This window comes from Tachysurus vachellii, chromosome 5 (genome assembly GCF_030014155.1).
Source record: "Tachysurus vachellii isolate PV-2020 chromosome 5, HZAU_Pvac_v1, whole genome shotgun sequence".
NCBI classification, from domain to species: Eukaryota; Metazoa; Chordata; class Actinopteri; order Siluriformes; family Bagridae; genus Tachysurus; species Tachysurus vachellii.
In genome coordinates this window covers 30,000,962-30,070,571 of record NC_083464.1, presented here as the reverse complement: position 1 = coordinate 30,070,571, position 69,610 = coordinate 30,000,962, and the positions used below count along the sequence as shown (strand labels likewise).

At 41.4% G+C, this 69,610-nt stretch overlaps 6 protein-coding genes and 1 long non-coding RNA gene across 16 annotated transcripts in view; 4 read left to right on the top strand and 3 right to left on the bottom strand.

The window, feature by feature from the left end:
* The first annotated feature begins 11,860 nt into the window (after positions 1-11,860).
* On the top strand, positions 11,861-17,578 carry ube2v2 (ubiquitin-conjugating enzyme E2 variant 2). Its single transcript, XM_060871059.1, has 4 exons — positions 11,861-11,982; positions 14,623-14,771; positions 15,521-15,646; positions 16,152-17,578. Exons 1-4 carry the CDS (start codon positions 11,967-11,969, stop codon positions 16,296-16,298), a joined length of 438 nt encoding a protein of 145 aa, XP_060727042.1. The 5' UTR covers positions 11,861-11,966; the 3' UTR covers positions 16,299-17,578.
* A 1,176-nt stretch (positions 17,579-18,754) lies between these two features.
* On the top strand, positions 18,755-24,764 carry mcm4 (minichromosome maintenance complex component 4). The gene is made up of 17 exons (XM_060871058.1): positions 18,755-18,852; positions 20,055-20,124; positions 20,251-20,406; positions 20,488-20,618; positions 20,702-20,803; positions 20,922-21,017; positions 21,119-21,214; positions 21,374-21,512; positions 21,596-21,816; positions 21,943-22,063; positions 22,169-22,428; positions 22,677-23,042; positions 23,192-23,319; positions 23,513-23,720; positions 23,907-24,135; positions 24,267-24,400; positions 24,529-24,764. Exons 2-17 carry the CDS (start codon positions 20,067-20,069, stop codon positions 24,619-24,621), a joined length of 2,538 nt encoding a protein of 845 aa, XP_060727041.1. The 5' UTR covers positions 18,755-18,852; positions 20,055-20,066; the 3' UTR covers positions 24,622-24,764.
* Positions 24,765-26,197: 1,433 nt separating this feature from the next.
* Positions 26,198-36,179, top strand: mapre2 (microtubule-associated protein, RP/EB family, member 2). 4 transcript variants are annotated; one of them, XM_060871054.1, is made up of 7 exons: positions 26,198-26,299; positions 32,707-32,834; positions 33,820-33,965; positions 34,058-34,274; positions 34,477-34,625; positions 35,173-35,331; positions 35,928-36,179. In XM_060871054.1, exons 2-7 carry the CDS (start codon positions 32,714-32,716, stop codon positions 36,000-36,002), a joined length of 867 nt encoding a protein of 288 aa, XP_060727037.1. In that variant the 5' UTR covers positions 26,198-26,299; positions 32,707-32,713; the 3' UTR covers positions 36,003-36,179. The 4 variants fall into 4 exon arrangements, with proteins under 4 accessions (XP_060727037.1, XP_060727038.1, XP_060727039.1 ...); XM_060871055.1 differs by having other exon boundaries at positions 26,271-26,359; XM_060871056.1 differs by lacking the exon at positions 26,198-26,299 and adding an exon at positions 26,302-26,321.
* A 2,151-nt stretch (positions 36,180-38,330) lies between these two features.
* On the top strand, positions 38,331-64,636 carry spidr (scaffold protein involved in DNA repair). Of its 3 annotated transcripts, XM_060871048.1 has the most exons (20): positions 38,331-38,555; positions 40,398-40,550; positions 40,640-40,703; positions 40,926-41,078; positions 41,218-41,294; positions 45,131-45,336; positions 46,078-46,178; positions 47,044-47,221; positions 51,211-51,424; positions 53,540-53,748; positions 58,486-58,644; positions 60,644-60,731; positions 60,828-60,953; positions 61,037-61,096; positions 61,681-61,882; positions 62,005-62,145; positions 62,672-62,765; positions 62,951-63,062; positions 63,568-63,618; positions 64,184-64,636. In XM_060871048.1, exons 1-20 carry the CDS (start codon positions 38,538-38,540, stop codon positions 64,295-64,297), a joined length of 2,520 nt encoding a protein of 839 aa, XP_060727031.1. In that variant the 5' UTR covers positions 38,331-38,537; the 3' UTR covers positions 64,298-64,636. The 3 variants fall into 3 exon arrangements, with proteins under 3 accessions (XP_060727031.1, XP_060727033.1, XP_060727034.1); XM_060871050.1 differs by lacking the exon at positions 38,331-38,555 and having other exon boundaries at positions 40,475-40,550; positions 40,926-41,094; XM_060871051.1 differs by lacking the exons at positions 38,331-38,555; positions 40,398-40,550; positions 40,640-40,703; positions 40,926-41,078; positions 41,218-41,294 and adding an exon at positions 44,272-44,423.
* On the bottom strand, positions 41,515-43,958 carry LOC132846366 (uncharacterized). The gene is made up of 2 exons (XR_009648507.1): positions 42,758-43,958; positions 41,515-42,608 (listed from the first exon to the last, which is right to left on the bottom strand). It is a non-coding gene; the product is annotated as an uncharacterized LOC132846366 (long non-coding RNA).
* Positions 64,637-64,756: 120 nt separating the features above from the next.
* cebpd (CCAAT enhancer binding protein delta) lies at positions 64,757-66,013 on the bottom strand. Its single transcript, XM_060871052.1, has one exon. The coding sequence runs from the start codon at positions 65,869-65,871 to the stop codon at positions 65,059-65,061; it is 813 nt and encodes a 270-aa protein (XP_060727035.1). The 5' UTR covers positions 65,872-66,013; the 3' UTR covers positions 64,757-65,058.
* Positions 66,014-68,405: 2,392 nt separating this feature from the next.
* dtna (dystrobrevin, alpha) overlaps positions 68,406-69,610 on the bottom strand; it is a 19,560-nt gene continuing 18,355 nt past the window's right edge. For all 5 annotated transcript variants that reach the window (XM_060871045.1, XM_060871043.1, XM_060871044.1 and 2 more), the window contains one exon: positions 68,406-69,610. This exon is cut by the window's right edge and continues 18 nt beyond it. In XM_060871045.1, coding sequence (XP_060727028.1) covers positions 69,606-69,610 — 5 coding nt within the window. In that variant the 3' untranslated portion in view covers positions 68,406-69,605.

The window sequence follows — 69,610 nt, the reverse complement described above, 5'->3', positions numbered from 1 at the left end:
GAGAGCACGACCCTCCCAACCCTCACCTTCCTCCATACCAACCACCACCCCACCTTCCTCCCCACCACTACCACCCATCATGCCCGAACATCCCTCTGTCCTTTCCCTGACTTCCGGTCACGTCCCCATCCCCTCACCGTGGGACATTCCTGAGCGTGCCCTGAAACACAGGCCTGTTGTGCCGAGGCTGAGCGCCGGCAGACTCCAGCATGTTTACAAGCGAAAGCTGCACCCCCCCGCTGAGAGTCGGTCTCCACAGCCTCACTCCCAGATGACACATAAAACACTTTGGCTGCTCACGTCAGACCGGCCATTAACACTTTCTAACTAAAGGGAAGTGGAGTAATCTGTGATCGAGGCTATTTAGATAATTGGGGCTAATTGGAGTTTTATATCCTGCTCTATTCTGATGTGGATGATGTGGAGATATTAGGTATAATATTAGGTAAATACTTCGGTAAATACATGAGACAAGTAGCTAAAGCTTAGGAACCACTTCGTTATTCCTGTTCTCTTAAACACAAAGTGATTAACAAAGTTAGTTACAAAGTGTTTGTTAATGATGCACGCTAATGATGCTACCGCCACCATGCTTCGCTTGTCTTGGTGAAACTTATTGATGTTTTTCAACATTTTTTTTTTTTTTTGTCTTTTGTACTTTGGTTCGGGTCAAACTATTAGGTGAAACTCAAGTAACAGAGGCGTAAGTACTTCCCAGCACTTTGATACTTCCCACCTAAGACTTTATATCCCCTGGAGATCCCTTCAGCCCTCCTGGAGACTGTGGATCTGCCCAAACCCCCTTGATCTAGTATCCAGATTCTGGATGCCATTAAGATCTGCAAATTTCTTATCCAGGACCACAGATACTCCGGTTTAGCAGGAGATACTTCATGAAGAGCGATAATAGCGAGGAAACCGCTGGTCTGAGCAGAACCCTATATTAAAAATAGACATTTTTTAAATACATTATGAGTAGATTTGCTTTAGTGTGGATGTTGTAGCTAATAGCGGATATATTTATCTTTATATGTTGTATTAATAATAGAAATGGAGAGAGAGCAAGAGAGAGAGAAAGAGAAAGAGAGAGAGAGAGAGAAAGAGAGTATACGCAACATGACGCAGTCTCTAGACACACAGTAAAACATGTAAATCAGACATTGAATGATTCCTTTTATAGCCATCCAGTTCGACAGCCACAGAGCAACTGGCTGTTTTCCCAGGCAGCAGTGTTAATTCCAGGTTATTTCAATTTTTCTGTGCAACATCATCAACTATTTAAAGCTAGGAGGCTTCGAGGGTGACCTTTTATCAGCAAAGAGAAAGTTCTTTGCCAAACTGGACTGTACAGTATGTCTGCTTCCAGTCTTAAACTCAAACACCAACCATGGTACAGCTACGTGCGGTGCTTCACCTAAGACTTCTGGTTAAGGATTTAGTTTTTTTTTTTAATAATATAAGATGCGAAAGAGGAAAATAATTGTGGACAAAATTGTTGTTGAGACTACTAATATCCAGTAATGAAATAAACAATCAACCAGTCAGGTTACAAATTCCCTTCAATGTTTATGTCAATTATCAAAATGTGGGGGTGACCAGGGGAAGTTTTTTATTTTCACCTGCACAGAAAGTGGAACCCGACACGTTTGTATGCTGATTAAGGTTTAATGTGTTAAGATGCTTTCATTTTCTCTGCAGTTATTTGAATTGAGTAACAACGCGGCTATCACAATTATCGTAAATACGAGTTTCCCCCTAGGAAGTTGCACATGGATAAGCCCCTCAAGTTGAAATTCATTCATTCATTCATTTTCTACCGCTTATCCGAACTATCTCGGGCGTCATCGGGCATCAAGGCAGGATACACCCTGGACGGAGTGCCAACCCATCGCAGGGCACACACACACACTCTCATTCACTCACACAATCACACACTACGGACAATTTTCCAGAGATGCCAATCAACCTACCATGCATGTCTTTGGACAGGGGGAGGAAACCGGAGTACCCGGAGGAAACCCCCGAGGCACGGGGAGAACATGCAAACTCCACACACACAAGGTGGAGGCGGGAATCAAACCCCCAACCCTGGAGGTGTGAGGCGAACGTGCTAACCACTAAGCCACCGTGCCCCCTGAAGTTGAAATTCCAACTGGAAAAACTTCAGAGTTTAAACAATCGACATGTCGGAAGAGAGTAAAGTTTCTCTAGTAAATCACAAGTTTTGTTTATTTTGCAAACTGCAGCTAGTTGTTAGCGCTAACAAGCAAGCATTTGTTTTCCCGCCGCTTGTATTTGTCCGAATAATTCCATTATCATCAGCAAGCTAGCACCAAAGTTCATTTCTATGCGAGGAACAAAACTTCTCTCATCAGTTTTACACCACATCAGTTTGTCACTGGTTCTATATATTTATTGTACATTGTGTTACATTTAACCCTGTGGGCTGTTCATAGAGCTCGGGCTATTGCCTGATGTTATTTTTTTCTTATTTGAATAACTAATACTGACACCGACAACTTCCTCCGTGCATTTTATATGGAATGCTTGTAGTACAAGTACCCGTTACATATGAATACAGAGCATTAATATGTCACACAGTCTCAACCAATCAGAACCGAGTATTCACCAGCGCTGTTTTATGAAGCGCTCGTACTCAGCGAGTGAAGAAACGATGCAGCCGGGAGCGCTCGGCCACTTGTCCCAGTGTGCAGACGTGTTTAAGCTGGTTGAGAACTATTGTACAAGCATTAATGTGAACCAGATGTTCAGCTTGTGTCCTCAGAATAAATGGGTCTATTGGGAAACCGGGCCGAGTCTCAGGGGACATTCCTTACACAGGCCAAGCTGATTGGTCTGCGCTGAAACAACACGGCCAAGGTAAACGCTGATTTGAGGAGCGACGGCATTTCTGTGTGTGCGTGTGTGTGTGTGTGTGTGTGTGTGTGTGTGTGAGTCTTTGTGGATCGGATTGGGGGAGGGTGCATCAGTTTTGGACAGAGGAGCCTAAAATAAATCGTTAGGGCTAAAGGAGGAGCTTAGCTCATCCTCTAAGGAAAACAGAGGCTCTCGCAAGGGACTGACATGCGTGATGACTGTGGCGCCAGACGAGAGCCGACTGCGGCCTACTTTCTAGGGCTTCATGGGAAACGGGGAGCATCGGCTGCTTTCGCACTGATGTCACACGGAGCCGCTCTCACTTTTTTTCCCTCTTATTTCCACTGCATTGTTTTAAAAGTCTCTTTACCACTCATGTGTGGTTTCGTTGCTATAATAAGCACACATTATAGGTCATTTATTAAAACAATGTGGAAGGAATCAAGCACTCAGCATCACGCTGGCACGAGAAACGAATCAGTGACGGACCGCTGCAAAGACGCCGAGTTAACGTTACCACAATGAAGATGATTCCTTTCTTATAGCTGCATGTTCGAATCTTTCTTTTCCAACCACAGCTGTTTGATTTTTATCCGTTTAGAATAACAATAAAGACGACATACAAGATAATTCCATTTAGAAAGGTCTGACTTCTTCTATCATATCGTATTTATTCTATCACACGAGATGGTTGAAAGATTTAAAGCTTCCTGAAAAATCCAACCCGGGTGCCGTCCCAGTTAATTCACGAGCACGAGGATCGTCTTACTTTGAGCCAAACTACACTTAGTTCACGTTAAAAGATTTTCACGGTTCTGTACAGAACCTAAAATGAAAAAAAAAAATCACTTTCTTCTCCTTATTATTTTTTATTATTATTTTTATTCTTAGATGCAAATTTAAACACCACAACGCAAAAAAAAAAAGCAAAACAAAAAAACAGCACATTCTCTATTCAGTTTGAATTCTTTCACAAATTTTATTCTTTTTCTTTAATAAAATAATGGATTTTATAGCAGATTTTTATAAAATGTCTCGCATTGTGTACAAAGAGGTCCACATAAAAAGTAATGGGACTCATTTCACCTTTCGCTTTCTTTGTATTATAGAACCGTTTTAATAGAAAACCTTTAATAGAATTATTTTTCTGGGGATAATTGGTTCTTTAGGGGGGCACGGTGGCTTAGTGGTTAGCACATTCGCCTCACACCTCCAGGGTTGGGGGTTCGATTCCCGCCTCCGCCTTGTGTGTGTGGAGTTTGCATGTTCTCCCCGTGCCTCGGGGGTTTCCTCCGGGCACTCCGGTTTCCTCCTCCGGTCCAAAGACATGCATGGTAGGTTGACTGGCATCTCTGGAAAATTGTCCGTAGTGTGTGATTGCATGAGTGAATGAGAGTGTGTGTGTGCCCTGTGATGGGTTGGCACTCCGTCCAGGGTGTATCCTGCCTTGATGCCCGATGACGCCTGAGATAGGCACAGGCTCCCCGTGACCCGAGGTAGTTCGGATAAGCGGTAGAAGATGAGTGAGAGTGAGAGAGTAATTGGTTCTTTTGTTCAAGTTGAGAGCCCAAGGGTTCTATAGAGAAGAACCCCAAGTGTGTCTATTTGGCAGTACCTTTAAAAGACCATTAGTAATTATTTCAGCACTGTGGGACATGAAGCAAATCAGTCAAAGAGCAAAACGAATTATGTTCAAGTGCGAAGTTACTGGGAAGAGAGGAGGAGTGAGCGAGCATTTCCGTTCAGCGAGCACTGAGCGCTTGCTTCTTGAACACAAAAGCTTGCTTCTTGTACACTTTGATCGACGCGAGTCAAGACAATTCTTGGCAGTTTTAATGACTGTGCTGTCGAGGCTCGGCCGTCCTCGAGCTCTCCGTTAGACTGGAAACGGTTTGCACATAAAGCTCAGCATGAGTCAGGTTACTCTTTCTGGTAACAGTATAAAAAAAACCAGCGTCAATCAGAAATCCTCTCCATCACAGCAGTTCTAGCAACATTTCCTAGCTGTTCATGACAGCTCCACCTGCCTCCCTGCTGTATTATTATAGCCCAAGCTGCTCACTATTGGAGCCGAGTGATTATCAAGAGGCTTTTCCATGTCGTCCCAGTGCCACATCCGGTGGCCGGCGGACGCTCGCGTTTGCCTACAAAGCGTCGGTCTAAATCGAGAAAGCGCCTCATCGTGCACAATAGCTGGAAAGCAGGAGCGTGGCGAGTTTTTCCTCTGTCCATCGGGGTGGAGGGCCCTGTTTTTGTAAGCACTCGCATCCTGTGAAAGTCCCCTCCGTCCAGACAGGGACCTCCACCTGCTCAATTCAAACGGATACTGATCCTGAATCAGCTTTCGTTATCTCCGACTCTTACCACGCAAGGGAGAAGTTCCAGATCGCAGCAGTCCTCACCCCTTCAGCCCGAGGACCTGTACCTCGCTTGCTCGCTCCCTCCCTCCCTCCTTCTCTCCCACCCTCCCTCCCTCCCTCGGCTGCTCATTTGACTGGCGCCAGTGCTCAATGGGGCCTGCACTTTGATTATTTGTGTTAACAGTTAATTTAGCACCACAGACACATGTGCCAAAGTTGCCTCCACTTCCCAATGTATCACCAACAAATGTGACTTTTATGAGTTCTTTTGCGAAAAAAAAAAAAAACAGACTTCACTTACACACACACACTCTTTTTCCCCTCCCACTGGCGTCGTTCTAAGCCTACGCTGACCGACAGCCTCCTTTAACACACGCAAACACGCAATGACCGACATCAAACCCTCCTTATTTGACAAAAAAAAAAAATCATACACACAACCTTAATCTTTTCCACATCTTGCATGAGGGAGTTATTTCGGGCCGCTCTGTTCCTCGTATTTGCATTATCAGGGATACATTTCATGTCAGAGCTGCAGAGGGTCTGGTATCCTGAGAGCTCACAATGCTCTCGAGTAATAAGAAGGGGGAGAATTTCGCTGGTTTGCTCTTCACAACCCGAGACCTTTCTTCTGGTTTTAATCAACTGTTATGAAATCCGCGAGGAAACGATCTTGTTTTAGAGGCATTTCATAAAACCGATTTAGGAGAAATAGTCTTTTATTTTTTAAAAAATAAATAAATAAATAAAATTAAGAAAACGTGTATGTACGAGGGGACGAGGTTGCCATGCCTTGAAATTTTCCACATGCAATTTAGAACCGAGAGAAATGCACCTGAAGCACCATCAGTGAAGATGGGAGTCAGGGATGGGAGTATTCACATGGGAGGCTTGGAGAGTGAGAGAGAGGAATAGAAAAAGGAAAAAGAGAGACTTTTAAGGTCTCTTTAAGTAATATCAGTGACTAAGAACTAATTAAATGCTAATTAAGAAATATACATGGAAAATTAAGTACATGGTGGAGAGAGAGAGAGAGAGAGAGAGAGAGAGAGATGTGAGAGAGAGAGAGTGAGACATTGGGGCTGGAGGAGGAGTTCTGATCCACTTAAGACAATGGTTTTGGCGTCTGGTGCAGTGTATTTAAATCAAGCCCAGCTGAATCCCAGCATGCTTTGTGGTGCCAGCTATAATAACGCTTGTCGTCAGCGTTTGTGAATATATCTATATATATATTACAATATCTCGGATTTTCAGATGGCCAGCGTCTGCACTCACTGCATTCACGTCGGCTGAAATGTCAAACCGTCCCTTGGTGGACACGGTGGCATTGATCATGGTGAAGATGGACAGGATGTAGGACAATGCAGGGAAGGAAAGAGGAGGCAGCTCAATGCTAGGCAAGGTGAACCTGTCAACCTGCACCGCCCCGACACTGACTCTGTGGCCAAAAGCACAGCAGAACACAGTGTGAAATCAAACACATGCGAGCGCCAGAAGGACTGCGGCGAATCCCTGAAGGCCCGACATCATAGCAGGGATAAATCAGCAACGTTCACCCAAAATGATAGAAAATAAATGAATCGGTACCTTCTGATCTGATCGATTCAGAATTCAGTACTAAAGGTACTCTTTTCATGGCTTAGCACTCCCTTGTGGACAACATGAGGCACTGGAGGTGAGTTCCTGGACACCTCTTAATGTGGATTTTTCAATGAATCGTGAAATTACTGGAGCTTGTTTAAAGAGTTCTGGTGGCTGATCCACACTGAGAGAGAGAGAGAGAGAGAGAGAGAGAGAGAGAGAGAGAGAGAGAGAGAGAGACAGAGAATGTTTCCATGGCTCCTGTGGCCTTGGAAGAGCATAGCTGTGGTGTGAGCTCATCAGTGTGGCTGATTTCTGCTTTCTCAGCATTGCTTCTTCCCAGACTCAGAATATCAATGTCCAGCTACAGCGTCATGACACCCCCTCTGTCTATCTGTCTGTCTCTGTCTGTCTGTCTCTCCATCTGTCTGTCTGTCTCTGTCTGTCTCTTTCTCTCTCTGTCTGTCTTTCTGTCTGTTTGCCTGTTAGTCTCTGTCTGCCTCTCTCTCTGTCTGTCTGTCTCTCCATCTGTCTGTCTGTCTCTATCTATGTCTGTCTGTCTGTCTCTCCATCTGTCTGCCTGTCTCTTTCTCTCTCTGTCTGTCTCTCTCTCTGTCTGTCTGTCTCTGTCTGTCTCTCTCTCTGACTGCCTTCCTCTGACTGCCTGTGTCTGTCTCTCTCTGCCTTCCTGTCTTTCTGTCTGTCACCCCTGTCTGTCTGTCTGACTGTCTGTCTATAACTGTCTTTTCTCTCTATCTATAAGTCTCTCTCTCTCTCTCTCTCTCTCTCTCTCTCTCTCTCTCTCTCTCTCTCTCTCTCTCTCTCTGTCTGGTGGGAATTGTTATGTTTCCACTCCTAAAAAAACATACAGAAACAACCAATATTTTTAATGTGCTCTTTTGTTCACACACACACACACACACACACACACACACGCGCGCGTGCACACACAGCAAGGGGGGGGCTTGCGCGCACACGTAGCTACGCTCGTGCTCGTGTGTGGCTCGGTTTTTTTCGCCTGGCGCTAATTAAAAACATCCAGTCATGTAATCTCTCTCTCACCGAGCAGAGACACGAAGTCTGCAGGCTTCTCCCTCCTCCCCTGAATAAATACCTCGCCATGGAATCTGTACACAGCTTATTTGTTCTTCTCGCTTTTCGTCCTCACGAGTTAATATTTTTCTTTTCCTTTTTTCCCCCGAAGTGAAGCCCTGAGGTTCTTTCCCATAAGGGTGGAACGGGGCAACTTACTAATTTGTGTTGTCATTTGTAATCTGTGTTGTCATCATACACAAGGGGGTTCTGGGGTGGTTTAGGGTTCGAACCTGAAACCTTTTCTCACTAGATCTAGAACTTTGGTTACAAACAATAATCTGTGGTTTTATATCATTCATCTATTTAATAAATGTTTCTTCTTTGGGCTTTTTACTTTCTATTTACATTTTTTTTTCCCTTAAAAGTAACTTTGACAAACTTTGATGTTGGGTTCCCAAAGGCCGGTATGCTAGGGTGCCAATACTTTTGGAGGCGAGTGGATACGCGCATTTGACATCAACCGAATACCCGTGATGCAATTCACCCCATTGTGCTGAGTGTTTTGATATGTCACATGTCCATTTTGTGGTCATTTTTTATTTTGGGGGCGGGGCTGCACATGACATCATCCAAACACCCTCCTATCATTGTTCTGAGTGTTTTGATATGTCACATGTCAATGTTGTGGAATGTTTTTTGATTTTGTATATTTTGGGGGCGGGGCTGGGAGAAAACCGAAAGGCCAGTCGGTACACCAATTTAAACCTTTGTCCAAAGTATCACCCTAAAGAAGCTGGCCGAGTTTGGTGCAGGTAGCTCGAAAGCTTGCTGAGGTATAAACCTCTAAAGTTTATAATGGGTGTCTATGGCAAAAAAAAAAAAGCTAATTTGACACTCGGTACCGTGAGTACCGGAACTCGGATCGCTTCAGACCAGGGTCTACGACATAACTGATTTTGGTGCATGTGGCTCAAAAGCCCTAGGAGGAGTTACTCTTGATAAATTTTTGTCTAAGACGAATAAGTAAAACAGAATGTTGGCTTCTACACGCCAGCATAATTAGACTTGGAACCTTTTTATACCATAGCTTAAAATAGGAGATCTTAAAAAAACATGTCATCTAGAACCTTCAATGATCCTTCAGTGAGAACCTTTAATGCTAGTAACGTTACTTATTCAGATATTTGTTGGATTCGAGAACCTGATCTGAGATCCCTGCATTCACAGAAAAAAAAAGATCATGGTTCAGGGTTCTTGTCATATTAAACATATTAAATCTAGAACTCTTAGTGGGTTCTTTGATCACATTAATGATTAAACCTAGAACCAGAGAATTGTGGGATCTGGAGAACCCCGAATTGAGAAGACTTTCTGAAAGAAGTCCAATGTAGAACCAATGTAGTATCAGTATATCATGATACTGCTTATGAGTAGAACACATGAATTCTAGAAGATCTTTAAATCTTCTACTGTGTAGAACGTTTGTTCGATCTAGAACCCTGTAGGTTTCTTTGATTATATTAATGATTCCTTGAAATTTAAAAACTGTCCTAAATAGGAAAGAAAAACGGTTCTTTGTGCGGTTTTGGGATGGTGAAGTGTTGGTTCTAGAGTTCTTCCCAAAAAAAAAAAGGTTATAGTTTAAGTTAAAGTTTAGAACCCTAATTTGGTTAGAATTGAATCTTTAATGCTAGGAACTTTAATCACTCATAGAGTGATTCATGAAGAACCTCGTTATCTAAAAGCGTCTCGTTACACTGCAGCTTCTCCGTACAGGACACTTGGAGAAGATGCAGAGGAACTTGGGAATAGTTCTGATCAGATTTTCTCACTCACATCAAGCCATATTTCTGCTGTACACCTGGATTTAAGGTTCCTGGGTCCAAAACAGACAAATGAGTGTCTGTAATATTGAGTGATTTACAGTCAGCGACAGGACAAAAGGAGGACATGAGGCACTGCTGCCACTTCCTTTTGGCAAGGTCACAGAGACTGTGCTCAATTCCAAACATCTTCCTATTCATGTGCACTAAACGACCGGGAAAGGTCTATGAGCTACATACGGTAACGGAAATGAGACTTCATTAGAGCTGGTGGAGAGCATTGAGTCACCATCTCACAGCTCCACAGTTCAGGGTTTGATCCTAAGCTTGAGGGTGGAGTCTCACATGACGTCTGTATGACTGCGTGGGTTTCATTCGGGTTCTCTGGTTTTCTCCTCCAGGACCTTTACATAAACTAGAAAGCTTGCTGGACTGTTGATGCTAAACTGTGCCTGTGTGCATTAGTGTGTGATTGCTGCTGTGTGGTGGACTGAAGTCAGGCCGTGTCCAGGTCATTTATGTAAATCCTGTGCGTATTGTGCGCCATCTAGTGTAGGAAGTGACACCTTTAACGCACTTTCTCAACAACTATCAGCTTTAAAGTGATTACTATTGTTATCATCCTTATTTATGTAGTTGGTTTTTTTTTTACTGAAGAAAAAAATTAAGGCAACTCGGTCATTTATTTACTTTTTAACTCTGCATGAGAAAAGTGTATTGAGTTAATAATAACAAATACGATGAAAATTATTCCCAGTAACAAAAAAATTAAAAATTACAATCCAAAAAAAACAACAAAGATTATTTAGCAATTTTATAATGCACCAATTTGTCAGCAGTAATAGTAACAAAGAATAATCAATGATAAGCAATACATTTATATTTTAGTACTTTATTATTATTATTATTATTATTATTATTATTATTATTATTAACATAATCATCAACCTCATGTTGAGATTTTAGATTATAATGTTTTTTCATATCGGTTCCTTTAGTTAATTATCATTTAATGCCTCTAAATAAAAGAGACAACAATAAATAAATCAGTGCTTTTTTCCCCTTTGTCGTTAAAGGTGGGGTCTCCGATGTTTGAAAGCCAATGTTGACATATAAAATCACCAAAACAAACACGCCCCTAACCCAAATGGGTCCCACCCCTGTATTGATAGCTCCGCCCACACATACATACGTAACCCAGGCAACAAATGGAAAGAAATGTGTCTTTATCATAGCTGAAGGGAAGAACAATACGATTGTAGATAAACAAACAAGCAAAAATGACACACAAGTATAATCATGTAAAGGACAAAGACATATATTAGTTCTGTGTAACAAAGCAAAACCAACGTTACTCACCTATCGAGAAGGAAAAAAGCGCCTCGGCGTCTTAAGTAAAGTTGGTCACATATTCACAGATTGGAGTTTCCCGAGTCAATAACTCCTGACCTAAACGCTGTTACTACACAAAACACGGTTGTAGCTGCGTCTCTACATTACTACGATAGAAAAGAGGTGTTATTTGTGTAGTAACAGCGTTTAGCTCAGGAGTTATTGACTCGGGAAACTCACTCTCACTCACTTCCTACCGCTTATCCGAACTTTTTGGGTCACAGGGAGCCTGTGCCTATCTCAGGCGTCATTGGGCATCAAGGCAGGATACACCCTGGACGGAGTGCCAACCCATCACAGGGCACACACACACACACTCTCATTCACTCACGCAATCACACACTACGGACAATTTTCCAGAGATGCCAATCAACCTACCATGTATGTCTTTGGACCGGGGGAGGAAACCGGAGTACCCGGAGGAAACCCCCGACGCACGGGGAGAACATGCAAACTCCACACACACAAGGCGGAGGCGGGAATCGAACCCCCAACCCTGGAGGTGTGAGGCGAACGTGCTAACCACTAAGCCACCGTGCCCCCTCGGGAAACTCCAATCTGTGAATATGCACCAACTTCTTACCTTATCGTAAGCCTTTCTTCGCTTTCTTTCTTTGTTTATATCCTCCATGTCAATGTTAAAACCGCTTTCTGCTAATGTCACACATGCGCACTGAACACTTTCTACACCCATATTGACAAGACCCGCCCCTTTCTGCTCATTGGCTACACGTTTGTTTTGATTTTTGTTTATCGTCCCGACTCAGTTTTCTGAAGCGTTTCTCAAACAACGGAGACCCCACCTTTAATGCAGTGGCGGTGTCGTATCGAGCCACGTGACGTGACGTGACGTGCGTGACGTCACGCCGCCGTGCGCTTCTGGATTTGGCTGAAGAAGATGGCGGCCTCCTCAGGTTGGTCTTCCCGATCCGTGCAAACTGCGATTAAACGGCTCGATTTACTTTCCCGAAAGGATCCCAGTTAAAAGTCAAAGAGAGAGACGAAGGCTTCTGGTTTGAGCTGTTTGCGGAAAACGCTTAAAATTAGAAAGAACGACGCGTTTTGTTGGGTCGCCACGCGCGCAAGCTGCGCTTTTGACGTTGTGTTTATGTCGCGTGAGTGTTGCTTGGGCGCGTGCGCTAATTTTAGCTCAGTCACTTTAGTCGATGAGGGATTTTTTTTTTAAATAGTCGTAATAAAATATTCCCTTTGGGTGGCGTGTTTAGGAATCGACCCGGTGACCCAGAGACGCTGTTTAAGGAGGTTGTTCGGGGTTTGGCGAAACCTTGGGCGGGTGGCACAGAGCTAGAGCTAGCATAGTGCTAATTAGCATAAAGCTACCTGACGTGACTGGCGTTAGCTGCACGCGGCTGTCACGTCATTATTTATCTGCGTTTGTTTTTAAATACACGTGTTTATTAGTTTGTTACACGTCGTGTGACTCGTACGTTCTTCGTGTCGTTTAGTCCAGATTGTTAGCTTTAGCCGTTTAGCTTCGGGTCCACAGCGTCGAGTAAACATCCTGTTGTCCTGGGAATGAAAATAACATTAAATTCTATCATGTTAGAAGAAAAACCCGTGTTGATTTGATCAGTTTCAGTGTCCTCTGTTTTCTCCGGGTTGAGATTTAATCTGAAGTCTAAAGAGAGCTTTGAGGAAATTTAGTTTTGAGAGCTGGTTGGATTTTAAATTAATTTATTTGACCGATATTTTTTAACCTTGTTTACATTTACACACATTTTCCTGACTTTCCCATTGGCCGCTTCAGGACTTTGGGTCATTTGCATAATTTACATAATTTTGCATTTTTTACATTATAACATAATAAATGAAAGTGAATCTCAGCTCATGCTGACGGCTTTGTCTGTATTTTATCATTGTAAAAAATATCGTTTTGTTTACTTTTAATAATAATATAAAGAAAAACAAAGATTAAAATGCAGCCTGAAGTATTTAGACAATATGTGTATATATATATGAATTAAAACTTTATATAGTTTAAAAGCCCTGTATATTTGCTGCTTTTCATCAATCTAAAATATTAAAGAAATAAAATATAACACAAACGAAATAGTGAAATAATAATTGATGTTAATGATATCAAAACAATAATTAGCCTAATTTATTCTGCATATTTTTTTAAGGTTCTTTGAGAGAGAAAAAAAAAAGTAAATCAGGAACTTCTTTAAACTTCTTTTATTTGCTGTTGGTTAGAATAAAGTGATTTAATTCTAAGCTGGTAATTTTTGACTTTTTTTTTTTTTTTGACTTTTTTTTTAAGTGCTTTACAGTTTGGATGTTAAAAGAGAAGGCAAAACAGATGACGATAAAGTGAACTTATTTATGTAGCGTTTTCTATCTCGCTCCAGAAGTAAAGACAAACAGTACTCAAAAAAAAAAGAAGCTGTACAATAGTAATAATTTTTATGTCTATATTTTATTTTTTAAGAAAATATAGACATTAAATTATATAAAAGGCTGTGCATTTACATTTTTCATTTTCATTTCCAATGAAAGGAAAAAGTTCTGTTAAATTCTCCTTCCTGATTGGTTACCCGATACACTACATAACATTGTTTGAAATATAAAACCTGCAGAAATATGAAAAAGTAACTGACTTTTCCTCTTTTATTTACAATTTCCTCGCTCGCTGCGGCTCATTTTCTGCTCATTAGTCGCCGGTTACTGAAGAGGAATCCAGAAAAAATCAATCACAGAAACACTAGCCAATTATGGGTACCTCTAGAGGTCCTGTATTTGAAAGAAAGCAGATGGCCTGTGACCCATACAGCTTTTCCACCAAAAAGAACCGGGTGCTGGTTCAGAGCTAGTGCTGGTGCTGGTTCAAAGTTGGTTCCACTGGCGAACCTTCTAAGAACCGGTTTGCCTTTCCACCGGCTAGAGAGCATCACAGCGCCGAGTGTGACGTCACTGTATACGTCTCACGTGTCCCAGCAACTTTAGCGCAGCAGCGGCAAACACAAACACATCAACAATGGCGGATGTTGCTTTACTGTTAATGCTCATGGCTTTGCGAACATACATTGGCATCCAAACGCGGCGAATAAAACGTGTACGTGCAGCTCCATGTAATCTGTATAAACGGAGGTTGTAATCGATAAAGTACATAACGTTATTTTGTCATTAACACAGAAAAATGTTAGCCTTAGCATGTAGCTACCTACTATCATGTGTGCTGATAATGTATCATATTGTGGTAAAGTAAAAGTGTATTAAACATTAGTATACTTAAGGTATATTATCAAATGCGCTAACATTAGCCCCGCCCACAGCCCCTGACACAAGCGGTTCTTAAGTCTAGACCAGCAGCGTTTTGGTGCTACTTAAGAACCACTTTTCCTGGTTCAGAGCCGGTGCTTTGGCTGTCGAAACAGAAAGAACTGGTTCTAAATTAGGCTCTGGCTCCGAACCAGCACTCGAACTGCCTCGGTGGAAAAGGGGCTTTAGACGTGTTTAGTCATGGCTAAAGTGCTTGTTTTATTACATCATCGTTTCTATAGTAACAGCTCATTTTTTATTTTTTATTTTCACAGGAGTTAAAGTTCCACGCAATTTTCGTTTGTTGGAGGAGCTGGAAGAAGGCCAGAAGGGGGTGGGCGATGGCACGGTGAGCTGGGGCCTGGAGGACGACGAGGATATGACCTTAACACGGTGGACGGGAATGATCATCGGACCTGCGCGAGTACGCCTTTAAACTCTTCACCTGTTTCATTCCCACAGCATGCTGGCCACATCGATCTCACACTTGGAACAAAAGTCTTTGTTTATTTCCTCCCGAGCAAAATTCACCATGCCAATATTAACGTTTTTTGAAGACCTGTTTCACGTTAATCTAATTCGACAGGTGAAAGACGTGCCTTTGCTTCTGGTCGCTTCCACCTTGCTTAAACAGGACTTGATCAGACTCTTTAAGCTGATCATTACGTTGCTTCCTCGAGTAATGTGCATTTCCCGTTCATGGGTTTCACACAGTCAGCTAACTGTTAATGCTAATGGTTTCTAAAACTCTTTGGCTGTAGATCACAAGAAATCCTCCAAACAAAGTGACTTTACTACTTTTTTTTCTTACGACTTTACTTTTTTTTATTTATTTTTTTAGAGCAAACTAAGCTGTGTTAGATCTCACTAATCCCCCATCATTTTAAGTTTTAATATGTCTTGCATGGATATTAATTAGTTTTTTTTTGTAACTAGTGGTGAACCTTCACTGGGGGATAGTTATCATGGTAACAGTCACTGGACTCGTTCTTGTGTGGTGGTGGAACGATTGAAATGACAGGCACGGAAAAGATTAGAGACTGTTGGAGAGCCCTTGCAGCTGTTTAGGACTCTATTATTAATAAATAAATAATACACTGATATTCATTAAGGTGTGTGTGTGTACTACTGCTTAATCAATCAGCGCTTCTTTCTTTTCCTTTTTTTTTTCAGACTAATTACGAAAACAGGATATACAGCCTGAAAGTGGAGTGCGGCCCTAAGTACCCTGAAGCACCACCGACTGTTAGATTTGTTACAAAAATTAGCATGAATGGAATAAATAATTCCAACGGGATGGTAAGTAATCACTGGGTTAGAATTAAACAAAAGTCCGTGCTTGGCAAAATGACAAACGAATCCTCAGCGATCGACACGTGACTCAGAAGCTCCACCCCCTCTCTCACGTCTGGTCAATTGTAATTAAATATATGTGAACAGACTAAATCTAACATAAATCAAATGAGGGAGCATTTGTTAAAATTGCAGAATGTTGTAATTCATCATGATATCTGATGTTTATATGTTTGATATCTTTCTGAACATGGTTTTACAGTAAGCAGCAGGGATAAACGTTGTCACATGACACGCACTTCATTACAGATTTACTGTGATAAATCTATTTTTTAAAGAATAAGAAGGGACGATTGAGTCCCGAAGAACACCTAGAGATTACCGTAAAACCCTGTATAAAAGTGCACTCCTGTTTTTACAAATACTACATCCAGAATGTTCTGCATCCATCATTCATCTCGGTCGTAATGCTTCTGTGTTTCTTTGTTTTTGTGTGTTCTCCTTGTTCCAGGTGGATGCACGTAGCATACCAATTCTAGCAAAATGGCAAAATTCATATAGCATTAAAGTGGTTCTTCAAGAGCTACGGCGTCTAATGATGTCCAAAGAGAATATGAAGCTTCCTCAACCGCCTGAAGGACAGACGTACAGCAATTAATTGTAAATGATTGTTTTTGACCATCTGTCTTAAAAACAAAACACGGAGAAAAAAAAAAGAACAAAAAAAAAAACCCTCACCTTACTCTATTAGTCTCATGTCATCAGAGACCGAGGATGAAAAAAAAAAAAAAAAGGAAGCCGTTAAATTGTTCACTCTGCACATGAACAGACCTCATCTCAAGGGTCGGATTGGACGGTTCAGAAATAGTTTAGCTCCTCAGAGAAAAAAAATGAGAAACCGCGAGTCACCAAGATCGAGCGCACAATTTCTTCTCCTCCAGCAACGTTATGTCGAGCTTTATTGTTTCTGGATCCTTTTTCCCCACACAGCCACAAAATGAACAAAAAAACGGCAGGATAGAAGATTAAGATAACGTAACATGGCGGTGATCTTTACAAAATAAATAAATAAACAAAACACCCGCCTATACAGATACTTGTATGATATGACCGCATGAATAGTTCGGAGGAAAAAAATAAAAACATAATTTCCATCAGCGTTATAAATTATCGGATTGATGGAAGCCTTCGTGACGATTAAAATAAAGTGTGCCTGTAGTCTAGTAGTAGTATCACAAACGGAAGGGAGTGGCTGTTTTTTTTTTTTTGTTTGTTTTTTGGTTTTTTTTAATTATTTTTTAAAACAAAAATAACGTATAACTAACCGTTTTTATTTAACCGTTCAGGTACATTAAAAGGTTCAAAATCATGAAGCGCATCTCTCTCTCTCTCTCTTTCTCTCTCTCGCCGGTGTTGAACCGTACGACGCGACTCAATGAACCTTTTGACGATTCTTGCCACCTTCATGCTCTGATGTGCTTCTTCAGTTGGTTTTATTAAATGTAATTAACCATCGCTCCTCCCTCTTTTATTTTCTTCCTTTCCTTCTTTCCTCCCACCTCCTAACCATAACAACACTTCCGTAAGCCCTGGTTAAATCCTTCGACTGTAGTCTCTTATCTGCTCGTGAGCCTAATTTTGAGTAATCTGGAAGCAGTACACTGTAATAACGAATAGATAACATAGACGTTACTCGTTAATAAGCTACGAAAGCTTAAAGGTTTCTTTTTGTTGTTTTTTTTTCTCTCGGAAATCAATCACAAAGACACACAACAACGCGTTAACACCAGTCGCTTTAATGCATCTCGAAAAACTTTACGGTCCCTTTCTGACTGTCTCATTCTTTCTTTCTTTTTTTTTTTAAGAGATATATTCTGGTTCTGTTGAGTTTGTGACACCGGGGCTGTATTCGGGATAATAAATATTGTGAAACACAAACCTCTGGCTTTCTATTCTTTATTAAATGTGTTTTTTTTAATATATGTCAAGTTGTCAGAGGAGAAACTGCTGATAAGCTTGTATTTATTCAATTCAATTCTAATTTATTTGTATAGTGCTTTTTACAATTGACAAAATTCTCAAAGCAGCTTTACAAAACAAACGTAGAACAAAAGGTTGATATAAAGAATAATATAAAGATTAATAGAATACAAAATTCAAGATTAATATTAGATATATTTAGTTCAAAATGTGCTTTTATTTATCCCAAATGAACAAGTCTTAGGTGACAAGTGACTGGTGAGGAAAAACTCCCTTAGATGGTAAAAGAAGGAACCTTGAGATGAACCAGACTGAAAGGGGAAGCTTGTCGTCATATGGGTGACACTGGAGGGTGTGATTATAAATATACAGTCTGATAAATGTTGTATTGATGAGGAGATTGTTGCCCTGAAAGGCCACATGGAGTTTGAGTTGGCGTCTCCTTTTTAGTATAACAGAGTCAAACTGGAGCTGGAATATCTCTAGATGCCTCAGGATCCTCAGAGTCGGCCTCGTCTCAGTGGAGGTCCAAAATCTTCATCGCACGGAAGACGCTCCATTGATAATGGCTTTTTTTAGTTGTGATGCACGCGCTTAACTCAGAGTCGGTCAATTTAGAGTTGATAAAACTAACTCTTTTTCAGCTGTTCTGTAACCGAAAACTCAGTTTCCCATCTCAGGGTTTGTCAACTCAGAGTTGGATGAACCTCCTTTCTGAAACAGGCCCCTGGATGGCTGTTTGATTTAATGCTTCTTTTAGTACCTTTTCTCGTTTTTAAACCATTTAACCACAGCTTACAGACAGACAAACAAACAAAGTCAACAGGCTTTTAGAACTCATATAATGCACTCATTCAATAGAGCTCCATGCTTTCTTTGTGAGCTGTTTGGTCACGTGACTTTTTTCCCGGCAACCGTCTAGGACGAAACCATTTGTGGGGGAGGTCGTAATTTAGTCCTACTGCATATAAAAAAAAACAACACCTGAATAATAACGCCGTCAAATCGGTTCAAAGAAACTATTTCACACAATGTACTTTTAAACAATATTTATGATCGCACATTTCATAGCGACGTGTATATTATAACACATGCTAAAAATATATCCCCCTGTCTATGACGTAGAGCTGCCTTGGCATCTGATTGGTTCGGGTTTCCGCGCGAAAATCACGTCACGCGCCACAATTTTCGCGCCGCACGGTTGTCTGTTTGTGAAGAAGTCTGAAGAGACGGTGAGTTGTTTTTTCTAAGCCTTTATTAGCGCGATTATTATTGAATAAATGTGTAGAAACCGAAGCCTAGAGACGATTATTGTGGTAGACTTACAATTCGGTAACTTAACGTGTGCTTAGAGGTCAGGAAAATACTTTATTACACTTATTGAGGACTTAAAGATGGCGCCGGTTCGGTTTGTCCGTTAATGCTGAAGTTCAACAAGTCAAATATCGTTAATTAGAATCATATGTCAATAGTGTTTAATGTGGTTGAAGGGTGATAATTTTTCTCCGTTTATAGTTAAATCACAGACTATAGAGATATAAAACAGGGTTAGTTTTAAAAGGGGATGATAATAATAATAATAATAATAATAACTAGAACGTACATTTCCTGAAGAAAATGTGAATGGTGCTTGCACGTGGCAAATCCCGGAGGCTAGTCGAGACGAGCATGTGACGTCATCTGAATACTCTTGAAGTTTTCCTCATTGTGTTGTGTTTTGATATGTCACACGTCCATGCTGTGTTAATTTTTTGTTTTCACGTGACATCACGTGACGTCATCAAAATACACGTGAGGAAGTTCCCCTCATTGTGCTGAGTGTTTTGATATGTCACATGTCCATGTTGTAAAAAGTTTTTTGATTTTGCATATTTTGGGGGCGGGGCTGCGGCACAACCGAAAGCCCAGTCGGTACACCAATTTTGTTTGTTCAGAGTATCACCCTAAAGGAGCCGAGTTTGGTGTAGATAGTTTGAAAGCTTGCCGAGTTATAAACCTCCAAAGTTTATAATGGGAGTCTATTGGAAAAAAGGCCATTTTGAGACCCGGTATCGGAAGTACCGGTACTCGGATCGCTTAGAAAAGTCATAGCACACCTCTCCTCAACGAGCCGGTCGATTTGACACATCATAGGGTCTAGGACAAAAGCTGCGGGACAAGTTACGCGCCGAAGTTTTGTCCGGCACAACAGTAATAATGTTGCTTTGCAAGCACCATTAATAATAATAATAATAATAATAATAATGATGATGTCATGTTAGAGGAGAAAGTCCATTTGTATGATCAGTGTAAAGTCGGTTAGAACAACTGCACTGCTACAAATCTGTGTTGTAGATGGAAACTAATCAAGACTTCCTGACCAATCAGATTAAAGCATGCATCTGTGTTTTTATTTATTTATTTATTTATTTATTTATTTATTTTTTTACTCCAGTGAGCGGTCAAGATGTCATCACCGTCGTCCAGTGCGCGCAAGCGTGGCAGGAGCAGCAACCCGTCAACTCGTAAGTTATCGACTGATTGAATGAATCATCTGCACTGATGAGATCTGAGTTTTTGGGGTCGTATGATGTTAGCAAACTGTGATCGCGACCTGAAGCGTTTTTCCGCATGTGTGTGTTTTTAAATAGCTGCTGGCGATGGACCTCGGACCCCTCGAGTCCGTGGATCTCAGGAGTCTTCCACGGGAGAGTTACAGCCCATGCCCACCTCTCCTGGCACGGACATGCAGAGCCCCGTCCCTCAGGACACCTCTCTCTTCTCCAGCCCTATGCCACGCCCCTCTGGTACAGCCAGTTCCTCATTTCCACTATAGTAATTTGCCAGACGTTTCCCCTTTAGTTACACGTGCGCTTCTTTTACAACAGTCCCTCAGAGTGAACCAGATATGAGCTCTCCGCTGATCTATGACACACCAAGTCGTGGGACTCCGGCTCGACAGAGAGCTGACCTGGGGTCTGTCAGGAAGGCGCCGCAGGTGGACCTAAACTCCGAGCCGGTGAGTCTCGACTTGTCTATACGCGGATGAGCTTTGTGCGATTGGGTTTATACTCGCATCCTAACTGTTTTTGCATTTTCCAGCCCTCAGGAGATGGGACTGTAGCCAGCGAGCAAAATGCCGGCCAGAGACTCGTCATCTGGGGCACTGACGTCAACGTGGGAACGTGCAAGGAGAAATTTCAGGTAGCACCAAATGAGCATTTGGCATCCTGTATTATAGCTGTTCTAGCACACACCACTTTTCACTGTAACTCCTGTGTTTACATTAACTGTGTGTGTGTGTGTGTGTGTGTTTCCTTAGAGGTTCCTGCAGCGGTTTATCGACCCCACGTCACGGGAGGATGAGAACGCGAGCCTGGATCTAAACGAGCCTCTGTACATGCAGAAACTGGACGAGGTTGGGGTTTAGAAATAGGATCTCTAGGTTTTAAGAATTTTATGAAAATATATTTCTTTCATGTTTGCAGAATTGACCCAATGTATATGTGCGTGTTGCAGATCAGCGTTGTCGGGGAGCCTGTGTTGAATGTGAACTGTGGCCATATTCAGACTTTCGATGCCGATCTGTACCGTCAGCTCATCTGCTATCCTCAGGTACGGAGAACATCACTACACTGTAACAACCTCCTGCGTTCAGTAGAAACAGGCACTCTGTCTGGAAGATGTACAGTTTTAATTAAATACAAGCCAGACTAAATAGCCCTGAAAACTAAAGGACTGTTGTTGAGGTTTTTTCCTTCTTTTTGCCAACAGGAAGTAATTCCAACGTTGGACATGGCGGTCAACGAGCTGTTCTTTGACCGCTTCCCTGATTCAGTCCTGGAGCACCAAATCCAAGTGCGTCCCTACAACGCCCTGAAAACCCGCAACATGCGCAGCCTCAACCCGGAGGGTGAGTTCACCCGTCAGTTCGATGTCCCTGTCTGTTGTGTCGGTTGTTTGATTTGTCTCGGTGACGAGTTGAATCTGTTTTAGACATCGATCAGCTGATCACCATCAGCGGCATGGTGATTCGCACGTCGCAGCTCATCCCGGAGATGCAGGAAGCCTTTTTCCGCTGCCAGGTTTGTGCCTTCAGCACGCGTGTAGAGGTGGACCGCGGCCGCATAGCCGAACCTGCGGTGTGTCGGAACTGCAACACCACACACAGCTTGGCGCTGGTCCACAACCGCTCCGTCTTCTCAGACAAACAGATGGTGAGATTTTTGTAGCCTTCGTATTAAAGATTAAATGGTTTGTTTTTAAGTAAAAAGATTTCGATTGTTTGAGTGTCAGTTACTTTGGTGTGAAATGTTGTTTGCTCTTCTTTGATGGATTCTCAGATTAAGCTGCAGGAGTCTCCAGAGGACATGCCTGCTGGTCAGACCCCCCACACCACCGTGGTGTATGCCCACAACGACCTGGTGGACAAAGTGCAACCTGGAGATCGCATCAACATCACCGGTACGCTCTGATTTCAAGCTTCTCCCTTTCAACTTCTCTCCTTATTTCAGTGAACAAAGTGCTTATTTTGTTCTTCTGCAAAAAAAACAAAACAAAAAAACCCAGGTATCTACAGAGCTGCCCCCATGCGTGTAAACCCGAGACAGAGCCAGGTGAAGGCCGTGTACAAGACCCACATCGACGCCATCCACTTCCGCAAGACGGACGAGCGGCGTCTGCACGGGCTGGACGAGGAGAACGAGCAGAAGCTGTTCACAGAGGAGCGAGCCAACATGCTCAAAGAGCTCGCTAACAAGCCAGATATCTATGAGCGCCTCTCCTCGGCCCTCGCACCAAGCATCTACGAGCACGAGGACATCAAGAAGGTGGGCTTGAACCTCAAACACACGATCCCAAAACGGTCCAGTGTTCATTTAATTAACCAATGAAAGTGAACTCTTTTACTTTATTTATTTATTTGTTTGTTTGCATGCTTGTGCTTTTCTTGTGTTTTTGATTAATTTAAAGGTTTTTAAAGGTGGGAGTTACTACTACTAATTTTTTTCCTATTAGATAAATTAGAGTTTTACTTATGTAACTCTACACATTTGACTCTATCTGTTTTCTCCTGTAGGGGATCCTGCTGCAGCTCTTTGGTGGCACGCGTAAAGACTTCACCCAGACGGGACGCGGTAACTTCCGTGCCGAGGTCAACATCCTCCTGTGTGGAGACCCAGGTACGAGTAAATCTCAGCTGCTGCAGTATGTCTACAACCTGGTGCCTCGCGGTCAGTACACGTCGGGTAAAGGCTCGAGCGCTGTGGGTCTCACGGCCTACGTCATGAAGGACCCGGAGACCCGGCAGCTGGTGCTGCAGACTGGCGCGCTTGTTCTCAGTGATAACGGCGTGTGCTGCATCGACGAGTTCGACAAGATGAGCGACAGCACGCGCTCGGTGCTGCATGAGGTCATGGAGCAACAGACCCTCTCCATCGCCAAGGCAAGGCACTTGTGTGTTTTGGTGCTAATACAAGTATCTTAGAATTAGCAGGGAAACGTAACACAAACGTTCATATATGGTAACATATAACAGACCATGGTGGAATGTGTACTGAACATTTGTGTTTTGTGTTTCTATCCTTACATTAGGCTGGCATTATTTGTCAGCTCAATGCACGAACCTCGATCCTGGCAGCCGCCAATCCCGTAGAGTCTCAGTGGAACCCGAAGAAAACGACAATCGAGAACATCCAGCTGCCTCATACACTGCTGTCCAGGTGAACCCAGGCTCCAGGTTTTTCTTTCTGACCACCCACTGGGTTACATGCTGTTTAAGTCTCTCTCTCTCTCTCTCTCTCTCTCTCTCTCTCTCTCTCTCTCTCTCTCTCTCTCTCTCTCTCTCTCTCTCTCTCTCTCTCTCTCTCACTCTCTCACTCTCTCTCTCTCTCTCTCTCTCTCTCTCTCTCTCAGGTTTGATCTGATCTTCCTGATGCTGGACCCACAGGACGAGGTGTACGACAGACGTCTGGCACATCACCTGGTCTCTCTATACTACCAGAGTGAAGAGCAGGTCCAGGAGGAGTATGTGGACATGGCTGTGCTGAAGGACTACATCGCTTACGCCCGCACATGCATCAACCCACGACTGAGTGAAGAAGCCAGTCAGGCGCTCATCGAGGTCTGTGTGCCTTAGAACCTAAAAAAAAAAAAAAAAAGACAGTGAGAGAAATGGGCTTTTAGTTGTCTTTGGTGTTGAAGAATTACTTTCTTATTTGATTTCATTTTGTATAGCCTGATATCCAGATTACATTTTGTTCTGTGCTGGATTTGAGGTTTTGAGCGTTCCTTGTACTGTGACCCGCAGGCCTACGTGGACATGAGGAAGATCGGCAGTGGCAGAGGGATGGTGTCCGCTTATCCCCGGCAGCTGGAGTCGCTGATCCGTCTGGCGGAGGCTCACGCAAAAGTGCGCTTCTCCAACAAAGTGGAGACCATCGACGTTGAGGAGGCGAAGAGACTGCACCGAGAGGCACTTAAACAGTCAGCCACTGATCCCAGAACAGGATTCGTTGATATCTCCATCCTCACCACAGGTATGATCTGGAGATATAGTGTACTGATGATCGCTGGCTTTATTCACTGAAGCTTTGATGTTTGTTGACTAGGTTAATCATTTTGTGAAGATTTAGAGCGTGTAACACCAATCGTGTGTGTGTGTGTGTAGGAATGAGTGCGACGGCACGAAAGCGCAAGGAAGAAGTGGCTCAGTCTCTAAAGAAACTCATCCAGTCTAAAGGCAAAACCCCAGCCATGAAGTACCAGCAGCTGTTTGATGATCTGCGCGCCCAGTCCGAAGCCGTAAGCCTTTTAATTTCATCTCCTCCTGTCGTCAGAATGAACGTGTCTTGCTTTCTGTCACTTGAACGAGTCATCGATACGAACGTGTACGCTAACAGTAATTATTAATCTGTGGTTTTTCGTTTCAGGCCATCACCAAGGACGTGTTCGACGAGGCGCTCCGTGCGCTCACGGACGAGGACTTTTTAACGGTCACTGGGAAAACTGTGCGCCTGCTGTAAACATTGCACTCTTGACGAATTCCTGGTGAACTCTTCCCCTCCCCCTGTCTGTAGAGCAGTTATTAATATTCATAATGTTCATGTATATGAAGAGCTGTTTTGTTTTTCTTTGATATTAAAATGACGTTTGCTTGTTATATGAATGCGTGGGTTTGTTTGTGTGTTATTTTTTAAACATGGATGTGTCGAATGGAAAGAAAAGGTTTTCAACCCCACACACACGGAGCTTTAAAAATGTGCTTTTTAATATTTTTTTTTATTGCCTAATGACATCAAACACAAAATACGCATTTTGTCGTTTTGTTCAATGCCACATGAACAATAGTTATCAGTCACATGGGTTACCAGAGAAGAAAGAAAGAAAAAATTACAAAAAATTGATTTCTTTTAAAATATTACATGTTTTCTGAGCTTTTTTTTTTTTTTTTGTTTTTTACTTTTTCCAAAGGAGGATAACTAGTATCAAGTATAACTTGAAATCATTCATAAAATGGGACAGATTTGGTTTACAAAGGGACCATGTTGTTTTGTGTATATGGTACTTTCTTAATACAATAAATAGCTGTATAATATATTGTTCATTACTTGAAAAAGTGTTCACGGTGTGTGTGTGTGTGTTCACGTGTGTGTGTGTGTGTGTGTGTGTGTGTGTGTGTGTGTGTGTGTGTGTGTGTTCACTGCAGTGTGTGTGTGTTCACTGCAGTGTGTGTGTGTTCACTGCAGTGTGTGTGTGTGTGTGTGTGTGTGTGTGTGTGTGTGTGTGTGTTCACTGCAGTGTGTGTGTGTTCACTGCAGTGTGTGTGTGTGTGTTCACTGCAGTGTGTGTGTGTGTGTTCACTGCAGTGTGTGTGTGTGTGTGTGTGTTCACTGCAGTGTGTGTGTGTGTGTGTGTTCACTGCAGTGTGTGTGTGTGTGTGTGTTCACTGCAGTGTGTGTGTGTGTTCACTGCAGTGTGTGTGTGTGTGTTCACTGCAGTGTGTGTGTGTGTTCACTGCAGTGTGTGTGTGTGTGTGTGTGTTCACTGCAGTGTGTGTGTGTGTGTGTTCACTGCAGTGTGTGTGTGTGTGTGTGTTCACTGCAGTGTGTGTGTGTGTGTGTGTTCACTGCAGTGTGTGTGTGTGTGTGTGTTCACTGCAGTGTGTGTGTGTGTTCACTGCAGTGTGTGTGTGTGTGTGTTCACTGCAGTGTGTGTGTGTGCACTTCGGATGGGTTAAATGCAGAGAACAAATTCTGAGTATGGGTCAACATTCAAATAAGGAAGACCAAAAAAAACCTTGCTGCAGGCAAAGAAACAAAGCAAAGGGTATTTCTTATAATATTATTGCTACACTTTTGTTTCAAGATATTAACATTGCCGACGTATAAAAACTACCACAAATGTCACCTATATTAATTTGCAATGAACTAGAATTCTTTAAAAGAAACACAACACTCTTTGGAACACACTTTTCTTTTCTTTTCTTTTCTTTTCTGGTAGCCAATGTGACTGATACCTCTTGTTTGTATGGTATTGAACAAAATGTGTATTTTGTGTTTGTCTTTTTTGCATTAATAAAAAAAAAAAAAAAAAAAAAAAAACAGGGTGCGGTTCTGACGTCACTCGGTGGTGTAAAGGAGGCGGGGATTAAACAGAAGCAGCAGAAGAGTGTATCCAGGTCGGAGGTGAGGGAGTTTACGGGTGAGTCGAGCATTGGATCAAGGTGTGGATCATGTCTCTGGTCTAACCGCGGCATGAAAAGTAACCGAGATCTGTTTAATGTTTATTTAAGAGAAAGCACGAGGGCGAAGAGTGTGTGTGAGAGTGTGTGTGCGCGCGAGACGTCCGGAAGTAACGCATTGCGCGCGCAGCTTTGAGTGTGTTCGCTAACAAGATTAGCAGTCACCAATTTACAACATGTCAGCATTTCATACTAATAAAACTACACCGCTAACTTGCGTTGTATATTTATTTGTTCGTTTATTTTTACTACTCTCAAAATAATCCCTTTTCGAAAACGGTTTGTTTGTGTTTGTGTTTTTTTCCCCCCGTGAACAGGACGTTAGCTTGCTAGCTAGTTAGCTTACTCGCTAATGTTTAAACTCGAATTTACTTCAAGTTACGACTTAAAGCACGAGTTTTCTTTTTGCGACCTGTTGTTTTGGGTTAAAAAAAAAAAAAAAAGGGAAATAAAGATAGAAGCCAAAAACAGTCGTAGTAAAGCTTGTGTGCTACTGAAACTGGAATCAATGAGGTTGTTGTGTCACAAAAGGCGTTTGAACAAAGTGGTACAGAGGCACTGAATATTCACTAACACTGTACACTGGTTGCTTTAGATAACTAACATCTGCATACAGACAGACTGTGACGTCAAAACGAGCTCAAAGGGAAAGTAAACGAGGAATAAAACACCTATAAAAGTGTTTAATTTCTTTTACACCATTTGTTTGACGTCACTTTTTTCACAATTTTTCTTTCTAGTTGAGCAACAGTGCAGCTACATCCACTATATTGCCAAAAGTTATTGAATTCAGGGGTTCCAGTCACTTCCGTGGCCACGGGCGTATAAAATCAAGCACCTAGGAACGTAGACTGCTTCTACAGACGTTTGTGAAGGACCGGGTCTCTCTCAGGACCTCGGTGAATTCATGCGTGATAGTCCGTTTGTGAAATTTCCTCATTACAAAATATTCCACGGTCAACTGTTAGTGGTGGTTTAAGAAAGTGGAAGCATTTGGGAACAACGGCGACTCAGTCACGAAGTGTTAGGCCATGTAAAATTACAGAAAGGAGTCAACGCGTGCTGAGGCGTGCGGAAGCCGTCAACTTTCTTCAGCGGGAAGGGGGATGACGAGGGGGAAGTCGTAACCTTAACCCCAAGGTTGTGGGTTCGAGTCTCGGGCCGGCCACGACTGAGGTGCCCTTGAGCAAGGCACCGAACCCCCTAACTGCTCCCTGGGCGCCGCAGCATAAATGGCTGCCCACTGCTCCGGGTGTGTGTGTGTGTTCACTGCTGTGTGTGTGCACTTTGGATGGGTTAAACGCAGAGAAAAATTTCTGAGTATGGGTCACCGTACTTAGCTATGTCATATCACTTTCACTCACTTTCAGAGTCAGTAGCTCCGGACCACTAAACTTTGTGACCTTCGGATTAGCTCAAGAACAGTTCGTAGAAAGGTATGTGTAATGAGTTTCCATGGCCGAGCAGCCGTATGCGGTGTCGTAATGCGTCGGATGTAGTGGTGTAAAGCAAGCCGTTGTTGGACTCTAAAGCGGTGGAGATGTGCTCTCGGGAAAACTGTATTTGCCTGACTGCATTGTGTCAAGTTTGGAGGAGGAAGTATTATGGCGTAGGGTTTTTTTTCACGGGTTGGGCTTTGCCCCTTAGTTCCCGTGAAAGGAACCAAGACATTTTGGATAATTTCATGCTCCCAAATTAATGGGAACAGTTTGGGCAAGGTCCATGAAGACATGGATGCACAGAGTCCTGACCTCAACCCGACAGAACACCTTTGGGATGAATTAGAGCGGAGACTGTGAGCCACACCTTCTTGTCCAAAATCAGTGCCTGACCTCACAAATGTGCTTCTAGAGGAATGGTCAAAATTTCCCATAAACACACTCCAAAACTTTATGGAAAGCCTTCCCAGAAGAGTTGAAGCTGTTATCACTGCAAAGGGTGGACCAAATCCATATTAAACCCTACTGATTAAAAACGGGATGTCATTAAAGTTCACATGCATGTAAAGGCAGACGTCCCAAAACTTTTGGCAATAAAGTGCATGTTAACATTAAAAGCTATCAACTTTTGTATTATGTTATAGTGGCCATAAATGTTTATTTCTTTAGTAAGACTGTTACAAAAACCACTGACACTGGAGACGACTTCTGTAACTCGAATGGAAATGTTTTTTTTTTCATACGGTCTTTTACATGAAAAAATCTACTTAGTATAGAAACTAGAACTTATAAGATCATGAATAGAAAGTTCTTTAAAAAATGTAAAAATGCGCACGTGCTTTGGTCAACGGACGTCCAGATATTACGACAGCAAGGTTCTCAAAGGGTTCAGTGGACATTTATGTTCGGTTCAGAAAGTGGAATCTCGTCTCCAGTTACCACATTAGACCTGCATTAGGCCGAGCTGAACAGGAGGTTAATGTGAGTACACTTGATACAAGCGTTAGACTAACTGTGTTACACGTCTGTACCACAGAGCTGCTTACTTCTGGATTCTGACTGCTTGGGAACGCTGTGTTTGCCGTTTCTTAATAAATCAAACATCCTGTTATAGGAAAAGAATCAGTTTTGGGTAACAGTTATTACACACATCCAATGAATAACTGTTTCAGTTGATCAGATCGGATGACTGGTCAAAGTCCAATCTGGGGACTTCAGCAAATCGGATGAAAAGAAAAATTCTGATCTAACTTTTTAACCACTGATCACGATGTTTAATCAGCACACGTTGACATTTAACACATGATTTTTTTTTTATTTCGACTAAAAACATCCTTAACTGAAAAGGATGATGGTAAAGGAACAGTTGGTGTCCTCCTGGTCAGATTGTAGGATGAAGATCCACTGTTACTACGTTGTTACAGTGTTACTACATTCTGCGCAGTTTACAACTTTAACCAGGATGATTCTGAAATCGGGTAAAGTTTTCTCGAGTTAGACATAATAAGCGTTGTCCCTTAGACATTTGGCCCAAGTTGGTGTGACCCTGCATGTTGAAGATCTCATTCCAGATTTATTCTCCCTTTGGTGTTCGAATAAACTCCACTCTTCTGGAAAAGCTTTCCACTAGATGTTGGAATGCAGCTGTGGGGCTTTGTGATCATTCAGCTATATGAGCATTAGTGACATCAGACACTGAGGAGGGAACGTTGAGGAGGTCTGAGGTGCAGTCAGTGTTCCAGTTCAGACCCAACCCAAAGGTGTTCAGCCAGGGCTCTGAGCGGTTCTTCAACTTCAACTTTGGCAAACCATGTCTTCATTTATTTTCACTTCGTGCACAGCTGCATTATCATATTGGAACAGGTTTGAGCCTCTTTTTTCCAGTGAAGGGAAAATGTAAAGTTACAGCATACAAAGGCATTCTAGATAAATCTAAGCTTTTAACATTGTGGCATCAGTTTTGGTGAAGAACCACATACGGGTTTAAATTTCAGGTGTCCACAAACATTTGGCCATATTGTGTATTCTGGGTCAGAAAATTCCTTCCAAGTCGTGGATCAATTGTTCATATGTACATCTTCTGTACATCCTTTTTGTACACACAGCTTTGCGATATGGTTGAGATTAGGTTTATCAATTTGCTGTTTAATTTTAACTGATTTTCTTCTACCGTTAACACTGACCTGAAAAACAAACCTCGGGAACTAACAAAAACACGGGAACTAGTGTTACACCTGACGCAAGGTCCGATTGAAACGATCACCAGCACCGAGGGCTCGTTCTCTGGACTACTTCCAGGCTTGGAATTAAAAATAGCTTACGTTTACATTTTCCTGAAACGTACCACATTCCGGAAGGATCTAGACGAAAGCGCAAGGGTGTGGAAAAAAAACGTAAAAACGAAATTTTGATCCAAATCCAGACCAAAAAATACCAGGTCTAATCTCAAGCGCTGCAGTAAAAGAGGAATAAAACATAACGAAACTTATCTACTGTCGGACAGCAATTAACGTGGTTTAACTTTGTTTATGCTAACTACAGCGTGGTAACAGAAAATCCGACCACGCACCGATATATTTCGAGATATTCTTCCTTTTCCTTTAATAAAGAACATTTCTTGGTTTTGGTTTGTCGATAAAAACGAAACAGTCACGTGCGGCGCGAAAGGACACGGGAGGGGGTGTTACTAGGGGTGACGTCACCACCGAGATCCGCGCGAGACCCGCCTTAGAAACAAGCAAAAAAAATAAATAAAAGCCGAGGTCGTTTATTATTATTATTATTGCTATTACTACTATTATCGTCGTGGTTGTTTTGTTGCTGCTGCTATTATTATTATTTTCCGCGACCCAAATGCCAGGTCCCACTCAAGCACTGTCCCCGAATGGAGAGAATAATAACGACATCATTCAGGACAATGGGACCAACATCATCCCTTACAGAAAGAACACAGTGCGAGGAGAGCGCGCGTACAGGTAAACAAACAAACAAACAAACGACCGTTAAATCCGTTAAAACATGAACGCGCGCGCGCACACATATATATATATATATATAAATATATAAGTGAAATGCAGTGATTCGTCTCGTTTTCACGTCTCCGCTGTAACGCGTTAGGTTGTGTTCGGTTAGTCATAGAAATCCTGATACAACACGGGGTGTTTATGTCAGTAAAAGTTATAAATATGACCCGATAATGTCATGCACCATCCTTTAGGTGTTAAAACGGGACACGAAGAGGCCTGTGTGTGTGTGTGTGTGTGTGTGTGTGTGTGAGAGAGAGACAGACACACTAATACACTAATGAACATTAATGTGTAACCTTTTTAAATGAAACATACTGACCTAACCTAAATGACTGATACTGATATATATATAAATAAAACACGGCATACAGGTTCATATTATGTCATTTTATAGCCCTGTCTTAATTCAGTTTAACTTCCCACCTGTATTCCGATACAACCCGTTTCCCGAGATACGATTGGCCGCTGTTGTGCCGCTTCCTTTCTTTTGATTGGCTGGCGCGTTACTGTGCGGATTCCTAGCCAATCCGAAGAGAGGAGGCGGGGTTTGTCGGAAAAGAGGTAGGACTATCTACCGTTTCTCTTGAAGCTAAGCTAACGATTAAAGGTCTGGTTTAGCTACGCTGACAGGACTTTAATCAATTTAGTGACTGTTAATAAATAACTTTTTGATTGAATTAACACCTCGGTGTTGTGTAATGAGCAAAACAGGAGTTTTGAAGACGCTCTCACAAGACATTTAGGCATTTTCTTTACTAAACCTTTTATTTTTATTTTTTTTTCCATTTTATGTTTAATTTCATTGTCTCACGTTATAAAACATATATATGACGCTTACATGTATTCTCCTGTTACCATATACTTTGATTTCTGATGGTTAACGTACATAAAGCTTCATTAATAATCTTATTATTTCAGGATTCAGTAACATTTCCAACCCCAGAGGAATTTGCGTAAAAACTCAGCTAATTCTGGACAATAAACGTGGCCCTGGCAACCCTGTTGGCACATATAACCATTCACAGCTTACAGAAGAGTTTATTGAAATGTCAGTTGGTAGTTTTGCCTAATAAATCGTCACAGCTTGAAGACAAAGCTTGTATTGCAAACCTACATCATTATCCGGCTGTAATTATACAACAGACCAAATGGAATAACATTTACATGCGAATTGTACCTCAGCTTCTCTCGTTAATATTTATAGATTAACTAACAGAATAGAAAACTGTTCGTCACCTGAAATACGTTCCTGATCTACTGTTCAGTACGGGTGTATATTTTATTATTAGGTTCAATCGAATTTCATGCGATTAGCACCAGAGATTGTTGGAAGGAGTCTTCAGTGTCAGTGCTTTGTTAAAGGATTACATCTTCAGGACAGATGGAGTTTCCTCTTTTCCAGGTTCCAAGTATCACGACAAGTTGAGTTTTATTTTCTTCTTTATTTCAAATAAGGTCCGCGAAGTAACAAACGTCTCTAGCTGCTATACCGAGAGTGAGAACTTTAAAAAAACTGTACAGCGTGTTTTTCTTTCTTAACAAGTGACCATGGATTGTCTCTTGTTAAGTTGTTAAGGGTGAGTTGTCAAGGGGTTTATATATATATATATATATATATATATATATATATATATATATATATATATATACATATATATATATATATATATATGTATATATATATATATATATATATATATATATATGAATGAAGGTGTGGTTATTATGCATGAATAAGATGCATACAAAACTCAATAAAACAAGATTTGGGTTTTAGTCACAGAAAAAAATGGGAAGAAGGTAATGTCAGGCGAAGTACATTTTGGTCATGATAGATGATCGAGATGGTGTTTGAAGCCAAGCTACCGGAGATGAGTTGATGTTGGTGTGTGTCGTTCACAGCTGGGGCATGGCGGTCAACGTGTATTCTACCTCAATCACCCAGGAGACTATGAGCAGGCATGACATCACGGCCTGGGTCAACGATCTGCTCAGTCTAAACTACACGAAAGTGGAGCAGCTCTCTTCAGGTAAACTCAGCTGAAACTACAGTAATATGACCTAGGCGTAAAAACTTCAGCGCCATGTTTTGTCACCCAGAAACCTCGCCGACGAGGGTGAAAACTGACCGCTAAGATAAAATAAGGAACGCTAAGTAAGTGTGGTGTTAGAGACTAATCCAAATGGACAAGTGTATGCAGTGTTGGACAGTGTTTTTTACTCTGTGGTGTTTTCCCGATATGTATAAACCTATTTTGTGTGTAGTACACAGGAGAGGCATAGCTCTGTATTTAATAATTTATGGAAGGAGTCTCCATGTCAGCACTTTCTGACAGTCTTTTGGACCGAAGGAAATTACTCTTGTGTTTTCTCCCTAATATGACAAGCTGCTTTTTTATGTTAGAGGGGAAAAAATAAATACTTATTATTATCTGTTTATGGTTAATAATAAGTATGATGTGATATTCTTTAGTAAACCAGCAAAAATTGCGGGTAAATTGCAGGTGGATAAGAGGAATAAAACGTTAGGGCCATGACATAAACTTATTTTATGGTGTGCTTTAATTATTGAATTCCTGTGCTTTTATTATCTCATTGTGCTTTAATCATCTCATTCCTGTGCTTTTATTATCTCATTGTGCTTTAATCATCTCATTCCTGTGCTTTTATTATCTCATTGAACATTAATTATTTCATTCCTGTTTTTTTCTAGTATCTCATTCCTGTGCTTTAATTATCTCATTCTCGTCCCTTAATGATCTTGTTCATATTCTTTAATTGTCTCATTCCTGTGCTTTCACTATCTTATTGCTATGCCTTAATGATCTTATGCCTTTATTATGTAATTTCCACACCTTCTTGTTTTTATTTACTTTATGGCCACAATGTAATTATGTCATTATTAGAAAATATCAACTTGGATGTAGAAACAGAAACTCTGTTCCATCACGTGTTGATTATTTGTCCATAATGGACTGACACACAGTGTTGTTCTGAATGCTTTCCCTGTTGTAGGAGCTGCTTACTGCCAGTTCATGGATATGCTTTTCCCCGGCTGCATCAGTCTTAAGAAGGTCAAGTTCCAGGCCAAGCTGGAGCATGAGTACATTCACAACTTTAAACTTCTTCAAGCCTCCTTCAAGAGGATGAATGTGGACAAGGTGAGGAAACGAGTCAGCGTACGGATGAACCGAGGTTAAATAATAAGGACCTGTGGATGCATGGAGATTTAGTGAAACTGTCTTGCTTGCAGATAATTCCAGTAGAGAAGCTCGTCAAGGGTCGATTTCAAGACAACCTGGATTTCATCCAGTGGTTTAAAAAGTTCTTTGACGCCAACTATGACGGTAAAGAGTACGACCCCTTGGAGGCGCGACAGGGCCAGGACGCCATTCCTCCTCCTGACCCCGGGGAGCAGATCTTCAACCTGCCGAAGAAGTCACCCCATGCAGCCAGCTCTCCTACGGCAGGTCAGTCTTCATGCCCGGCTCTCTTAATAGTGTTTAATGGTTAATTAACCAACTAACCGGTGTAGATGTTCTACCGAAAACTCCAGTCTCCAGATCTAAGTTCAAACCCTGACTGCTGTCATTGACTTACTGCATGTAATAATTCATGAGGTGAAGACTAACAGTGCCATCTGCTAACCTGTATACCAACCATGTGACCCAGGGGCTACTAGATCAACGAGTTCGACCCCCAAATCGTCCACGTCAACCTCGCGACCCTCTTCTGCCAAAAAGGGCCCTGTAACGACAGCAGCAATCCCGGCCAAGGGCGAGAAGGAGCTGGAGGCTCAAGTAGCACAGCTTAACGAACAGGTTCACACCAGCTACCGTTAACTCGTAATACTGTCGTATTCAACAATAAATCAGCTGCTTAAATCCACTCACTAATTATCAGTGTGTGGAAGAAAACACTTCAGGGGGTGTGGTTAAAGGAAATTTAGCCCTGAAGTGTTTTTTTTTTCCCTCTTATACCACAGCGGGTCTGACACGTCATTTTATAGGCAAAGAATGAGCGACTGTGTGGTGTGATACAGCCCAACCAATCTGACCAATAACAGCATGGCTCCCAAGTGTTTTATTCCTCTTACACCACACCAATAATTTATGATTAAATCAATGCACCTTTTAGTTACATTTAATCTTGTTCTAACGTTCATGCTACAATCTGTACAATATTAAATGTGACAAAATAGAGAGACATCCACAGCTGCACCATATCAACCAATCAGAACGATCGTACCAGACGCTGTGGTATAAATAGTTATTAACATGATTTATGTAAATTGCTCTTAGCTCGGTTGTTGTCTTGGAGGGTTTCTGTAACTTCGCCTTCGTTTGTTTTCTCCGCTCGGTAACGTAGCTGAACATGTTAAAGTTATCGCTGGAAGGGGCGGAGAAGGAGCGGGACTACTACTTCGGGAAGCTACGGGAGGTGGAGCTGCTGTGTCAGGAGCAGGGCCAGGATAACGGACCGTTTGTGGAAAGAATTATGGAAGTGCTGTACTCGACAGATGAACAGGTTTGTTCTCTCTCGCTCTCGCTCTCTCTCTCTCTCTCTCTCTCTAAATATGAGAGTGTGTGTGAGAGTGTGTGTGAGAGTGTGTGTGAGAGTGTGTGTGAGAGTGTGTGTGTGAGAGTGTGTGTGTGAGTGTGTGTGTGTGAGTGTGTGTGTGAGTGTGTGTGTGTGAATGTGAGTGTGTGTGAGTGAGTGTGTGTGAGTGAGTGTGTGTGAGTGTGTGTGAGTGTGTGTGTGTGTTTGTGTGTTTTTTTAAACTTGAAAAATAAATAAGGGATAGAAAATAAGGACTGAAGAAAAGAACCATAACCATGTTTTTTAATCAACTTCATTGTGAAGTCTGTATTTATTATTACTGGTCTCAGATAGCATGAGATTATTTACAGCCCAAAGCAGAACGATTTGAACAGTTACATCAGTTATACATAGTGTGTAATATATATATATATATATATATATATAAAATTCTAATATATTCTATTCGAAATTCTAATATAATAACGTGTATTAATAATGTATCAGTGTAGAGGATGGTGATGTGATGGTGGACAGTAGTGCAGATGTGTGTAATGTGCTGTGGTGTGTGTTTGTTTGTCCAGGAGGCTGGAGGTGAAGAACACGAGGCTCTGGCACAGGAAGTGGAAGTCCCTGACGACACACAGGATGAATATTGAACACACACACACACACTCGTGCGCCCCTTTGCCGTTCGTCAGTTTTGACTTTTCTTTTCTGTTAAAACGGCACAAGAGAAAAAGTCCAGAAGCCACTTTTAAATTTGTTTTGGTATTTTGTGAAATCTGGTTTCTATACATGCCTCCATGTTACACACACACACACACACACACACACACACACAAAAGAAACTACACACTTTCACTACAAATGCTGAACAAAGACATTTTCCTGTCCTCCACAGTGCAGTTGGTTTGATTTTTAAATTTTTACATTATGAAGGAAAAACGACTTTATTTTCATTTAATCTGCTACATTAGACTCGCCAGCAGGATTCGCTACGTCACTCACGTGTATTTCCGTCCAGATTTTCAAGTTCAAAACAAAACAAAAGATGAACGAGCAAGCGGATGAATTCGATTTGATTCTGACGAAGCTAATCATTCACGCTATGCTAGAATTGCCTAAATGCTGACGCTGAACTAATTCTCGACTCATTAAAGCATAATTATTATTCTATTAACATGTCCTTCAGAATTGCCAGATTAATTAATAAAAAAAAAAAAGCCGTCGCAATGGAGAATAATCAGCAGCCGGTCGCACCAGTAGAACCTAAGCCTAGCTTAGCGGAAAAGTACGTGTTTACTTTCGCTAATGATGTTGAGGATTGTTTGTTCTGAACAGATGTAACCACGATGTCGAAAACATTTGCAAATGACATTTTCTCAGTTCTGTGCAAACGAGCAGTGGCTCAAAAAAAAAAAGCGACCAAAATAGGATCAATTTAGCAGAAAGATTCGTTTTCCGTCCACAGCTCTAGCTATTCCTAGCTGTAGGTAGAAAAATGTCAGAGCGTCACTGTGGTTTTGTTAAATGTGTTTAGAGACGTTAGGAAGAAAAAGTAAAGTTCTGTAGCTAGTACGGCCAGAGACGGCTTGTTTTGCCAGTTGCGCTAATTGAATCCAAAGCCTAGCACATAACACGGAAATCGAATATTTTAGCTGAGATAAATAAAGTTAGACAAAATTCTAGCTTCATGAATAGGCCACACACAAACATTAAACTAACAATGATACTAAGCCTTTATCACCATCTAGATTTATCTTGATTATTTCGAATAGTGCAACCGGCAGCAGGAATAAAACCTAAAAAAAATTAAAAATGTTTTGTCATCTGCCCATTTTTATCATTGTCTCGTCCACACGTCTCCGAATCAATCCGAATTTTTATCTCCACCGCGAGCAGCTTTGTGTCTCACTGACGGATAGAAGGTTTCAGTGGATTTGTTTTTCGTAACACTTTAATTTGTTTTCTTTAGAAGATTCCGGAGGGAAAAAAACAATACATCGGAATAAATAAAACGTGTATATTGAAGATATTTTAATATAATTTTAAAGTCCAGGTTTTAGCAGGAGGATCTAACGGTAACTCTCGGTCAGAAACACAGTGTTCCAGTGCATCGTATACTGTCTCATGATGATGTTGCATTCAGTTTCAGTACCAAAATCCACGGCTCATTTATTATTGTGTACAATGAAGAGGAATGTAATGTACTGTTAATACGTATAAATAGATAATGTTCTCTCTCTCTCTCTCTCTCTCTCTCTCTCTCTCTCTCTCTCTCTATTTCTATTTCTCTGTATCCCTCATTATGCATTCCCCAAAAACTGTGTTGCATGTTTTCATTTTATTTGTGAATAACTTGATCTGCTTTTTACATATTTAATATAAAACAGAAATGTTACGTGTTTTTTAGTTTGTTTTTTATTTGTATGTTTAACCTGCTATTTTAAAATTTGCCGTAATAAAAAAAAATGTCACTTTGAAAAGGAAACGTTTGGGTATCTTTGTTGTTTATTTAAATGTAGTTTTAGGAGAATTTAACAAAAAAAAAAAAAAATACTGAAAATTACCAAAAAAATTTAATTAAAAAGCTTTGTCTAATATGGTCCTTTCTTTTACTGTATTGTTTAAAGTAAATTTTTTAAAATGCGAAATTAAACTTTTAAAAATTTATTGATTACATTAATAAATTTTATTAATTCATTTGTTTTTACTGAACAATTGATTAAGAATTATTTTGAAAAAAAAAATCAGTAAATCATTTCAGCATTATTTATTTCTATTATTTACATACAATAAAATAAGGATACATCCTATAATCGAATAAATATATTATTGTTAATAGATTTTTCTCAATAGAACAATGTATTTGTTTGTGAATGTTTGTATGTTTGTTTGTTTGTTTGTTTGTTGGTGGATTTTTGTTTTTCCTTTCAAGCCTCAAGCTGTGCGAGTTGTTGTAGTTGTAGTTCATTCGCCCGGCCTCTAGGTGTCAGTGTTGTGAGTCTGTTCCACTGACGTGAACCGCAGAGGAAGTCATTGTTTTTGCAGCCCGGGAAAATAACTCTCCTTACACCCTGTTAGCATGTTGCTAACTCACAAACTACACGGCGGTGAAGGCGGCGTCATTCGGCACAAACACTTTAACGAACTAACCGCGTTATTCATTTACTTTATCACACATTAGCGCAATGCCTTCGTTTTCAAAGGTAAGAATTCACACGTTGTCGAATGTTTAATGTCCACAAAATAACAACACGCAGGAAAAACAATCTCTGGTGTGATGAAGCTCAGTTACTGTTTAAAGTAAGGAAGAGCTTCATTGTTTTATTAAAACGCCACTTGCTGAGGTGATTTATTTACTTCGTAAACGAGATAACTAACGAGAACGAGATAACTAAATACTGTCCGCTGAGTGACGTCACGGAACAAGATACAGGGCTCAAGTTTTCAAGACAAAAAACACTGGGGGTCTTGTGCTTGGATCACTGAGCACAATTTAACTACATACAAAGTATTTATTCAATTTCCATTTTTAATTTGTGTGTGTGTGTGTGTGAGAGAGAGAGAGTGAGTGAGTGAGAGAGAGAGAGAGAGAGAGAGATTATGACTGGTGATGTTTATTGTAAGTGTTTGTTGCCTTTTTGGACTCCTTTATCATTTGTAATGTTGCTCCCATATAAAACAGTTCGGCTCAAGCCCAGACATTTTTAGGGTCATGATTGAGGACAATGTCCCGTCCAGAGACAAGCTGTTTTTTGTTCAAACCGACCATCGAAAATACCCTCTGGGCATCAGCATTAGAATGAGGAAGCACTAAAACCAAGACTGTGATCTTTGATAGCCTCCCAAATTGGTTCAATCCAGTCACCTTTTGAAAAACGGAACCAGGGGCCTCTATTACTCAGATGATTCTGGCACCATCTCAGGGCCCCCAGTTTGAGAACCACTGGCCCTAGACTACTTGTTCTGAGCAGGTGTTGTCAGTGAACAGGCTGTAAAACTGTTGGCTAAGTTACAGACACTCATGAGAAACTCATGCTGATTATCTGGGAAACGTCTATAACAGCAGTCACAATGTCAATGTTTGTGTCAAACAAGTTGTGAATTTGTTGTAACATTACAACAGGAGATCATGACTTACTCTGTGCTCAAAGTGATGCTCGCAGCTCCAGTGGTTTTCTCTGTGGGTGAACAAGGATGATGTTGAACAATTCCAGGATCTGCTTTTTTTTTTATTGGTTGTTGCGTTAAATCTTACCCAGATACAATAGTGCTATTTTCTGATTGGCTATTGTGTAGCCTCTGTTTTTGATTGACAGCGGTGCGGACAGATATATTTTGGGCGCTGCGGCATATTAAATATATGATAAATAGTAAGTTTTTCTGCGTGACAAATACAACGTTTGGTGGGAGAACGTGACAAAAGACCGAAATGAGTGACTGTCACTCTCAATGCGTGACACTTGACATCCCTGAAGATAGTTGAGGACGAGATAAAGATAAGTCGCATGAGATAATAAGGGTGTGTCACACGCAGGGATGAGATAATTGCTCGATGAAAGGAGATCGTTACTTTGGCGGTGGCGGTTACGACTTAACTCCTAGGAGTGAGAGAAAGATAATGAGATAATTAACAAGATAACCCATTTCTAGCCACGTCTCTTTTTTTTTTTTCTTTAACTTGAATCTTTAACATAATACTTTTGTTCGATGTAATTAGGAATACGAACAAAGTTGGTAAAGTTACTGTCACGGTTTAGCGACGTGAGATAATTAAGAACGGGGTAAATTAAAGATGTTTCTTTGAATGATCTCATTTTCATGACGTCATTATCTCATTCTCGTGATGCAGTCTGTTAGTCGTGTCCATTCGCTATTTCTTGCTTTCTTTTCACCCTCTTGTTGCTATAGAAACCATAAGGTGATAGAAACGAGTGTATATGAGCTGCCGTTATAGAAAACGAATCAACACCTTCTGACCAATCAGAAGCGAGGATTCAATAGGGCAGTGGTATAATTATATATAAAACTGAAGACATTCTCCACAGCACAAGAGGAACACCAGGGATATGAGGTGCGTCTTGTTTCCGGAGGACGTCAAGGAGACGTTCGTCAGGAGGGGAACCTGCGAGACGCCGAAAGCCGCAAAGTCGTCGTGGGAGAGATGCGGGGACAGCTTTTTGGACACGCCTGTGATGGAGGTATGGTATGAGAAATACACACATTCAGCTTTTCATACCATGTATATCTCCTTTTACCTTATATCTACTTTTTTTTTTTCTTTTTTCAGAAACGCGTCACTGTAAGACGGACAAGCAAGGCGGTGCATCAGCTGGCACAGACCTCCACATCTGGTAAACACCGTCACATACGAAGAGAAGCAGCTAAAGATCGTGAATAGATTTTAAAATGCTGTTGTTTTTATATTTTACTCAATTCCCTCTTATTTTAGACAGATTTATGGAAGGAGTCTTCAGCGTCAGTGGTTTGTAACAGTATGCAAAATGACACTGCGCTGTGGTGTGAGGAGTGAAACACCGTGCTTCATCACACCACTCCATGTTCTGTATCTCCAGGTCACGAGGATCCCGTCCACATCGCCTGGACGTCGAGCGAGGATGAGCAGTCTGACGGAGAACGCCAGCTCTCGATCACCAAGGCTGCACGGAGATCCAGACCTGAGGTCAGCGCGTCCGGAAGATACGGTCGCTTCCTCAGCACAGGAGCAGGTGGAGGGGAAAAAAAGTTTGTCATAAATAAGTCATAAATCCTGACCGAACTCGTCACTTTCTGTCACGTGCACATGTTGAGTAGGTTATCGATGCGAACCGACGCGATCGTATCATTCTGTTATGTGGTTGTTTGTAGAGACAGACGAGCTTCCCACCATCGATTCAGAAAGTGAGCACGAGGACAATTCTACATCAAACGAGCAAATTTCTCTGGTGAGTGAAACGTATGGAGACTCATCACTGTCGAATTTACAACCCAGAAGCCCTAAGAGCAACTTTGTCAAATTTACTACTGAAAGCAATTTTTGAGTTTAAGCAAAGCAAAATGAATCAAATAATTCATTTGTTCATTTAAGGGGATTTATTTGTTTGTTCTGAACATCTTTAGGGCTGCGCAATGGGAGGATCATAAGATCGAGATCGTGATACGTGATGCCACAAAACACTTTACTGAAATATCATTTAATTGAAACAGAAATTGCAGCATATATATAATGTGTGTCTCATACAGTGTCTTTCACGTCTTTAATCACGTGTTTACAATATGTTTGCCTGCGAGTAAGAAGGAAAGCGCTTTTGTCCGTATTACAGCACAGTGACCTTCCATTTTCTTTCGCACGTCCCAGCTTGTTATGTAACTGCGGTCAAAGGTCATGGGGTCAGCCGGGATACGCCGCCCCTGGAGCAAATCTTCAGTAACCCGGAGCCTTTAACCACCGATCCATCACTAGATAGTGAGAGAGGAGTGAAAGCTCAATTTCACTGATCTGTATAAGAACCTGTAAAAACAGTGAGGATCTGCACAAGGAAAGCATCTGATGTTCGTCTGAATCTCGGATTCGACTTAATTGGAAAATCACAGAATGTCTGATAAAATGAGCTGTTGCACAACATGCAGCTGAAAGCTCAGACAGACACTAGGGGGCGGTGTGGTCCCTTTATAAACATTCATTCATTCATTCATTCATTCATTCATTCATTCATCTATTCATCTATCACAGGAAAGTACTTCATCCAGATCAGGATGTCGGTCGTTTCTGAGGTTTACCTGAGAGCTAGAAAGAGAGAGAAAACACCCTGAAATGAAACGGCACGTAAAAACACAATTCCGTTTACACAGCTCGATACGCAGCTTGACACACCGTTAATTTATTTACATTATTTTAGTATTTTAAAATTTATTTTTAGTGTATCTGCTTTTCTGCTTTTTTTTTCAGTTATGAATAATTTATTTCAGCTCGCTGACGAAAAAACGGGTAGAATATGAGCATTTACTTAGATATAAAAAGACGAACCATAAACATTGTACATGGACTAATCTTCAAAGCATTGGAAATTTTGGTATATTTAATTTTTAAATAATTAAAAATCATATATATAAATAAAAAAAAACAATATTAATGATAATACTAAAAATTTACTTTAATAAAATTTATTTTTTTTTAGCCAATCAGAATAATATTCATTCTTCTGCCCTTCCCGGTCTGGCTCACAGTGGATCCGGATCCGGAGTCAGGAATGCAATCCCTTCGTAAGGAAAATAAGACGGACGTAATCGTAAAGCTATGCTGTCATATGGTCAGTAATAATTATTATGAACTGATGTAATGAGCAGAGCAGTAGATGAGTGTAGGATGAACTGATGTAATGAAATTTGAGTAAAGAATATCACGAACACTCTTATTTTGAAAGGTTGGTTGGTTCTCACTCCTGGTGCCCACTTGCAGTTAATGCTTTATTCTTCACTCTACTGAAATGTTATGTTTGTTTATTTCATCTCTCAAGGAGTCTCCAGTGTCAGTATGCGTACAGGAGGTTACAGGTTATTTTTTTTCTTTTTCTTTCTTCTGTAACCTGTAACAAGCTGCAAAGTTTTTGTCTTGTTAATGTCAAGATTCAGAAAAAGTCTGTTTGTTATTTCATAGCAAAACTAAGCAGTAAGTAGATACAGGACCTGAGCTATTTTGGGGATTCTTCCTTCCAGTGATGTCGTTCTCCTGTGACGTGCATCTGTCATTATTCATGGCAATAACGCAGGATGTATATATATATTTTTTACCTTGTAGGAAAGTGAACCGAAAGGAAAATCTTTTTTTTTTTTTTTTTTTTTTTGTAGCCCATAGAAAACGTATTACAGCTTGTTTATTTCCGTCTGTTATTTATTCAGCCTCTATGTTTTTGACCTGATGCTCATGCTGTGTCACAGTACGGAGGAAAGCGTCATCGACCCTCTTCTGCATACGCGAGCTCACACATGCTCACGATTGGTTAGTGCAGCTCTGATTGACAAGGCTGAGTGTGGACGTCCCTCCTACCCTCTCATGGGCTACAGATGGCCGACACACTTGCGATCTTCAGACGTTTACACCAGACTTTTGCCTTGTTGTTGTGTTATTGTTGTTTCATGGCCCGCTAAGATCAGGAGTATTTGTGGTTAAAATTCCCTTTTATCCGCTTTAGAAGGCTTGACTTGATTAGACGACTCCCAGAGGTGGTTCTGTAGTCAGTTTCTGGGGTAATGATTAAAATATGACCCGTTCGCCTATGTGAATAATTTGGGGGTTTTTTTGCCGCTTTCCTGGTGGCCCTGTGCTCCTTTATGAAATCTCGCACTTGCTGGTCAGACAGTTGACCTAAGGCTAGCTTGTGTTCCCGGTACAGCTGTCGGTCCTTCCTGTTCCTGCACATGTCGGAGCGACGGAAAGACTTTCTCACTATGAGTTTAAAAAAAATAAATAATAATAATTCCAGCAGAGATTTTTGATAGAGTATAAACTCTGTACACAGCTCCATTCAGCTTCACTCACTAAGGACTGAACACATTTTTGACTCCAAGCCAGGAACATGGTGTTCTAGAGCTGTGTGTGTGAGTGTTTGTGTGAGTGTGTTTGTGTGTGTGAGTGTGTGTGTGTGTGTGTGAGTGTGAGTGTGTGTGTGAGTGTGTGTGTGTGAGTGAGTGTGTGTTTGTGAGTGTGTGAAAGAGAGAGAGTGTGTGTATGTGAAAGAGAGATAGTGTGTGTGTGTGTGTGTGTGTGAAAGAGAGATAGTGTGTGTGTGTGTGTGTGTGTGAGAGAGAGAGAGATAGTGAGTGTGTGTGTGTGTGTGTGTGTGTTGGGGGGGTAACTAAGAGGGACAAGAGTAGGACTAGCAGAAACATACTCAGGGACTGGGGGTGTGGTTTAAAGAAGAGAAAGTGAACATTTGCAGTTTAAAGTTTGTTGGCATGCTGCCCCGTGGGCTGGAGTTGACTTTTTAAAAAAAAAAAAAAAAAGGAAGAACGAACATGTGGGCTGACAGGGCCGACTGGAATGCTGTTCATGCCTCCACATGACACGGAGGCAGGTAGTGCACCAGATTTTTCCACAACAAACTGGTTCCTTTACTGTGTCAAACGTGTTGTCTTTGGGCATGACTCACACTCACACACACACACACACTCATAATGTTGCATCAAACCTGCACGCTTATGTACATGTATAAAAGATTTCCTGATGCTACAAGATGTGCATTTCCTGTGTACTTTTTTTTTTAATTAACACAACCTGACTCCTAAATCCTTTGATATTTTTTGGAAAGCACTAATTGCCAAGATATCATGTACTTGCTTTATGTGCCATGTGTTTCTTAAAAAAAATAATAATAATAATACATTTTAAGATAAATGTTTACCAACATTTGATTGACATTTTTTGCAAAATGAATTATTTTTGGATTTTCTTTCTGAATACATCAGACTCCATCCCAGTATAGTCAATTATGTAACTGGACCTGAACATGGATGAAAGCAGCTTTGATGGATAATTCTGGTTGGCCAAACGTTTAATAAAACGTTTAAATAAAAATTCTTTTATTTTAGCAGAATCTCATTTCTCATTTTGAACCAATCAGAACAGAGTATTAAGCAGCGCTGTGGTCTAAAGGTGATAAGCGTATCTGTTCTCGACTGGGACGAAAGAGGTTTTCAGTTTCATAACCAAGCTGCTGAGTAGTGTGTCGTGTTTGTCGGGTATTTTGCCGTTATACTAAAAGTCGTGTCTCATTACCGTCAGGTGGCGGCTGAGATCTCGGACTATTCTTCCGATAGCGACGGAGATCCCGACCCCAGCCGGCCGGACTCTCCCGCTGGGGAGCGACAGAAGTCCATCAGCGAGTGGCTCCGATCAGCCCAAGCGCTGCTCCAGACGCCCCCGAAACAAACAGAAAAGCCCTCGAAGACACCTGAAGACTCTGGGAAAAAGAAGCGCAAGTTTGAAAGGTATGAATGTGACTGTTGTTGGGAGTGAAACCGGTGAACAGAGTGAAGCGTGGTGGCAGAAGCCTGGATATTTTTTGCCAGGCACAGTATCCTGAATGCTTGACTTGTTTTTACCAGGTATGAGATATCACGAGTGAGATCAATGAGCATCAGTAACCCTGATCATCTCCGATAGAAATATTCACACATTCGCACCAAAATGGATTTTTGTGGCCAAATCCTGGTTTATTTTTCCAGGATTTTGTCCAATTTTGACACTTCTGTCTTCTAGCCGTTATGAGTTCCAGCTGTCGAATGCAGGCAAGGTCAGATAGACCTGGCAGGCACTTTGTTCATTCCTCAGACACAATTTGTTCACACTCGTGGCTTTTTTCTTATGATGCCAACGTTCCGATAAATCTCCCTCGTCGATCGTGTATGGCCGCTGAGGCTTTCCTGTGTGGTTTAAGCCAAGGAATGAGATGTTCCAAATAACACGTGTGGGTTTGAGTTTTAAGTTTTTTTTTTTTTTTTTTGTTCACAGTTTGTTGTTTTTTATTGATTTATTTTTTTATTCCAGACACTTCTGTACGAAGCATCTTTCAAAAACAGTTGTGATTCTGCCTGATCTTATACGGGTGTATGATATCCCTCAGTAGTTATGATTACTTATGTGCTTACAAATCTACATCACGATCACAGGAGGTGAACTAAAATCCTGCACCTGATCGTTTTGTTAATCAGTGTTTCTCGTCTTCGCAGTCGAGGGCTCGCAGAGAGACTGAACAGGCTTCAATCTCGACAGAAGTCCGCTATAAGCTTCTGGAGGCACCAGCCTGTGTCCAGCATTACCACAGGAACAGGTATACACACACACACACACACACACCATTCTGACTATATTTCTACTGCAGTGTAGGAGTTTGGAAAAACCCATCAGACATCACGTTGGCGGAATTCTGAAAAAATCTGCACGCGACCGACGGATTTGTTTGCGACTGTTTTTGCGTCACACAAGCTGTCGGTATTGACTTCGTCGTATTGTCCTTCTTAAGTAAAGCGAGATTTCTGTGGCTCCAGCTAAGAACTTCCTAAAGTGCAGCAAAGCCAGAAGCGGTTTCCACGTTTCTGGGTGACTCTCATGAGCCTCCGTGTACTGATACGTACTGGTGCCTTCAGCGACCTTCACCTGCCATGTGTACAGGAAATTACAAACCCCAGAGCATGTTCTCGTCCTCTTTCATTTTTGTTTTCCATGGTATAACCGTTTTTCTGTCTTTTAATACCAACCTGGTCACGTGTGTGTGTGTGTGTGTGAGAGAGAGAGAGAGATGTGGGCGTAAAAGAAAACAGGTGGAAAATGAAGTAAGATAGTAGATAAGATGTCATGTAGAGTTAAAAGGTAAACGTGTAGCAGTAGTTATTGTGTGGGAGGATGCTTATACATGCACACACACACACTCACTCACACACACACGCTCACACATACACAGGCTTCATTTAAGGCTAAAAGATGCCAGAAGATCTTTACTGCCATAAACTGTAACTTGATTTGAGATTAAAAAAAAAAAAAAAACAATCTTATCATTTCATGTGATCATGTAAAAAATCTGGATGGTAGATATATAAATAATCTGGGGCGCTGCGATTCAAGACGTGAGCTTTTCGATAGTAAAAATCACCAACGTCCCTGAATATTGTTGTTGTTTGTTTGTCGTGCCGTGTCAGAGCACAGACCAGGCGTGTTGGTGCTCCACGTTCAGAAGGTGTGGGAGGTTTGCGGGATGCAGGCTGCGCTGTGCCAGAGACGCCCCGAGAGCGAGACGTGCGTCGCCCTGTTCAGCAGGGAAACAGCCACTCAGCTGGCACCCAGCGCAGACGACACCATCCATGTGTATCCACCCTGGTAAGAGTCGCCCTTTAGCTGTGCTCCAGAGAGAAAACTGATCATAATTATTTCATCTGTAAAAAACCTAGGAGTGAAGAAAAGTGAAATGTTTTATGAAAAAGAGGGGTTGGGGGTGGTGGGGGTGGCCGAGTTCAGATACAGCTGTGATGGGAGTTTTCTCTCTCTCTCTCTCTCTCTCTCTCTCTCTCTCTCTCTCTCGCTCCCTCCCTCCCTCCCACGTCACTGTTCTGCTCTAGGGAATGGCCTACATTCCTCTTCCTGGCAGCTCTTTGCTCATTTCCAGCAAGCCAAAGGGAAAAACACAGCTGGATCCTTTTTCTCCCATTTCCTCTCCTTGGTCTTTTGCTCTCGCTTTCATTCTTTCTTTCAGTCCTTGTGTCAAGGAGGAGTGGACCACAACAGCTCTTGCTGATGGGGACAAGGAAACAAATTGCAAACATGTGCAGGACAGGGCGTTATTGGACGAGCGGGCCGGGGAGAAAATCCAAGAGTTTAACATCACCTCTGACCTAAGAGCCTAAGCACAAATTTGGAAGCACAAGTTTAACAGGAAATTTCCACTCGCACCAAAAAAAAACGACAGACGTCAACAATAGAATCTGGAATGATTGACAGCTGACCCCTAACACACACACACACACACACACACACACACACCCGTCTCCTCTCATCTAACTTACCACCTCTCTAACAGTGGTCAGGAACGCTTGCTTGCATTTCCCTAGTAAATGTAGTTTGTCGGACTGTTGTTGTTGAATATGTACAGCACTTGTCTAAGGTTCATTCAGTCAACCAAACGGATTTTATTTCCCTCACCATTCTCTATTTTCCTCAATACAGCATGACATTCCTGCAGCACTGAATCTTTCAAGCACCCTGAGCACGGGGCCAGAAAATTAGTAGCGTGAAACGGAGGGGAAGTGGGCAGGGCTTTCCAGAGAGATCTGCTAAGAGTATGTATGTTCCAGCGTATCGTGACGTTACAATGCAGAAATCGTGCAAAACCAAAAATCTAAACTGTCAGGTCTGATACATTCATGTAAACACCCCCTCTCCGTATATCTCCCCTCACCCGCACACCCCCTCGTAGTTCCTTCACCAACAGGACAACAGTGTGACTTGCTGGAACGCGCCCCGTGGTTCTCTCTCTCTCTCTGCTCTTCTGGATTGTCAGGTCTTCTCATCATGCTAATCTCTTGTGTAATGTGTAGAGACTTGAATGCAGAATAATTACTCTCATAATTCAAATGTGACAATGTGTTTGGGTTTTTCCTTTAACCCACATGAGCAACCTGTCTCACTTCCAGCACTGTTCTAGTACACGCTGTGCGATGTACTGACTACAGTAACTAACTTAACTAACAACTAACTAACTGACTCGGCAGGTGACTATGAGCGTGTGAACCACACTTTCACCTGTTTTTTTTTTTTCCCTTCCTTATTTTGAATACCATGAGGCCATCCTTAAAAATATTCTTGTTTGCCGTAACCTGACCGACCTGTCAATTTAGGACCGACCAATTTTTTTTTTTACTCTTCAATCAACTAATGCAAAAGCAATAAAATAATATTACAAACGAAGGCTACGTTCTTTCTTTTAAATAAAAACCTGTGACGTCATCTATGTTTACACTATTGGTTACCGGATGTCACACTACGGCCTGTGCGTTCGCTTCGTCTCATCCTCTCATTCACTGTCAGAGTCAACGGTTCGCGCTTGGTAATGATGGCTGCGGCTGCAGTAAACAAAATGTTCTCGTTCACCGTTCAAACTAATTTGTTTGTGGTCTATAAAGCCTGCGTCAAAATAAGGTTTGCAATGATGCGCCCGAAGGAACGGGTTGAAGACCCAGACAGTGACGTCACGATATGCTAATTTGTTTAAATTCATACCTACATAATCACCGTCACCAAAATTGTACTTTTTTTTTTTTTTTTACATTGAAACTTGAAAAAAGATATAAACCTAAATACCTAAATAATTTTTTTCTGTTACTGCAAACCAAAATATTTTTAAGGATGGCCTAAATCCTCACTACAGATTTATTTTATAATTTTATCCATCCGACTATTTAATTATTTGCCACTTTTAAAACTCGCACACTAATACGGCTGACTGTTTTACACACACATTTCCTACACACAGAACAAATATTTATTAAACTTGTCGCTAGATTCAATTCGCCGAGGTTTCGATTCATCCTTTAAAGTCAAATAAGATAACTATAAGGACTAAATAATAAATAGAACTAATTAAACAAAGCACGGATCCCTGTGCTATGTGCAAGTATATATTTTTTTTAAATCACTATCATATTTTCTGATTATTTTACGGTCGTTCCTGTTCTCCTATTGTTTGTATTGTAGAATTTCTGTAGACTAATCCACCACGTTTGGAATCGATTGAGCTAATAAACCGATAAGAGAACGGACTTTGCGCTATCTCGGGCCGTGAGGTGACGCCGAACGGCCTGTTTGCGTTGAGCGGGCGAGCGGCTCCGCCTCTCCTGTGTAAACTTGCCTTAGCTGCTTGGCTGCTGTCCAACTTCCCCGTTCAGCCCCATGGTTCATTCAGTTCACAGAGAATTTAACAAAAATAAATAAAAAATCAGCAACCACTCAGCTCTGTCCCAGGACCTGCTAGAGTCATGACGTACCAACATGATTATCTTGCCTAGTGCGTCATATGGGGAGGACTGCGCAGGTCTTGGCTTGTAAATGCAGGAAACAAGAAGTATCTTTTTGTGTGTGTGTACAAAATTGTTTAGGTGAAACCAGTCACAAAAACTAATGTCAATTTAATAAACAAAAATGTCAGTCACGAAATATTTTGCTGCTCAAAAAGTATGTTTTGCTTGTCAGGTGTAATTGCATCTGACCCTAAAATTCGCATTCTAGAGCACAAGTTTTTCACTAAGGGCCTTGTCTTATTTCACTGGAGTGGAAAAAAGGCATCTTGATCAGTTAGAGAGTCTTTATCTATGTGGTGTCTAACGTTTCCCACGCATAGCCTATATCTGCCTCGATCTAGAGAAGGCAAACAACGATGTTTTAGTCAATTTTCAGCGTTTTTCTGATGCAGTGCAATTTTACTATATATATATGTGTGTGTATGTGTATATGTGTGTGTATATATATATATATATATATATATATATATATATATAATATGTAGTAATGTACTGTAAAGGTTGCTGATGCAAAAAACTGATCGAGGTTCTGTTGAAGGTCTGCAATAGTTTATGTATTACAAGGCAACAGAAAATATAGAAATCTTCTGCTTTTAAAAAATGAATAAAATGATTTCATGAAATGATATAAAAGCAAATTGTGACAATTTATTACAGTATCCTCAGATCGTCTAATCCTAAATTAAAAACTGATGTCTGTCCTTGTGTTTATTTAGACAGTGAATATTAGAGAGTTGTTAATGGTCGAGCTATTAACTGAGTCATTTCTGTAAAAGCCCTCAGTGATGGCAAACATTTGTTGAGGGGGGGGTTTCATTTATTAATTTTATATTAAGACAAAGGTATTCCCTCATGTAAACATGCCTGAACTTCTAAACATTTCCGTACATCTGTACATGCCACATATGTTGTACCTAGCACAGCTGAGATTGTTCTAGAAACCCGGGTGTTGAGCTGCACTGGTTGAACGCTCTAGGTCGGGTGGGGCACAGTGCACAGATACAGTAGGCAGATATCATTCCTGTGCTGTACAAAAAAAGCAGCATGTGGTCTATAGTAGCCTAGGTACTGTAAAGCTCAAACACACATGTACAACCAGGCGAAGGTGAAGCGAGTGTGGAACAACGAAGTGAGCGATAAAATATGGTTCGTCTTCGGTTATATGGTCCAGTCAAATTCATACTTCCACACACAAGTTGGCTAAAGGTTCACAAGCTACAAGAAATGTTCGATTTTGTTCCCTCGACGGCTGTTAGAATTCTTGCAACGGTTTCTCTTTCTTCTCCCCTGCTACAGGCAAAGCCTGACTGTTGACGGCGAGCGTCATCCCATCATCCTCAACACTCATTTCAGTCAGAAAGTTGTAAGAATGACAAAGCAGGACAACAATGGGACTTGCTTAAAGGTTCTGGGCCTCAAGGACAAGACCAAACCTTATCCTTTAACCAGGTGCTTATGGAAAAGGGAAGAGAATTTCAAGTCTTCTCAGGCATTCGTTGCTAACAAACAGGTGTGTGACATGTCTTTCTTCACCTGCCTGAGTTTATCTAGCAGGTTTGTCTGTTCTCTTTTGCTTAAGTTTTAATAAATTTCATCCCCACCCAGTTTATTTAACAATCATTTGGAAGACAATCTTTCAACAGCCTTTTGAAATAATTCCCTTCTGTTTCACTCCTCTGGTGGGAAACACCTGAATCGTTGTTCCAGAACCGTTCACAAAGGTCCAGCGTTAAACAAACCCCAAGCAAGGGAAGTCATGCCTTCATAACTCCAGGCATCTGATGCCCACTTTCCACCAGAAAGAACCGGGTGCTGGTTCAGAGTGCTGGTTCGAAGTTGGCATCCAAACGCGGCGAATCCTGATTTAAAAAATGATTTTAAAATGGAGCTAACGACGTTTTTTTTTTTTTGTCTTGTTGGTCACAGCCCCTGACGCAAGCGGTTCTTAAGTCTAGACCACTTTTCCTGGTTCAGAGCCGGTGCTTTGGGTGTCGAAAAAGAAATAACTAATTTTAAATTAGGCTCTGGCTCTGAACCAGCACTCAAACTGCCTCGGTGGAAAAGGGGCATGAGTGCCCGACTTTACTCAGAGGGGACGGCTCTAAACAGCACCCCTTACCACTAAAGCAGGGTTTTTGAGGACTTTGTTCACCTCAACAATAGTTGTTGCTCTGGTGCAGAATCCTTCTTGAAAGAAAAGGTATACCTCACAGTTCATTACAAGTAAATGTATTGAGTTCCAAAGGAATACTCATTGAGCTGCTCAGGATATGAAATGGTTCCTAAAGACCCTCTCTTTTTGTATGTTAGGGCTGTAGTTCATGCAATGTAACCACATGATAGGTTCAAATCTTTGCCTCTGTGTTTTGCTGATTTCATTCAAAGGACAATCGTTACACTTAAAAATCCTGCCCTTCGGCATTCCCAAGCACCACAGGTGTGTTGACGAATGCAAGCAGCCTTGTCACTGTGCCATCAGGATATTACCATACATGGCAAACAGGCCTTCCGGAGAACATTCCCACTCTTTACAACATTATGGTGTTTGGTCTCAAAGTGAAATCAGAAAGAAATTCTTGAAGCATTCGTTGGCATGAGTCTAGACTCACTGAGAATGCTATAGCCACCCCATCAAACTAGTGCCAGTCAGATGCAGTCAGGCTGCCATGTGTGACGTTGCCAGCTGTTGAGTTCTTTAGAACTAATGATAGCAGCTTCAGATTTGCTTGAACTGTGGACTAATCAGAAGTGTGTTATCAGCTTATGGCCGGCCCTCAAAACCCACAGATGAAAACGCATCCTTGTCTCAGTGAAAGTGGCCCTGGCACAGACTTACAGGAGATACTGAACATAAATAAATAAATACATACTGTACATACATACATGCATACATACATAATGGGGTGGGGGGTGGGGGGTCTAGAGTTGTGCTGCACCATAGAGAAATAGTCCCCATGGGATGGGTGCCTACCTTACAGCCGCAGTCTAATCCAAAGTCTGAAGTCATCATCTTGCCCTTTAGACAGGTTTCCAATCCCAGAGACATCCATTGAGTGGCAGATCTGTGGGTTGAAATACCATCCTGATAAGAGAGGTCAAAAGAAAGAAAAGAAAGGCTGAGCAGAATTGTATCTTACACTATACAACACTCCCAGACATAGTGGGTTTAAGCTGAAGACCACTTGGGGTTCCACTGATGTCAGCCAAACGGTTACTGAAACTGGACAGTTGAATATTGTCAGTGGACCTGGTGATCTTCATCTCTACGAGTCTTCATCTCTACAGGTTAGGTCAGTGCAGCTGTCTGAGTAACTTTCATGTTCTTATGTTAATGTTCACCTGCCTTGGTGGCTGCATATGTAAGTGTGATTATATGAACTCCTTTATAACCAGAGTTGGGTTCCAGGGAAACAAAGCTGTATGAGTCACATAAATTAGATGGACCATGTCAGCATCAATCAGCATTATCCAATTGTTTCTCATTGCTGGTTCCCACAGTTAATACAAACATAACCTTTACTGGACAAACCAGATCAACGACTGTATCGTTTAATTTACATAAACTTTACATGACTTTTCAAAAGACAAAGAAAAACAGTTCATTTTTATTGTCTCTCCTCCACAGCCCCACATGGATGTAGGAAGTGCCTCTGAATCTCTGCTGGAGGCTTTGGATACTTGTGGGACGACAGGATCTGTGTGTGGTCCTGTGGAGGTGGTGGTCCAGAGGATCTATTCCGACTCTGTCACACAGTTTCCTCACACAAGCTTACTTAGATACCGGACACTTAGCAAGTGTCTCTCTGAAACAGCAAAGCAACAACGCTTCAGCAGGTACGGTACTTCTTTAGTTTCTGTCATGCATCCTTTATGACTGGACGGTTCATCCTTTATGACTGGACCTGCATATTCAACAATGCAAGGATATATATTATGTCCATGTAGTAGGGCTGGGCGATATGGCTGAAAACTGTATCACGATATCAGTGTTTCATGTCGGTCGATATTGATATTTTTTATGACCCATTTAAAATAAGGACCAGAATAAAAATATATTACATTTAAATATTTTTATTTTAAACTTAACCTTCCTCTGATCATAACCCCCTCAGTTATTAAGACAGAAATGTCAACAAGCAGGAAAACTCACATAATTATAATGTAAACATGAGTCTAAAGTCACAATGAACACTTAAAGGTGGGGTCTCCGATGTTTGAAAGCCAATGTCGACATTTGAAATCACCAAAACAAACACGCCCCTAACCCAAATGGGTCCCACCCCTGTATTGATAGCTCCGCCCACACATACATACGTAACCCAGGCGACTAACGGAAAGAAATGTGTCTTTATCATAGCTGAAGGGAAGAACAATACAATTGCAGATAAACAAACAAGTCAAAAATGACACACAAGCATAATCATGTAAAGGACAAAGGCATATATTAGTTCTGTGTAACAAAACAAAACCAACGTTACTCACCTATCGAGAAGGAAAAAAGCGCCTCGGCGTCTTAAGTAAAGTTGGTCACATATTCACAGATTGGAGTTTCCCGAGTCAATAACTCCTGAGCTAAACACTGTTACTACACAAAACACGGTTGTAGCTGCGTCTCTACATTACTACGATAGAAAAGAGGTGTTATTTGTGTAGTAACAGCGTTTATCTCAGGAGTTATTGACTCAGGAAACTCCAATCTGTGAATATGTGACCAACTTCCTGCTCCTTCAGTTCTCTCCAGCGCTGGAAAGCTGATCCTATATTAACACGTCCTACTTCTTACCTTATCGTAAGTCTTTCTTCTCTTTCTTTCTTTGTTTTTATCCTCCATGTCAATGTTAAAACCGCTAATGCTAATGTCACACATGCGCACTGAACACTTTCTCCGCCCATATTGACAAGACACGCCCCTTTCTGCTCATTGGCTACACGTTTGTTTTGATTTTTGTTTATTATTCGGCCCGACTCAGTTTTCTGAAGCATTTCTCAAAAAGCGGAGACCCTTCCTTTAACAATTATCTCTTACCATTTAAGGTGTAAAATGAAAGAAAATGTAAGAAATGCTTAATAAAGTGTAATAAAATAGTGCAAAGTGTTAAATATAAACATAGAGAAACCTGAGAATTTAGTAAGTAGAATTTAGAAGTTTAGAATTTAGTAGAATTCGGAAGTTCACTAGCTGTTCACCTTCTGGTGAATAAAGTGTTTTAAAATAACTGCAGAAATATGAAAAAGTAACTGACTTTTCCTCTTTTATTTACAATTTCCTCGCTCTTTCCTCGCTCTACAATTTTCTGCTCATTAGTCGCCGGTTACTGAAGAGGAATCCAGAAAAAATCAATCACAGAAACACTAGCCAATTATGGGTACCTCTAGAGGTCCTGTATTTGAAAGAAAGCAGATGGCCTGTGACCCATACAGCTTTTCCACCAAAAAGAACCGGATGCTGGTTCAGAGCTAGTGCTGGTTCAAAGTTGGTTCCACTGGCGAACCTTCTAAGAACCGGTTTGCCTTTCCACCGGTTAGAGAGCCGTCACAGAGCCGAGTCTGACGTCACTGTATGTGTGTCACATTACACAGCAACATTAGCGCAGCAGCGGCAAACACAACAACAATGGCGGATGTTGCTTTACTGTTAATGCGCATGGCTTTGTGAACCTACATTAACACCCAAACGCGGCGAATCCAACGTGTTCGTGCAGCTCCATGTAATTTGTATAAACGGAGGTTGTTATCGAGAAAGTACATAATGTTATTTTATCATTAACACAGAAAAAAGTTAGCCTTAGCATGTAGCTACTTACTATCGTGTCTGCTGATAATTTATCATATTGCAGTAAAGTAAAAGTGTATTAAACATTAGTATACTTAAGGTACATTATCTAACAGTAGCCCCGCCCCCAGCCCCACCCACAGCCCCTGACACAAGCGGTTCTTAAGTCTAGACCAGCAGCGTTTTGGTGCTACTTAAGAACCACTTTTCCTGGTTCAGAGCCGGTGCTTTGGCTGTCGAAACAGAAAGAACTGGTTCTAAATTAGGCTCCGAACCAGCACTCAAACTGCCTCGGTGGAAAAGGGGCACCAGCATGAGCTGCAGCTAGCAATGGGATAGCTTTACATTTCTCAGAAGAAGCACATTTTAGCTGTCAACCTCCTGAAATGTACCTGTCCGGGGGTCAGGAACGGTAGGTGACGAAAAAAGTACTAATTTCTAATTAATAAGTAACATCACACTGAACTTTGGCCTCTTTGTTTTCTTATTGTTGCCTGCCATACATACAAAACCTCAAAATCTATCAACGTTTCCACCTTTGTTTAAGGTCAAAGTTTGAAATCATGGCCCCCTTTTTTTTTTTTTACCCACTGTCCTGTTGAGTAACAGCAGTAGGTCGAGATTGTTGACAAAACTGACTGGGACGCACGTGCTGATGTGATGGAAAAAAGACAGATGGCTAGACACTGAACGCCAAGAGAAAGAAAGGACCCTGTAAAGTGTAATGGTCGGGGCAAGTCATTTGACTGCTTCCAGTAACTTTATCCAGGTCAGATGCTCTGGTAGGTTGTAAACACATGACTTTGGATCATCACGTTGTGGTGTTATGTATATCCCAGGATAGAACACTATACGGAGAAGTGAGCGAGCCTGGACGTGACCTCTCAATGGTAGCAACGATAATGTTTATGTTCAAGAACGGACGACGCACAGATCAACACACTCGTCGTCTTTGAGCCATGCAGATTGGGCAGCTTGGCACACGTCACAACCAGAACTCCACTCTTTTGTCACTTCCTTTTTGTTTTTTCTGTTTTCTTTGCACATACCTGACATGGTAAGATAAATAAATAGCCTCAGTGGCTTGGATGGACTGCCCATGGTAGCATTTTGTTATCTTGTGAAGTAATCATCTAGATAGTATAGCGTATCAAGAGCAATCCAAGTTTTGGTTGCTTTCTGGAAGTTTCCAACCTTTCTTCGAACTGTTTTCGACTATCTTGTGTTGTATTTTGGTATCTTTATCAATATATAAAATGTTGGAATAATAGATTAAAAAAGTCTCATGAGTTTAGCCTATTTTCCAAAGATCCTTAAAGGCTTCAAGCTTTAGCAACTTTAAAGTTTTCAACCGTCCCTTTTTTTTATTTTTTATTTAAGCTTCACTGTAACTCGTTTCCTGAGAATAATCAGGATTTGTTTTTACTCCAAGACAATATTTGGTTTCAGAAAAAAAGATCTGTAGAGCATAAACAAGCTGAAGAAGCTCTTGGTTTTGAGCAGAGTAGTGGAGAGGAGAGGAGGGGATGTTTTCTCGAAGAAGTTAGAACAAAATGTGCTGGAGGTGTCTGATTACAAGCCTGTTTATCACAAACCACGTCCTCATTGGTGGATCATGTGGCGGTAGGATTCCCTCCCACTTTGTTCTGGCCAATACGGGAAGTTTGGAGCATTCTTATGGGGAGGGCTAGTCTCGGTGGGGTTTTGTGTGTGTGTGTGTGTGTGTATTATACAAGCTCAATGGTGTGCAGTTCCAGTAAGTGCCCCCACATTGCTATGAATTCCTGTGATTACTCACAATAGCAAATTCCTGATGGTGGCCAATGGCAGTGGGCCGGGAGAGTCTCTGACCGCCTCATTCACCAGAGGAAGAAGGAGAAACAAGGTAGTTGTTTATGTCCCCCTGTTCTGAGCATGTGGTCCTGCTCTGTCACCTTCTGGGTTCTCTTGTTACACACACAAACATACACACAAGCCTAAACAAGCCTCGCTGTACACAACACCCAAACCGTTTAACCCCATCAGTCAGCTCGCATTCTCTGTCCACAGAACACTTCAGTTATATCAGAGTTACCGTCATTGTTGCACTTTATTAAACTTTCCAGCAAAGCTGTTCTTCTGTCACTGGGCTTTTATGCCATGTCATTGTTGACTCGTCATTAGTCAGTTTCCGGGCCAGAAATGAAACCTATATCAACATGTATCAAATATTATAATGAGGACACTTTCATACTCACTCACTTCATTTTAGCCAAATACAATTTCACTATATCTGTTTTACATCCAACCAACCGCCCCACCCCCCATCGCCCCCACCCGTCCCAAAAAATTGAGTGTGCAGCATTTATTTCTATGTACATAACACGTCACGTTATCTCTTCTTCTCTGTCTAAGCTTGTGCCAATGTAAACACTTTAATATTAACCAGAATGAAAAAGGTTATGTTTGCTTAGGAGTGGTGTGTTAGTGAGTCACGTACATAGACCAGGGTTTCAACTCTTACTGGGACAAAATATCTGACCAATCCTTTAATTACGGATATACTGTAGTTTCTCACTCATGACAGAGGCCTTGGCACAAAGCACTACGTTTGACCCTGAGATCTCCGTACCACGTGTGAAGCACGGTGGTGGTAGCATCACGTTTTGGCGATGCTGTTTTAGAGACTGGAAAACTAGTTAAGGTTGAAGGCTGAATGGACGAAGCCGCGTTCAGGGAGATCGTGGGGGGAAAGTTCCGTTCCACAAAAGTCTAACAAGCCTAAACATATGACACACATTTGTCTTTCCTCTTCTCAGGTGTTGTTTGCTGGTGCAGGATATTCACGGCATGTTCAGTGAGGTGGAGATGCAGTACGCGTGTTCAGAAGAGGAGCTAAAAGACTTAACAGAGCAGCTGCAGGGAAAAGTGTGTCTGCTGCAGGGACTGAAGGTGATCCAGCGCCTCACTCGCGAGAGGTGAACACCACCCAGCCATATGGGATTTTTATTTGATTTGAAGCTAGCACATAAACTTATATGCTATATACGGCTAAGTATGTGCACTCTAGCATTACAGCTTTCCGTTCACTGGAACAAAGTCCCTGTGCACAAGGACAGCTCCATGAAGACATGGTTTGCCACGGTGGAAGTGGAATAACTCAAGTGTCCTGCACAAAGCCCTGACTTAACCCTAATCGAGACCCTTTTGGGATGAACTGGACCCTTCGCACTCAACATCGGTGTCTGATCTTACTATTGTTCTGAATAAACACAAATCCTCATAGCCACAATCCAAAATCTAATGGAAAACCTTTCCAGATGAGTGGAGCTTGTTCTAACAGCTCAGGTATGACCAAAGGTCCACAAACCTTTGGTAGGGACACTTGATCTGTGAAACTTGGATATCACCAGAGGGATATCCAAGCATAATAAATAGTAGTGTCCAAAAACTTGGAACCTTAATCACAAATTTAGTTTCAGTACCTTGAGAAACAAGCTGTTTGGAGCTTGAGCATTTAGCATTTTTAAGTAATAAATTGCAAGTTATGACGTCTTGGTTCATTTTGGCACCTTCGACATCAGAAAAAAACACAGATGCCTCAAATCAAAAACTGACGTTTGTGATGACTCTGATGTTCATTTAGCCAAGTGCTAGAGGTATGAGAGGAAGTTGAGGGGGTGTTTTCTTAATTGCCACTTGCAGTGTTGCCTCAAACACACCTTACTGCTGTAGGTATAAAATGAATTAAAATGCTTCAAAATGTGCTGATATAAAAAAAAAAAAAAATCATTATGTGGGAACAGTAACTGCTATTCATCATAACATACCATCTGGGATTCTTTTCTTTTATTCATTCCCGGACATTTTACCTTTTTGCTTCTGCACAGACCCAAAAGACCTCCTTCATTTCCCATAGATTATTAATCTTGAAAAGGTTTGTCGATGTGAATTTTGACCTGAATTTCTAATCCCCCTTCCTGTAGTCCGTCGTGTTTATCTCAGTCCTGTTAAGCGCTGCGTCAAGCCGGGCTGGAAGAAGCAGTCGAGCAGGTCAAGTATGAGCTAGCTTCGGATTAAGAGGCTGTGGAACTGGTTCTAAACAATACGTCCATGCTTTGCTGGAACACGCGCACACACATGCGCACACACACACACACGGTTCACAGCAGTCTCACTGACTCCAAGACCCCCAGCTGCACGCACTAAACCGCTGTCATGTATTAGAGGAGCTCAGGCTCAGCATTTCTACAATACACGGCCTCATAATTCCTGTTTTATTGGCGCTGTCACGTTCGCCTGTTCTTATCATCTCACAAGTAATCTAAGACCCGTGTTTTGCATCTATTAGTTGCACATGTTTTTGAATAGACCCAATCTGGATATAAAAGCAAAACATGAGCGTGGAAAAGGAATTGCACTTCATACGGTTTATCGTGACAGAAAACTTTTACTTTATCGTTCAAGTTCTGAAGCTGAGAAGGATGTTGGTTCTCGACGTAGGTTCGTGACTTCGAGCGAGTGCAAGAATAACGACACGAGCCTCTGCTTGCAGGTTTAACGGATCTCGCGTTCGCCTCTTGTTTTCGTCAGTGTGCTTTGGCTGACTGTCAAACAAAACGAGGCTAATTAAAAAAACAAAACAAACGAAACGCGTTCACACGTCGGGTTTGTCTTGTCTGCCTTTCTACGTTTTGTTAGACAAAATCATTGTCAATGATTTTCTGGTGAACGCTTTTTTGCTTGAAGGATTTTTGCAAAGGCTTCAATTCCAATCCAGCTTCAGCATCATCACTCATTATGTTTAAACAGGATTTAAACAGGCTGTCTGCCTGAAGTCCCGTTGTTAATAATTTGCATGAATCTTCTCTAAAGGGTTTGTAATATTTCACCTTAATTATAGATAATAAACCTCAAAGTGATCCCCCTTTCTCTCTCTCTCTCTCTCTCTCTCTCTCTCCCTCCCCCTCCCTCCAGATGTGCTCAGCTCTTCAGTTTGATTGACAGTTTGTGGCCTCCCACGGTTCCTCTGCACGTTCCTGGAGAAGGCTCATGCGATCAGACTGTAGGTTTAATCCTAATACTTTGTTAGCCTCCTTTACTCTGATTCACTTCGTGCCTTTTTTTCTTTGTCTGATTGATAAATTGTGATGTTTAATAGGTTAAAGCTTCCGCAGCACCAAGTTTCTGCTACAGACTGGCGGGACAGCGGGACTGCGTGTTGGCTAAACGCGAGTCACCGCTGTACCGCCCTCCTTTCATTCAGACCCTCCGAGAGATCTTGCAGGTTTTGTCCATTTCACTTAAAATCCGGTTGTTTGCTACATCGTTCGGCTTTATTAACACTCGTTCCGTTCCTGTCTCCTCCAGGACGAGCCCGTGAGTCGACGATGCAGCTTCAAGGGCACGTTGGTGTATAAGCGAGAGCCGGTCAGTTGGAAATCAGTAGTAATTATTTCCTTTTCAGTTGTGTCTCCTTGATGGTTATTTTATTGATTAGTTTTTATCACCACGTGTCCTTGGCTAATCTCCACTCAAAGGCGTGAGGTAAACCTGACCAAGGTTCAGAAGTTTCAAGGTCTAGAAAGATCTTAGGAACTTTGTACCTTTTCAAGATCCCTTTGTGTACAGCTATATAAAGATATAAGCCTTATATACAAAGTAGGACAAGTATTATTAGTAGTTTTAGTAGTAATGTTTTTTTTTTGAGGACATGCTCCAAATTCATCGTTCCTGTTGTGTCAAGAAAAGTAATAAATATATAAAAAGCAATTAACATTTGATATGATTTGTTTATAACTCTGAATATCACCACACAAATCTAAACAACACAGCCGTGTTTCCAGCTTTTATTTTAATCTTTTTTTGCTATATATCCTGACTGGCAGGAGCCAACAGCCAATTTGTAGCGATGGATAAAAAAGATATTTGGATATTGTGACAGATATAATGTCCACCTGTTCATTTTTAGCATGTAGTTTTTTGTTTTTTTTTTATGATGCGTCTGAATACAGGATCAAGAAGAGAACGACCTCTTGATGTTTGTTACGGACTCCAGCTTGCAGGACGAGAAGTGCTCAGAAAGCACGAGCAGAACTCTACCTGTGTACGTCAGCTCCACCTTCCTGCTCCAGACGTCGGTCCGTCAAGCCGTCGCTGCACTGACACCCCGCTTCAGGCCGAGGCTCGTTTTCAGAGACGCCGTAATCGAACGAGGTGAGCTACGTGTTGTCCGTGGTTGTTCCTCTTATGTTCCAGCACTTTACATCACTTTTTTTTTTAATTGGAACGAATCGTAGTTGGTCCACAGAACTCTTTATAATGTGAACCCTCTTTAGGGAAGGTCACCATCTCGAGGCAGTCTGTGGTTCGACCGGACTCGGTGCCATCCGAAAATCAGAGTATTTCCTCTCGCCAGCGTGTTCTGCTGGATCGTCTGAGTCCCGAGAGCCCGCCCTGCTCTCTTTGCACCGTTACAGGTTAGTACTTTCTCAACTCTCACTCACTGACCATTTCAGCAGCTTTTCTTTCCAGCTCTTCTTTCATCACGTCCTTCTCCAGAACCTGTTCAGGTTTTTTTCCTCACAGTTATTTAAGCGCTCTGGGATTTGTCGTTGTTTTATTTTTTTCTGTGTTTAAAATACAGAATTCCGCCTCTTACGTAATTTATTCACCTGCAATGTTTTGAATTCCGCACGACGGTCTTTTGGCTTTCGGATCATCCACAATTTTTTTTAATGAAGCTTTCAATTTGTTGATCCTTAAGTGGTTGCAGCTTGTCCATGTGCAGAAACAGATCATTAGCTGTATGGTCGTGCAGTGTTTTTATCAGTTTGCTGAACAAAGAATTGGGGACAGACTATTTGCAGCAAAAGTAAATGCCCCCTTAACATTGGGTCAATGTTTTTGTTTACGTCGGCTTGGCCGAACATTTTAAACTATAAATGTGTGTTTGTGTGCGTGATTGATTTTTCATCTGTTTTCTTTCTCATCCTCATTGTACAGGTGTGGTGATGGACATCGATGAGAATTCTGCTTTTTCGTGGCCAGTCTGCTGTCAGTGCGGTGGTGAACATTTAGAAGCGCATGTAGACAGACAGTAAGTTCATTCGTATCATAGATAACGGATCAGTAAGACATTACAGCTCGGTAATGACATTACAGCTCATTACAGATCTCTATTCCGATAGGTCAGAAGGTGTGGATTTTAGGTGCAGAAATGTAATAGTGTCATGTTTTATTTATTTATTTTTTGTTTTGGTTTGTTTTTCTTTCTCTTTGCAGAGACGTGTTTTCGTGTGCAGCGTGTGGTGTCGTGGACAAACCAAGCAGAAAGATGCAGCTGGAAGTGTTTCTCAGCTGTTCGTCTTCGAGTCACTGGACTGTCAAAGTTAAGGTAAGATGTAAATGCAGTGAAAGTGCATTTTCAGATTTTTTGTTAGATCTGCTCTCACCCCCCGTGTCAAAGAGGAAGGAAATCTCATCCGGTTTCATCACACGTTTGCTAGATGTTTGAGATTATCTTAAACTGAGTCTTGTGAAACTGACATGTGTGTGTGTGTGTGTTTGTGTGTGTGTGTGTTTGTTTGTGTGTGTGTGTGTGTGTGTGTGTGTTTGTGTGTGTGTGTGTGTTTGTTTGTGTGTGTTTGTGTGTGTGTGTTTGTGTGTGTGTGTTTGTTTGTGTGTGTGTTTGTTTGTGTGTGTGTTTGTGTGTGTGTGTGTTTGTTTGTGTGTGTGTGTGTTTGTTTGTGTGTGTGTTTGTTTGTGTGTGTGTGTTTGTTTGTGTGTGTGTTTGTTTGTGTGTGTGTGTTTGTGTGTGTGTGTTTGTTTGTGTGTTTGTGTGTGTGTGTGTGTTTATGTATGTATGTGTGTGTGTGTGTGTGTGTGTGTGTGTGTATCAGCTACAGCAAAACTCCATCATGTCCCTTCTAGACTCAACCGGAAACACACAGGTGAGATTCCTGTGCACCCTGTTAAGTTACTCTCAGTGGCCACTTTAATAGGAACACCAGAACATTTCTCACAATCAGCCAATCACGTGTCATGTCAGAAATACATACAGATCACGCAGATAAGGTCCTGATCTTGGTTGCAGCCTTCTGCTTTTGCAGCCTTCAAGATTTGTTGTGTCGAGATGCTTTTCTGTTCAACACTGTTCTAAAGAGTAGCTATTAAGCCTTCCTGTAAACTGGAACCAGTGAGCTATCTCAACAAAAGCCACATTATTGTATGAACGAACAAGTGTACAGGTGTTCCTAATAAAGTAATCAGTGAGCGTATAACACCTTGGTTAAATAATGCCACTTTTTTTTTTTTTTTTAAACTCTTAAATCTCAGATAATACAGTAGCTCCCCAATAGACAAGTCCCTATTGTGTTGTTGATGTAGAACCGATAAAGTAAGTGGTTGAATTATGTCACAGATTGGCACGCTGAACAGTGCTGTGGTGTAAATAACAGTAAACATATGCAGCGAGAGTCTAGTTAAAGTTTACTCGTTGTCATCTCTGATCGACAGGGTTACGAGGTGGAGGCGGTGCTCGGGAAGAGTGTCGGCCCTCTAAACGCCTTCATCCATGTGGTCACCCGCTCTTCCACCCTCTGGATGGCTTTGGAGGAGATCACCCTTTGACCTGGGATCACAAATACATCTGTGTGTCTTACTTCACTGGTCTGTCTAAATACCAAAGCGAGTATAATTTTTTACAGCCTAATAAATCTGGGTACAATCCGAGCCGTGCTTTTTTTACGACCCGTGCTGTCATGTGATGTGACCTGAGGTGATGTGAAGGAACGAAGGACATGTTCATCATCATACTGAACGTCTGCTGTGTGAAGAATGAGGTGCTATTAATAGGGTTTAGAAAGAGTTGTTTTCACAGGTGTTAGTCTGCAGGTAAAACTAACCCTCGGAGCCAAACGTTCGTGAAGAGTGCAAATAAAACAAGTTGGTCATGAACCTTGCTGAAAATCAGAATTAGACTGGATTATTTACCTATTAAGTAATAGGACTGTTCCTTTTGCCACACCCACCCTCCATCCCTCCATCCCTCTATCCCACCATTCACACTGATCAGCTCTGATATCGATATTTAAGCTCATTTCATTTTATTTCTATCAAAATTCCAGTTTTTGTATTTTTTTTACAGACTTTATATAAAATTTTCACTTTTGAATACAAAGTATGGAATTATGAAACATGTACCATATATATGACTTTTTTTCTGTAATAATTTAGAATACAAAAAAAAAAACAAAAAGGTACAACATTCACATAATATTATCGACAATATTGAGTTCAGGTGAGGTATGTTTTCCAAAAAAAATAAAAATAATAAGTAAAAAAAAAAAAGACATTGGCTTGATGGTGTTGGTGGTGGTGGTGGTGATGGATCACCGGTTGTTGGTGGCACCGCGGTGTTTGAAGACGTTTCTGAGGCTGGAGAGCTCGCGGGTGAGCTGCTCTATGGTTTTGTGCAGCCGCTCGTTCTCTGTGTTCAGTTCCAACAGCTTCTGTTGCATTTCCATATTGCGTCTTTTCGCCTTGTCTCTGCTTTTCCGAACGGCGATGTTATTCCGCTCTCGGCGCTGCCGGTACTCCGGACTCAACCTGTCCACAGATTTCTTGCTCTTATCCTTGAGTGTCCTGCGTGGAGTGCTGGCGGATGAAGACGAAGACGAGTGCTCGGGCGTGCTCGGGGGAGTCGGCTGTCCCGTGTGGATGCTCACCGACGTCTGTGCGCACGTCTCGATCTGCGACGGGAGGGACGACGGCGCGTCGCTGTCGCTCCAGTCGGTTTCCTGCTTGATCGAGTAGCTCGAGTCCTTGGAGGCGCTGAACGCAGACAGCTGGTGGTAGAACTCGGACTTCTCATGCTTCACGGCGCTGTTAAAGAGGTCGGCAAAGAGCTCGTCGTTGCACAGTTCAAAGTTGGGCGCAGACGTCATGGAGTCGACGTACGCGCTGAAGTCGATCGCGCTTTCGTCGTCGTACATGGCTGGCGCGTTGCTCAGCTCCACCACGCTGCTGCTGCTGCTGCTGTTGTTATTGTTGTTAGTGGTGGTAGTGATCATGCTGATGTTGTCCTCGGGACATTTTCCATCCCCTGTCAGTTTACTGTCGTAGAAGTTCGTAGGCTCCATCGCCCAGCTCATGTAGCATGGTGGAGAAACGCACTCAGACTCCAGGCTGCACGGTTCGCACATGAACGCAACTCTGCAGTGGGTCAGAAACTTTACTGCAAACTCGTGCTAGGAAGCAGGATCTCGTGCGCACTTAGATGGCGAGTTAGATGGATGGACTGATTCACACACTTCACGGGATTCTCATGCGTCTAAAAGCAACCTGTGTGTGCCAAAGTTTATACACACTCCCAGCTGACGTCAAGGCCTCACCACCCCCTTTGGGAAGCCAGTCGTTGCCGTTGCAAGTCACGTGTGCTGCCTGGAACCTCAGGGCGCACGCCCACCACATTACTACGAGTCAACTTCGACCAAGTTTTGTTACACTGACAGAAAAAATAGAGAGGGAGAGAAAGAGTGAGAGAGAGATTACTTTTACTGTAATTTTCCATGTCAGTAAGATCAACGATACACCTTATAGTCCTTTTTTTTTGTCTTTCTTGTCACCTGAATAGACTCATAGTTTATCTTTAATAAATATTACAACTTTATAAGTTTTAGAGGTACACAACATGCACGTTACCAGTTGTGTGTACCTTTTAAATGTGTGTCAGTACCTTTGAAAGGTTTTGGAGTCTATTTTGGGTTTGCAGTAAAGGTACACCATATACACCTTTCTATTAATAGGTGGAAAGTAAAGTCTAAAGGTTAAAAAAAAGTGAACTTTTAAAGGGTACCATTCTAGGTACAAGGGATGAGGATGTGCACTCTGCGGAATAAGTAACCCGGTTGGTACCTTTACAATCTCCAAACTTACATGTAAAGTTTTACTAAAAACTAGCTAGGACTAAACAGTACTGTACCTTCGCCGGGATGGTGGTACCTTCAAGTCAACATTGCGTGTACCTTTAAAATCCTTAAACATATTACAAGTGTAAAGAAACGCTTCATGCACACGCTACAGGTATTACAGTTGTTATAGAGTTATAAGAGTACCACCCAAGCAACAGAGACAGGTACTTAGACGCCATCGGACAGTGAGCCGTCTACATCTACCTAAATCCAGAGGGCTGGAAATACGAGGAGAAATCTTCATTTTTGCTTACAATGTGGCACACTATTACAAAAAAGGGTACTCAAGTGTACCCTAAGCAAGTACCTGAAGCATTACACCGTTAGTGCCTTAAGTATTCTGCTTTTCTCGAAAGGAAAATTGAATTGAGATGAAATAATGTACCCATGAAGGTACTACCACTTCAGCATATATAAAAGGTACCATTTAGTATTGTAGAGGGAAGATAAATGGCTAGAAATGCAAATCTAAGAGCACTTAAGTTATACAGGATATTTCTGTATATAAAAAAAAAATCTAGTAAAGGTACCACAAGGTGTATAAACCCCCAACAATAAGAGTTTTTTTATACCTCAGTCAGTAGAATAAACAGAACATGGTGTTTCAGACTGTCTTCTATCAGCTTGGCTAGAAATTCAAAGGAAAAAACAGATATACTGGTTACTTCAGTGATTCATTGTGTTCTTATGAAGGGAACAAGTGTACCCTGGATGTTCTATTTAGATTTTTTTTTATTACATCGCCCTCATGCTGAACGCCCCCTTGTGGACACAAACGGAGTTTCAGCCAACTTAACGACTTGTTTTGAAATAGTTGTAGATTGCTGTAGGTGTGTTTTTGTTTGATTTTCCACAGAATTGCTGTTTTTCATTCATTTTGCAGATTTTCATTCATTTTGAATTTTTTGGCCATCTGCTCTATTGATGGACGTCAGAACAGGCCCACACTAGTCCAAGATTTTAACATTTTTTTTGAAGATCACTACCCAGCGTCATCAAACTTATATTTATTGCTGAATCACAAAACAAAACATTTCCCATAAAACCCTCAACTTAGACCTTTGAGCATTTATTTTATAAGTTTGTAATTTATTCTATAGTTCTACAATCTTTAACCCTGAGTTCCCGCTGAGTTAGACAACTAAGACACAGAAGACTCCTTCCCTAAATGTTAAATAATCCTTATTAATTTTAAAAAATAGTATATTATACAGGGGGCACGGTGGCTTAGTGGTTAGCATGTTTTCCTCACACCTCCAGGGTTGGGGGTTCGATTCCCGCCTCCGCCTTGTGTGTGTGGAGTTTGCATGTTCTCCCCGTGCCTCGGGGGTTTCCTCCGGGTACTCCGGTTTCCTCCCCCGGTCCAAAGCATGGTAGGTTGATTGGCATCTCTGGAAAATTGTCCGTAGTGTGTGCTTGCGTGAGTGAATGAGAGTGTGTGTGTGCCCTGCGATGGGTTGGCACTCCGTCCAGGGTGTATCCCGCCTTGATGCCCGATGACGCCTGAGATAGGCACAGGATCCCCGTGACCCGAGGTAGCTCGGATAAGCGGTAGAAAATGGGAGAGAGAGCATATTATACATAAATTAAATGACATGAAATGACATCCGGCACTCTGTAATCTGTTTAGATAGATATTAGAACATTCTATTAGAGACATGCTGATAACTTAAACCTGTGTGAAAACGATCTCATCCAAAGATCGTGACAGTCGTGCCGTCCGAATACAACAGAACACCTTTGTTTATTTATATATTTTTATTTGCGCCATGCAAAATGTAACAAACCAGTTCAAAATGGTGTACAGAGTATTATTTCAAGTGTGTATGTTTGTGGAATATATTTATATTATCTTCAGTGCCGAAACCATGACCCTTTAAAAAAAACTTCTGTCAAAACATCATACTCGTATTTGTTTAGTGCACGAACAAATGAATGACTCCAAACGTGTTTTAGAAGTGCTTCAGTAACGTCGTCATTAACACAGTGTTTTTACTCACTAGCATTTTTTTTTTATTATTTTATTGGAGGTATTTCATATACAGGTCACAATAAATAAATTTCCTCTTTAATTTTTCTTTGTTTTGTACTTGCTTTGGGGTAAAATGTGCTGTTAAGAATGTATTCAGAATGACAGGCTTAAAAATCTATTCTAATTGACGTCAAAATCCGCAATTTTTTGTGAGTTGAAAAACCATAAATTTAAATTTCCAGATTATACATTTTTAAAGGCAAAGCCCATAGCAAGTTCCAAAACGTTAAAATTGTCAATTCTTTAAATACGGGAAATTATATTTAATGTGATGTGTATATAATTTAAAATTTATAAAATTTCTATTTAAATATTTCCAAACATGAGTCAGCTTCTCTTTGTTTTCATTGGTTAATTCACTTTAAATGTTTTATAAAGCTGCTCATTTCTCTAATTTTTGTGTAACAGTGTAAAACGACAATTTATTTAAAAAAAAAAAATACAAACATTTCATATAATTTTAGTGTAATTCTTCAAGTGTTAAACTGATTAGCTAAGCTAAGGCAGTGTAGTCATTTGGGATTTTAAGGTGTTTACGAATTTATACATCAAAGTTACCTCAAGCTATTTTCGCTTGCAATGAAACAAGTCAGACAGAAAAAAAAAAACCCAGAAACATTAAGACAAATCTAGCCAGGCGAATCAGTGCGAAGTGTGACGTATGCTATAAAAGATAGCAGCTTTGTTAAACCTGATTTTCCCGCCACTTTCTGAAGTACAGTACACAAAGTGTTCGGCAAAACGATGTCCATGCTTCCTCATTTTATGGCACTGGTGGTGTTACGACAAATCTGCTCTGCATAATCTCTGAGTCAGTTCACAGTATTTTTCTAAAACACAATTTTGTACATTTAAAAAAAAAAAAAGACGTTTATTTACAGAAGTGGGGTTAATGCTCTGTAGATTCAGTACTCGTTGTCGGGTACTCGGTGCTTCAGT

Coding starts and splice junctions, on each gene's coding strand:
- mapre2 (XM_060871053.1), top strand. CDS start 30,632: ATGCCAGGTCCCACTCAAGCACTGTCCCCGAATGGAGAGAATAATAAC. Junction 32,835..33,819: donor AGTGGAGCAGCTCTCTTCAG/GTAAACTCAGCT, acceptor TCCCTGTTGTAG/GAGCTGCTTACTGCCAGTTC. Junction 34,275..34,476: donor AGCCAGCTCTCCTACGGCAG/GTCAGTCTTCAT, acceptor CATGTGACCCAG/GGGCTACTAGATCAACGAGT.
- cebpd (XM_060871052.1), bottom strand. CDS start 65,871: ATGTGCGAACCGTGCAGCCTGGAGTCTGAGTGCGTTTCTCCACCATGC.
- ube2v2 (XM_060871059.1), top strand. Junction 14,772..15,520: donor TGATCATCGGACCTGCGCGA/GTACGCCTTTAA, acceptor TTTTTTTTTCAG/ACTAATTACGAAAACAGGAT. Junction 15,647..16,151: donor TAAATAATTCCAACGGGATG/GTAAGTAATCAC, acceptor TCCTTGTTCCAG/GTGGATGCACGTAGCATACC.
- mcm4 (XM_060871058.1), top strand. CDS start 20,067: ATGTCATCACCGTCGTCCAGTGCGCGCAAGCGTGGCAGGAGCAGCAAC. Junction 21,513..21,595: donor GCGCAGCCTCAACCCGGAGG/GTGAGTTCACCC, acceptor AATCTGTTTTAG/ACATCGATCAGCTGATCACC. Junction 22,064..22,168: donor AGATCGCATCAACATCACCG/GTACGCTCTGAT, acceptor AAAAAAACCCAG/GTATCTACAGAGCTGCCCCC.
- spidr (XM_060871048.1), top strand. Junction 60,954..61,036: donor CCCTCCGAGAGATCTTGCAG/GTTTTGTCCATT, acceptor TGTCTCCTCCAG/GACGAGCCCGTGAGTCGACG. Junction 61,883..62,004: donor AGACGCCGTAATCGAACGAG/GTGAGCTACGTG, acceptor AACCCTCTTTAG/GGAAGGTCACCATCTCGAGG.